The 72,089-nt window shown below is 34.6% G+C and overlaps 1 non-coding gene across 1 annotated transcript; it reads right to left on the reverse strand.

Moving 5' to 3' along the window:
* Nucleotides 1–39,391: 39,391 nt before the first annotated feature.
* On the reverse strand, nt 39,392–39,463 carry TRNAT-UGU (transfer RNA threonine (anticodon UGU)). The gene has a single exon. It is a non-coding gene; the product is annotated as a tRNA-Thr (tRNA).
* Between the last annotated feature and the right edge of the window lie 32,626 nt (nt 39,464–72,089).

Genomic DNA, 72,089 nt, shown 5'->3' on the forward strand with positions numbered 1-72,089 from the left:
AAGGTTAGTGTAGGAATTTGTTCCACTACTTAACTTCCTTACAAGTGGTATCAGAGCCTAATCACCTTTGGTTTCAGTTGTGGGTTGTTGGGTTTTTTAAACTAATCTAGATTTGAGTGGGAGCTTGTGCAGAAGATACTCTTGATCTTGTTGTAGGAATTTTCAGATAGAAAGTTCATCAGGGAGAATAAAGGTGCATAAATTCTTTGGAAGTAATTTTGAGATGTGGAATATAAAGATGGAAGATCTGCTGATACATCAAGATATGTGGGATGTTGTTGATGCAAATGTCTCAAGACCTGTAAATCCTACTATAGCTTCTCAATATGATGTTATAGACCAAAAATCTAAGGTTCTACTCAGACTATGCTAGGAAGACTTTTTTCTGATCAATGTCCATGAAGAGAACACTACAAAGAAGCTAAGGACTAAGCTTGGTGAAATGTATCAAACAAAATCTTTAATGAATCATATTTTCTTGAGGAAGAAATTGTATTCCTTTAAAATGGACTTGAGGGTAGATGAGTTACAAACAACCTAGAAGCATTTAATATGTTGGTATCTCAATTGATTTCTATTAGTGTTAAGATGGACGAAGAGGAGAAATGTCAGATCTTTCTCTGTTCTTTACCTGATTTGTGGGATTCTCTTGTTATGGCTATTAGTAGTACTTCTATTTTTTTGAAGTCTAAAAATATGGTGGGTGCCCTACTTGGTGAAGAGATGCAGAGGAAGGCGTCCATTAGTTCAAAGGAAGCCCTAACTGTTCATGGAAGACCTAAGGAAAAAGGCAAGAAGAATGAGAAGCACAATAAGTCCAAATCTAGAAGATCAAAATCTCCTAGAAAATCTAAAGTCAATTGCTGAAATTGTGGTAATTTAAGTCACATCCGTAAGGACAACAAAGAAGAAAAGAAGAAGAAAAAGAAGAAGTTTGATTATGATTCTGAGTTTGACAAGGAAGATAGTGATGCATTCATTGTAGCTTTGACTACTCATGCAAGTAGTGATCAATGCATGGTTAATTGACTCAGGTACATTTTTTCATATGACTTCTAATAGAGTTTGGTTTTCTAAATATGAAAAAATTAATGGAGGTAAGGTGTACTTGGGTGATAATTCACATTTAGACATTGTTGGTCGCGGTAAAGTTAGGATAAGGTTTCCTGATGGTAGAATAAAAAGAATTAGTAGTGTGTTGCATATCCCTAGATTAAAATGAAATTTATTTTTTGTGAGCAAACTAATAGATGTGGTTGTGTAGGTAGTCTTTTCTAATGTAGGATGTAATATGATTAATGGTTCTATGGTGATTGATAGAGTTGTTAGGTTTGACAATTTGTATAAGCTAGAGGCATACACTATCGAGTGTAATAGCACTTCTGTGAAAAGTAAATCTGTGGATACTTCATTGAAAGATTTGAGGGTTTCACCTTTAGTGGATGGACATGGGTTTTGGGTACCTGAGGGTTCTCTTTCTTCTGAAGAAAAGTTACCTGTGGAGAAGACTATGTTATGACACCAAAGACTTGGCCACATTGGAGAAAAAGGATCTAAGGACCTTGAAAAATAAAAACCTTGTTGAAGTTTTTGTTAGAATTAATGACAGTCCCAAAGATACTGAGAGGGGGGGGGGGGGGGTGAATCAGTATCTGACTGGTTGATAGAATATTTGACCTTATTAAGTATTTTGCATTTTGTTACCCCTATATTTTTTCTTGTTCCTAAAGCCTCATAATCAGCTAAAAATTAGTTATTTTTAATGTTTTAATGCTGAAGTTTTTATGCCCAAACTCCATGTCAACTGGAAGATTTTAATTGTTTTATTTTTAGCTTGCCCATATACCCAAACAATTAAATCTCAAGTCTTATGTCTCCTATGCAAAAATTATTTCTGGGTTATATTTTAATAGGGCCATTTATTCTATAGTTAAAATTTCATAAGAAACAAAGACCTCAGTAAAAAGTTATGTAGGTTTTTCTATAGCAGTCGAAAAGAACAATTGTCATTGAACTTGAACCTTGAACCTTTTCAAAGTTCAAAGTTCAGGTTCAATTTCAAAGTTCAAATTCAACTGGAGTGGGCTTTATAATTTTTGTTCATTGAACTTGAACTATTGAACCTTTTTTGTTCAAGCCCACAGGTTCAAAAAGTTCAAAGTTCAAATTTCGGGTTCATTGTAATTTTTGGTCATTGAACTTGAACTATTGAACCTTCTTTGTTTCAGGTTCAAGGTTCAACACGCAGGAAAATGGAAAGGAAAAAAAAATCAATGAATTATAATGAGGGTGCAGTTTGTGTTTTTGAACCATTTGCTTGAACCTCACAGGTTCAAGGTTCAAGGTTCAAAGTTCACAGGTTCAAAGTGTGGATGTTTTTAAAAATGATCATCGAGCTGAGAGTAAAAGTGTTTGGATGAATTTTGAGATAGCCACACTAACACATACAAAGTCAAACCTTCATGTTACAAAGGAAGATTCGGCTTCTTGAAATATGAATTTTATTATTAATTCATATGTTGATAACAAAGGATAGCAGTTGATAATATTTTCAAAGAATTGTTTCAGCAGGTCACAGTATTACAAAAAATCTAAAGAGTTACAATCCTCTATTATAAAGAGAGCTTTGTCATAAAATAGAGCTCATTCCTTCAAATGGCAGCTCAAAGTCATGATCCATGTGCAATTTTTGGCATGTATATTGTTTATAGTTTTCAATGCAACCTATAACCACGAATTTTCTGAGACAGAAAAATCAGTCTCGATGTGGGGGGCATAACTATTAATTTAACTATTGGATTGCGCTGAATTTTTGATATGTTTTAGAAAACCTAGTTTTCTAAATTCTCACTAGAGCAATTGGAAAAATATTATTCCATTCAAATTTTATTAATATCTGAGTACGGGTCTATGCAAATTTCTGAGAAAAATATTATTATGAGAAGCTCACGGTGGAGAATTTGTTTTGAAATGGAGATCCAAATAATAAATTTACCCTGAAGATATAAAAGAAATGTCCACATGTCAACACATAATTAGATGTGTTTTCTTCAAATATTTTTTAGAAAGGAATGGAGGATAAAATATTTGAAGCAAAAAGAAAAAGAAGAGTTGTCAGGAAGAAGATAGAAGATAAAGGAAAAGATTAATTAATAATCTTTTCAAGAATCAGTTATTGATAACTGAAATTCTCAAAGACTATATATATGTAACGAAAGAAAGGAGTGGGGGTTCTTTTTTTTCTTTCCTTTCTCTTCCTGCTGTAAAAAAGGGGCAGCATTGTTTTCTAGACTACACAGTTTTGTTTTTCATAAGTGTTGAGTCCGTGAGCTCACATTTTTGGCATTGATAGAATAAAGAAGATTTTGTTGATCTGTGGATTTGTCAATATTTTCTTTTGAATACAATGAGCTTTGTCTCTCTTGTAATTTCCTTTCATTATCTTTTCTGTTACATCAAACTATGTATATGCATTTGATTCTGAAACTTTGATTTCAGAAATAATTTGTATTTGGAAAGAAATCTGTTGTTAACTCTTTATCTGGATATTCTGATCCCCCTTGTCCTTTGAGGCATGAGAGAGACTTGATCAATATCCAGAGCATTTTGATCTATTGGAAAGGGTATTTTCGTGGGTGTGTATAATTAAACTGTATTTTACTTATCTTCATTCACTTCATTATAAATCTATTATTCGCATCCACTTTCATGGTTATGGGTAGATGTTAGTTTTCCTTTATTGCTTTCTAGTTAAAAGCATATTCAGAATATATACATTTTTATCCAATGAAGGGAGCTATACCTTCATATCAAAATTTAGAGAGCACTTGCACTCACCATTACAAGTGACTCAACTGTTGGTTCTAGTTTTTGTCTTTCAATTTGGGCATTTGAGAGTCATTTTTGAAAGGTATTTAAGAAGGACAAATCTATTTACCAACACATTCCAAAACAATGTACTGGCAAATAAGAATTAATGTAGTAAATAGGAACAATAAAGACAACATAGAAAACACACCATAACATAATATTTTTAAATGAGGAAACCCGGTGTGGGAAAAAACTCGGTGGGATTTGTAACCCACAATATTCACTTACTGGCCAACGAATGGATATTACTTACAATGTGGTTCCTGCACATGTAGGAAGACCAATTGCCTAGAGCTTACTGCTCAATTTACAAAATGGAAGTCTCACTGACTTACAAAATGGATTATGAGAATCCAATATAATGTACTACTACAATTCAGCATCTTCTATTCCAGGTTCAGTATCGCTTTAATCTCATACTATAACCATAAACCTTATACAAAATCTTCCTTAATATTCATTCATCACTTCTAGCACATCCATCATTTTCTTACATGTCCATATCAAAATAATTTGCAATATCTCATACATATATGAGTCTAATACAATATGCCATGTCACCTTTACAAAAAGATATTTACAATTAAATGCAATAAACAAATGTTTGTTCCTGTCAACTGGGGTGCCAGTATACATTGTTACCATTGTTGGTGAAGTGTCTGTCGGTGGTTTACCAGATGAATGCCACAAGGTTGTCATTAATGACAACACCTTCAATTCTTATTAGAGTATATAATGCCAACAATCTCCCCCTTTGGCATTGATGGAAACACTCATGAGAAAAATCCAAAAGTTTTTCCAAAAAGTGAAGTCCAAAAATTTACGAAAAATGTGTGCTCCCCCTGAGCAGATGATCTCCTTTGATTAGTCATTTTTCTTTGTCCACTACTCCCCCTTTGACATCAATGACAAAGGTTGTCAAAAATTGTCAAATGAGTGCAAAATTTCAACTTGAAGTTTGTAATGGGTTGGTTACAATCTGAAATATGTCAGCCAAAACCAAGTTTAAACTCTGTATGAATCTGTTACTGTCAGTCATGGTTGCCTTAGTTCTTTGGATTGTACCGGTGAGATGGTGCATATGCTCCTCCAGTGACTTTTTCCCTTGAATTAATGCCTCATAGAGATAAGGTTGTCTAATTTAGAACTGAGAGTGTACTTAAGCTTTCTGGCATTTGCCTTGATCCTTGATTTTTCTTTCTCTAGTTTCTCCAACTTTTCTTCAAATCTAGCTATCTCTTGCTCAATAACTGATATAGGTTCAGATGAACCAATGATATTATTAGCTATATCATCTATCTCCTTTTGTACTCTGCTTATTTCCTTTTCAATGTCTTGTGTCAATAGATGTGGCTTGCATGTGTCCCTGTATAGTTCCTTATACTCCAAAATTGTTGTATTCAGTGTCGGTAAAAGTGTGTTAATGTGTTTTGTGCACTTCTTTATTGTTTCCTCAAAGAATTTTTCTTTTTCTTTTTCCATTTTCTCTTTGAATGTTTCCTCATTTATTTGATCAACTGTTAAAACATTTCTAGCAATATATTTAGACAATGTGTCTAACTGACTTAAAGAATCCTTTACATGATCTAAATTGCATTTTGGTGCAATCATCTTAAGAATAGGTATAGTGTCATCAATTGCCTTGTAGGCAAATTCATTACAATCAGTTATCTTCTTTATTGAGTCCAAAAGTACCTCAGACACATTTGTAGGTCTAAATTCACTTAGTGAAGTACCAGATGTTTGACCAACTACCTTTACTATCTCAGTGCTTGCAGTACTAGTAACCAATTTGCTTGTGTCGACCTCTGGTGGATCAGTCTGAGTTTGCATTTCAACTAGCAATGGTTTTGGTTTCTCAGTGATTATCAATTGCACTGTCTCAATGTGTACCTATGTATCTGCTGATTTATCTATTGGTTTTTCTGTATTATCTACTGTGGTATCTTTGTCACTATCTCTGTGGGTTTCTCAATGCTAGCATTAATACTTCCAATATTTATTCCACTGTCCAATGGTTCCACTGAATTCTTTGTATGCTCTGCTTTCTCTGTTTGTATCCTAACCTCAATATTTTTGGCTGGTTGCTCAATGTTTTTAGTGTTAGCAATATCATTTTTCACCTCAATGCTATCCTTGTCCACTACAATGTTCACTTCTTGAGTATCAATGTTCATGGTGAATACAATTTCTGACTCAGGGTTAGTGTCCTCATGTGTTGTGTCAATATTTTCAATAGCCAATATATCCTCAGTATTTACTGGTGTAGTAACCAAGGGTGGTGGTAGATTGTTAGTTACTTTTATGTCTGGTAATCCACCAGCTTTGCCTTTTTCCTTTGTCTCGGTCCTTCTAATAAACTTTGAAATTTTTCTTGGGTCTGTTTAATTCTTCCTGTTTTTCTTTCTCTACAAAGAAGATATCCCATTTATCTGTTGTGCTCTCTACAATTTCATTGACTTTTCCAACCATTAAGCTTACATGTCGGTGACCGCTAGCAAAAAATGATCCATTAGCTTCACTAATTAGTTCATCAATTTCCTCTTTAGAGTTAACCGGATGTACCATTAGAAGTTTTTCAATTTTAAGTTTCTTATCTAGCTCCATAATTAAAATCCTCTTTGCATTTAACCTCCTATACAATTCATTTGGCAAATCATCTACAACTTCTATTAACACTTTCGTGTATATGTCAAGATGTAGAATTATGCTATTCTCAATACTTTCCTTCTTAGAATTAGTGAATGTATTGGACAATTTTCTCACATTAGCTAAGTTACCGTCATCAATGATTTCACTCAGTAAGTTATCCAAAGGTGGTATAACTTGTTTTTGTTTCTTCTTTGGTGTCAACTTCTTTGCTGGTGGTCTTACTGCCTGTCTCTTCTTCCTTGTTTTCTTGGGTAAAGGAGAGGGTACCAGTGAGGGTTTTCTCTTCCTATCAACTCTCTTGAATTCAGCAAGTATCTCACTTTCAGATGATGTACCAATCGGTGAGATATGTGCCTCTGGTTGTAATCCTTCTAGTTCACTTTCCTTAATTCTAGTAATGTTCAAGATGTTTTCTTTTATTTCCTTTACTTGTTTTGTTTTACTCCTTATGTACTTTTCTCATTTCTTTCTTTGTTTCAATGTCTGCACAACACTCTCAATTGTTTTTGAATTACCAAAAATGTTTTATGTGGGTTCTCTGCATGCTTCTAACAAGACTTTAGCATAAGTTTCAATAATATTTACATCTGCCTCATACCCCATTTCAGTTACCCATATAGTTCTAAGAAGAACTGCTTCCATCCATATTTCATCCTTTTTAATCACAAAACATATCCCCTTGTTATATTTGTCTACTATACTTTGTGGTAGTCTCTCTCTTGTTTTCAGTTTTGCTTGGATGGTTTTGAAATACTCAGTTATGTTGTTTTCCTTATCAGTACCCATGCCGGTGAAGGTTTCTAGCAATTGTTTGCCTACCGGTATGTCATATCCAAAATCTTTCTTTCCAATACCGAGAACTTCTTTTCTGAAATACAACATAAGACATACCAAAAGATTACCAAAACGGAATGTTCCTTTCTTATCACCTTTTATCTTTTTCAAGTTGTCTATCAGTTCATCCTTTTGCCACTCACATACATCTATTTTTGCATCATTATTCACCATATCATAAGCACTTTTAATGCAAAGAATAGAAACTGAGTTAAGTCAGTTTGCATGTATGGTTTTGTAACCTAAAATCATACTTATGAATCTGACATTTACATCCTTGATGTCATTTACTCTCAAGGATCTACTATCATATGTTTCTCCTATTAAGGTCATGACTATGTTTTTAGGTACCTTCTTAGTCTTATCTGGCCTACTACTAGTGGAGGGTAAACCTGTTACTACCCTAATTGCTTCCTTGGTGATTTTGCAAACTAAATCTAGCCAAAGAAATTCTCCATGTACCCTACTAAGGACAATTCTTACTACCTCCTTAGGAAATTCAGGGATGTCCAAGATTTCCACAAAACCTAAAGTCTCAATTATTTTGTGCTTAGGTTTTTCATTTCCATTTTCATCACAGATAATAGTTTTAAACATCTTTAATACTTCCTCTAAACCTAATTCCTCAATATTGCAGTGAATATAAATTCTAGGGTTTTCAGCATAAGAAACACCTTTAGGAATTTTTGAAAAAGCACCCATGGAGTCATCTTTCTTAGCTATTTTGGGAATGATCTTAAAAATGATCCTAGGGTGTTTGAAAACTTCCACAACAATAAGGTTTGCAATTAATTCCGGAGTAGAAGAGGAAGCCATTGGAAAAATACCTTAAGTTTCCTGATAATGGTTTGAGGGCTTGAGAGAAATTGCTTCACTTCTTCTCCTTGGATGCCTTCGCTCAGATTTCACACTCTTTGAAACTTTGAATGCTCAGTGAATTGAAAAAGAGGGAAAATCAATGATTTATAATGTCTTTTCTTTCAACAACCGCATTAAATGCTCATTGGTTAAGTGAAACTTAACACATTTGCCAGTAAAGAAGAAATCCATCTTCTCACCATCAACCGAGGGTAAACTGCATGATATTCAACTTGTTGCAATACCCCCAGAGGGTTACTTTTCAGTTGGATGAAGAATCTCTTGCCGGTGGAGTAATACTCTGTTCTACAGATGAAGGAATAGTCTCATCAACATTCCGATCTCTCTTTCTAATCCACCGTTTTGAAAATTCTTGATTTACCTCATCTACCTTCTCTTTGCCTTTCAAACTGGATCCTTTATTATTTGCCGGTGAAGTCTCACTTCTACAAAATTTTGCAATATGTATAATCTTGTTACAAGCATAACAATTCACATTGTTCTTCTGAATAGCTTTTCCATATCCTATGTTGGTTTGTGTTCTGATTAGATAAGTGCCTAAATCTTCCACAAACATAACATCTCACATTCATTCTGTAATTTTCTGCATTATGACCAATTTTCTTGCATTTGGAACATTGACTGGTGGGTGCATTAATGTTCTGATTGTTTCTAGATCTACATTTATTTTCTCTATGACCATTCTTCTTATAGTTAAAGCATTTCCCATTAAATTTGCAAGCATTAGGTTGTCTTACTGGCTTACTATGATCATGATTGTTTGCAGTACCAAAACTTTCTCCAACTTCAAATCCAAGTCCATTAATATCTCCATTAGGTTTCTAACTTTTTAGCATATCATCAAGTTCTTCTAAACTTTTCTTGAATTTCTCTTTATGTTGATTTGTAGTAGCCAACTCATTTTCTAGAATTCCCTTCTGTCTCATAAGCTCAATTTTATCATGTTGCATGTGAATCAAATATGTCTTTAACATATCATTTTCATGACCGAGTCTTAGATTTTCATTTTCAGCATCATTGAGTCTCCTAGTCAAGTCATCTTCATTCTTCTTTCTATCTTCAATGTCTTTACAAAATCTCATAGTCATGTCTTACATTTCATTCCTCATAGTATTGTTTTCTTGCCTCAATTTATTCACAAGATCATCAAGAGTTTCCTTTTCATCATCATCACTCTGCATCTTCTCATGAAGTTCTTTTCTTTTATTTCTAGCAATAGTAAGATTCTCCTGAAGTCCTTCAATGAATTCTTGTGTAGTCCTCGGGTCATCTTCAAGTTTGACATTCTTCAACTTCTTTGCATCATAGTCCACAAGAGCTCCTTCTAATTGTTTTCTTAAGCTCTCCATCTGTACCGGCATCAGAATCTTCCTCAAGCTATTAGGCTTTTGAAAATAGAGGACCAGGTTCTGATACCAATTGTTAGGATTAATGATAGTCCCAAAGATACTGAGAGGAGGGGGGGGGGCTAAATCAGTATCTAACTGGTTAATAGAATATTTGACCTTATTGAATATTTTGCATTCCAAAATAGTGTACTGGTAAATAAGAACTAATGCAGTAAATAGGAACAATAAAGACAACATAGAAAACACACCATAACATAAGATTTTTAACGAGGAAACCCAATGTGGGAAAAACCTTGGTGGGTTTTGTGACCCACAATATTCATTCACTATCCAATGAATGGATATTACTTACAATGCGGTGCCTGCACATGCAGGAAGGCCAACTACCTAGAGCTCACTGCTCAATTTACAAAATGGAAGTCTCACTAACTTACAAAATGGATTATGAAAATCCAATATAGTGTACTGCTACAATTCAGCATCTGCTATGCCAGGTTCAGTACCAGTTTAAGCTCATACTATAACCATAAACCTTATACAAAATCTTCCTTAATATTCTCTCATCACTTCTACCACATCCATCATTTTCTTACATGTCCATATCAAAATGATTTACAAGATCTCATACATATATGAGTCTAATACAATATGCCATGTTGTCTTTACAAAAATATATTTACAATTAAATGCAATAAACAAAAGTTTGTTCCTGTCGACTGGGGTGTCAGTATACATTGTTGCCGGTGCCTGCCAGTGGTTTACCAGATGAATGCCACAAGGTTGCCTGAAGGTTTCCACAAGGTTGCCATCAATGACAACACCTTCAATTCTCATTAGAGTGTATAATGCCAACAAGTTTGAATGATAGTAATGTTGATTTTGATTTATGTGAGCATTGCATTTATGGAAAATAAAACCACATTCATTTTTACTTGAGTTCTCATAAATCTTGTGGTATTTTGGATCCTATTCATTCCAATGTGTTTGGTCTTGTATATGTTCCTTCTATTGAAATCCACATGTTATGTTTCATTTATTGATTATTTTAGTAGAAGAACATGGGTATACTTTTTAAAGAGTAAATATGAAGTTTTCAATTGTTTTAAATAATTTAAAGCAATGGTTGAGTTGCTGCCTCGAAAGAAATGAAATATTTGAGGATTGATAATAGAGGTGATTTTTGCTCTAATGATTTTGATAGATTATGTAAAGCCTATGGCATTAATAGACATAAGACAACTTTATATTCTCCACAACAAAATGGATTTGTAGAAAGAATGAGCATGACACTAGTGGAGAAGGCTAGGATTATGCTAAGTGGTGCTAGTTTAGAACAAATTTTGGCTGAAGTTGTTGTCACTATTTGCTACCTGATTAACAAGTCTCCTACATCAGCTCTTGTTGATGGTCAGGTAACAAGCCATCATTGAGGCATCTTAGATTTTTTAGTTGTGAGGCATATGCGCATATACCAATAGAGAAATGAACAAAGTTGGAGAACAAGGTTGTGAAATGTATCTCCATTGGTTACAATTATGGTGTGAAAGGATACAAGCTTTGGGACCCTGTTGCACAAAAGGTAATTCATAGTATAAGTGTTATTTTTAGAGAAATTAAGTCTCCTTCAGTTGCATTGCTACCAGAATAGACTAAACAAGAAGACCTGATTCAATTCCCTTCTACGCCTGAAAGAGTTGAATCGAGACCATTTGATAGGCAAGAAGTTGAGGAGACTTCATCTATCTCTCAATCTTTAGAAGAGGAGGAAGAACCTTCAAGTTAGCTTGTTGGAATGTCTACAAGACATAGACAACCACCTGAAAGGTATAACCTAATGATTGGAGATTTATTTTTTCTTTAAATACTAATGTGTATGAACCTAAATTTGTAGAAGAGGCATTAGGTATGAATGATGTAGAATCCTTGAAGATTGTTATGGAAGAAGAAATGACAACTTTGAAAATAATGATACGTGGGATCTTGTACCATTGCCTGAAGGATGAAAGCTTGTTGGTTGTAAATGTGTTTTTAAGAAAATCATTGGTTTAGATGGAACCATTGAGAAGTATAAAGAAAAGTTGGTTAAAAAAGGCTACTCTCAGCTTGAGGGTGTTGATTCTGGTGAGATATTTTCTCTTGTTGCAAAAATGACATACATTAAGTTTTTGCTTTCTTTTCTTATTGCTTACAATTTAGATATTGAGAAAATGGATGTGAAAACTATTTTCCTTTTGTTGGCAAATTCACACTCCAATGAGAAATTGTAGGTGATTGAAGGTATTGTCATTGATGGTAATCTTGCAATAAAATGATACCGACAAGACAATATATCGGCACTGACAATGACAGACTCTACATCGGCACACAGGACACCGACAGCCAAAGGAAGGATATCGACACCCTGGTCGACAAGAATCTTGTTTATAATATATTTTGTAATTAATTGTAAAATCATTGTAATCCGACATGGCGAGTTGTAATATGACTCATATATGTATGAGATCATTGTAGAACATTTTGTAAGAAGGATATAGGTGAAATTATGCAAACCTAATATGTGAATTTTAGGTTAAGGGTTTATGTATGCAGCAAAGCTAAAACCGGTACTGGATCTGGCATACCAGATGCTATTTTGAAGTATTACAAGACATTGGATTTATATAATCCATTTTGTAATTCAGTGTGACTTCTTATTTTGTATTTGAGTAGTGAGCTCTAGGCACTTGGCCTTCCTGCATGTGCAGGCCCCTATCGTAAGAGTAATATTCACTTATTGGCCAATAAGTGAATATTGTGGGTCACAAATCCCACCGAGGTTTTTCCCACACTGGGTTTCCTTGTTAAACTATTGTGTTATGGTGTTCTTTTCATGTGGTTGTTGTTATCTTTGTTTACTATATTATTTTTGGTTTACCGGTATACAGTATTGATATGCTTAACATGTTTTAAATCAAGTAAATTCTTCAACTAGTTAGATATTGATTCACCCCCGCCTCTCAGTATCATTGGGTATCCTAAAAATTGGTATCAGAGCTTGGTCCTCTATTTTCAGAAGCATAACAGTTTGAGGAAGATATTGCAACTGTTAGAGATGGATAACTTGAATAAACAATTGGAAATAGCTCTTTCAGACTATGATACAAAAAAATTGAAGAATATCAAACTTGAAGATGATCTAAAAGCTGCTCAGGATATCATTCAAGCACTTCAAGATAATTACAATATAGCAAGGAATAAAAGAAGAGAACTTTGTGAGAATTTGCAGAAAGAGGGAGATGAAAAGGAAACTCTTAATGATCTGGTAAAAAAACTAAGACAAGAGATAAGTACAACACAAAATGAGATGCAGGATATGACTATGAGATTTTGAAAAGAAATTGAAGATAGGAAGAAAAATAAAGAAGATCTGACTAGAAGACTGAATGATGTTGCAAACGAAAACACAAGACTTAGTTATAAAAATGATATGTTGAAGATAGATCTGATGCACACACAAAATGACTCAAATGAACTTATGAGATAGAAAGAAATCTTGGAAAGAGAACTGGCTACTACAAATCAGCACAAGGAAAAATTCAAGAAAAGCTCAGAAGAACTTGGTGACATGTTGAAGAATCAGAAACCTAATGGTGACACTAATGGCCTTGGCTTTGAAGCTGGTGACAGCTCAGGTACTACAAATACACATGATCATAGCAAACTGGTAAGACAACCAATTTCTTATAAATTTAATGGCAAATGCTTTAACTGTAACTATTGGCAATATAGCATTATAATAGACAATGAAAGATTGTTGGCATTTCAATAAGGATATTGAGAAGGTTGTTGATGATTATGGATATAACTGATGAAAGATGTTTACTGTCTTAATATTATTATTTTGTCATTAATGTCAGGAAATTGATTTTCTAATTCAGTATGATGTTGCCATATCTTGAGAAGTATGATTTGAAGAATATAAAGATGTCGGTAAAAGACATAGGAAAGAATATGATGAATAAGGGGATGAATAAGGTATTCAATGGGCAACTTTTACCAAGTCAGACAATGATGAGATCATGATGTTTAGATTGTTTTAACATCATACATATGTTGTACGTTGTAAGGTTAATGCTATACTATGTTACCAAGCAAAGAACCTAGTCGGTAAACCCTAAGGAACCTAGTCGGTAAACCCTAAGGTTACCATTGTCGGTTAATGAAGGCGGAATGTCTACTGAGTGAAGTTTAGTATTTATCGAGTTGTTACCAAGTTGTAACCGAGCTATAACAAAATGCATTAAATGGTTACATGTGTTATTTAATGAAAGAAGCTGATGAGCTGGAACTGATTAAATGATTGGTATGTCATGCATGAAGTTTGTTAAGAATCTAAGGCAATGAAAAGTTGACATGAAGATCTACAACGCAGATTGAACCGTAATACCCTAGCACAAGTTCCAAGAAATATATGCAAGTTCCTAGGTGGGGTAAAACATTTTCAGATCAAAAGATGCATTGAACTTGGACAAGATCGAAGATCTGATGGCTATGATTGATCATGGGAAATGTGATCAAGGAGATTAAGCGGTTAGATAATTGTTTATAAATAGGAAACTATTGATAAACAATGTATGTGGGCAAGTGTATGCACAAGGATGCTACATAGTGATTACCGAGCACAGAAGCTTGAAGACCTATTTGAATACTAGAGTATAGAAGCCCAGCAAATGGACAAGATTAGTTCTATGTCTAGAGTGTATTGAACAAATATGAATCTGCTTTAGCATTTTAGATGTGAAGTTGCAGATAGATTTTTATTACTGTTATTTTGTGAAAGTGACAGAAAATCTCTTAACCGAGTGGACTTAACAGTCTTGTTTGTAAAACCCTCTAGCAAGGTGACATTATGATTGAGTGTTTGAAATCCTTTAACAAGGTCACTTCTAACAAGGTGAAGATCCTAACAGATTTGAGGGAAATCCCTTAACTGGGTCACATCTAGCAATGTGTTTGTAATCTTTAACAGGATTTGCTTTTAACCGAGCATACTCTAGAAGAGTATATTTCTTAGTGGGTTCGAAATCCCACAGTGGTTTTTCCCTATTTGGGTTTCCACGTTAAATCTGGTCTTATCAGGTTTATGATGTTTATATGCTTTTGAGTTTGCATGTTTAACAGTTTTGGGTATATTACTGAAATATATGTTACTGAGGTTGAATCTGATGTTTTTATGGAAGATTAAGTTTGTATGATTCACCCCTCCCCTCTCATCTTGTTGGCTATTGGATCTGTACTTACATTAAGTATCAGAACTATCAATTGGTATCAGAGCATTTGGACTCCGAAAAAAAGAGTTTAAAGGCACTTGAGTTAAAGATCCAAAGACGTATAAGAGGGATACACCGAAGCTGAACAAGTCAAGTTTCTCTACATGGCAGAAAAGAATGAAGCTATATCTATCAGGAGTTGGAGAATATGTTGTATACTATCTGGAGAATGATTTCGTTACACCGAGCACCTATCCATTAACTATGGAAGAGATAAAGGAAAAGCAAGAACATATTTAAGCAATGATTGAAATAACATCTGCATTGACCGATTTAGAGTTTAATGATCTAGAAGGCTGCAATTATGCAAAGGCTATGTGGGATAAGCTCATATGAGTATATGGAGGAGATGAACATGTTCAAAGAGAAAAAGTAGATAGTGTAAGAGGACAACTTGAATCTATGAGGATGAATGAAGGGGAGAACATAACTCAATACAGTACAAGACTAAAGGAGATTGTCAATCAAATCAAAGGAGCAGGTGGAACTATTGAAGAAAAAGACATAACAAGTAAGTTGTTAAGAACCCTTCTACTAGCTTATGCAATCCGAATCTCTACAATCAATGAATTGAGGTCTGTACCTAATATGCTAGTTTCTTTAGATGCTACTATTGGTAAGCTACATGCATTTGAGTTAAGTAACTTTGATAACAGTGGATCTTCGGTAAATAAAGTTGAATCTGCATTTAGTTCTTTTCATCTTGATGAATCTAATGATTTCAATGAAAGAAAGTATAAGTACTCTGAAGGAGATCACAGTGGAGCAAGTGAAATATTTCGTAAGAACATGGAAGAAGTACACAAATTGTATGAGGAAATCAGAAAGCAAGAAGAGTTTGAAGCACTATTAGCCAAAAGGTTACCGAGAGGCAAAGGTAAGTATAAAGGAAAAATACCTTTGAAATGTTTCAATTGTGATAAAATAGGACATATGGCTTCTAACTGTCCTCACAAAGATTTTACTGAAAAGAGAGATTACCGAGATGACAGACAGAAAGACAATCATTACAGAGGACACCGAGACTTCAGAAGAAGAGATAGAAAGACATGCTTAATAGCTGATGAGCAATCCAATGATGATAAATTAGATGAGACTGATACAGAGGAAGTAGTTTATGTGGCTATTAAAGATGGATCGGATGAAGAAAGGTATGAAGAAAAAGCCCTAATATCTCACATAAACACTAATGATTCTTGGATCATAGATAGTGGATGCTCACATCATATGATAGGTGATTAACACAAGTTTGTTATATTAGAAGATTATGATGGAGGCTATGTTAGATTTGGTAAAGGATCCATAACACTTCTTGACAATGCAAGATGCAATGATGTTTATTGGGTTGAAGGTTTGAAATACAATTTGTTGAGTGTAGCACAGCTAAACAACACGGGTTACCGAATAGAATTTCAGAAAGGAATTGTCAAAGTTCATGACAAGAATGGAAAGTTAGCTGCTACCGGGACACAAACAAAAGGTAACACATTTCACCTTGACTCAACTCGTAACAAGTGTTTGTATGAAAAGATAGATGATACCTGGTTATGGCATAAAAGGTTTTGTCATGTAAATTTTGATAATCTGATCAAAATAAGTAAGAAGCACCGAGTAAGAGGTCTATAGAGTCTTGAAAAACCTGAGAATGCTATGTGCCAAGGATGCTAGATGGGTAAGATGACAAGATCAAGCTTTACAAGTAAGTCTTATACTTCTAAGGGAATTTTAGATCTAGTGCACACTGATCTTTGTGGTCCTATGAAAGTTCAAAGTTATTATGGTGATAAATATTTCATATTATTTGTGGATGATTATTCAAGGATGATGTCAGTAATATTTTTAAAAGAAAAATCAGAAGCTTTTCAAATGTTTAAATGGTACAAGGCAAGAGTTGAAAATGAAATAGGAAGACAACTGAAATGTCTTAGATCAGATAGAGGAGGAGAGTTCACATCTGATGAGTTCAACCTATTTTGCAATGATCATGGTATTAAGAGACAAGTCTCTGCACCAAGAACTCCACAACAGAATGGAATAGTTGAGAGAAGAAACAGATCTATTGTGGATTGTGCTAGAACACTGATGATTGAAAAGAAGGTGCCACAAACATTTTGGAGAGAAGCAATAAGCACAACAATTTACACCTTGAACCGAGTACAATTGAAGAAAGGTACTTTGAAGACACCATATGAAATCTGGTATGACAAGAAACCTAATGTAAGTTATTTTAAAATATTTGGAAGTAGATGTTATGTTCACAAAGATGATAGAAATGGCAAGTTTGATCAGAAAAGTGAAGAAGGAACATTTCTAGGTTATTCTTCTAGAAGCAAAACATTTAAATGTCTGATCAAATCATCTAACAAAATAGTAGAAAGTGTAAATGTGAAAATTGATGAATTTGCAGAAAGAAATGATGAAGGAAATTCCAAGGAATCAGAAGACTATGATGAATTTGTCTATGTTCAACCGTGAAGTCTTACCGAGAAAACTGTTGAAGAAAATGAAGAGAATATTCAGTTACTGAGTGATGAAGAAGATCATACAGAGCCTACCAAACTTGTATTAGCCAAGTATGTCAGAAGACATCATGCACCAAGTCAGATTATAGGAGATAAGGATGATCCAGTGATGACAAGGAACAAACTGAGACAGAACACATGTTTGATATCTGAATTTTAACCGAGAATAGTGAAAGACGCATTTAACAGTGAAGATTGGATAAATGCTATGACAAAAGAGATTGATCAAATCAAGAAGAGTGACACATGGACACTAATCCCATGACCGAAGGACAAAAATGTAATCGATACAAAGTGGATTTTCATAAACAAGCTAAATGAAAAAGGAGAGGTCATTCGAAACAAAGCAAGACTAGTTTGCAAAGGTTATGCTCAAGAAGAAGGAATTAATTATGGTGAAACTTTTGCACCTGTTGCTAGACTTGAAGGAGTGTGAACATTGTTGGCATATGCTGCTTTCAAAAACTTCAAGGTATATCAAATGGATGTCAAATCTACATTTCTAAATGAAATATTAGAAGAAGAAGTTTTTATTGAGCAACCTGAAGGATTTGTTGAAGATAAGAATAAAGATCAGGTATGTAAATTGAACAAAGCTTTATATGGTTTGAAACAAGCACCTAGAGAATGGTATGAAAGATTGCACTCTTATTTGATTAAGATTGGTTTTATAAGGACAAGTGAGAATAGTAATATGTACATGAATATTGATGAAAATGGAATACTGATCTCAGCCATATTTGTTGATGATATTATATTTTGTGGAAATGACTCTTTATGCAAGAACTTTGGAAATGAAATGAGAAAAGAATTTGAGATGTCATTAATCGGTGAGATAAAGTATTTTATAGGTTTACAGATACTGCAAATGAAAAATGAGATTTTCATTACTCAATCCAAGTACATAAAGGAAATCTTGAAGAAATTTGGAATGGAGGATTCAAAACCAGTAAGTACTCCTATGACTACCAACTGTAAATTATCAAAGAATAATGAATTTGCATCTGTTGATGAGACACTTTACCAATCCATGATTGGAAAACTACAATATGTTGTTCATAGCAGACCAGACATAGCACATGCAGTGGGTATAGTTGCAAGATTCTCTGCAGATCCTAAGGAAACACACATGATAGCAATCAAAAGAATTTTTAGATACTTGAAAGGCACATAGGATTATGGCTTAATATATCAGAAAGGAAATGATTTTGATTTAAAAGTTTATGCTGATGTTGATTGGGCAGGCAACATTGATGACATAAAAAGCACAAGTGGAGAAGCTTTCTTTTTAGGAGAAATACTAGTGAGTTGGCTTAGCAAGAAACAAGGATGTGTTTCATAGTCAACAACAGAAGCTAAATACGTTGCTGCAGCATTGAATTGTACCAACATTGCATGGATCAAACAACTGTTGGAAGGTATAAATGAGAAATTTACCGAGCCAGTAACTATATTATGTGACAATACTAGTGCCATTAATATTTCAAAGAATCCTGTTACGCACTCTAAGACAAAGCGCATCTCTATCAAATATCATTATCTTAGAGAAGAAGCTCAAGAGAAGAAAGTGGTGTTGGAGTATGTTAGCACGAAGGAACAAATAACAGATATCTTCACCAAGCCACTACCAAAGGACACTTTTGAATATCTCAGAAGTAAGTTAGGGGTCCTACCCCTATCTTCTACTCACTGACCGAGTTCGGTGAAAGCATCAATCCGATAACTCTATCGAATATCTTTCAGGAGTTGATGCTGCATTACACCCTTTAGGATGTTTTCTAAAGGTGTACAAAAATTATTATAGGAAACAATACAAGGAACAAGAATTGAAGACAAAATGCTTTGACTGAGACTGAATTGATACACAACAGCAGGAAATCACTTCATACAGAAAGAAATTATGTTTTAGTTCTTTACTTTTTGGCATTGTTGTCAAAGGGGAGAAGACTAATATCAGGGGAGAAGACTAAAAGAAAACTAAGAAGACTGAAGTGAAGAGGAGAAGTCTAATGTATGGGGGAGAGCATTTCAGCATTTTAGAATCACATCAATCCGAATCTTTTAAGGTCAAATCAATTGGTTTTTCCATCAATGCCAAAGGGGGAGATTGTTGGCAATATAGCATTATAACAGACAATGAAAGATTGTTGGCATTTCAATAAGGATATTGAGAAGGTTGTTGATGATTATGGATATAACTGATGAAAGATGTTTACTATCTTGATATTATTATTTTGTCATTGATGTCAAGAAATTAATTTTCTAATTCAGTATGATGTTGCCATATCTTGAGAAGTGTGATTTCAAGAATATAAAGATGTCGGTAAAAGACACAAGAAAGAATATGATGAATAAGGGGATGAATAAGGTATTCAATGGGCAACTATTACCGAGTTAGACAATGATGAGATCATGATGTTTAGATTGTTTTAACATCATACATATGTTGTAAGTTGTAAGGTTAATACTATACTATGTTACCAAGCAAAGAACCTAGTCGGTAAATCCTAAGGTTATCGCTATCGGTTAATGAAGGTGGAATGTCTACCGAGTGAAGTTTAGTATTTACCAAGTTGTAACTGAATGCATTAAATGGTTACATGTGTTATTTAATGAAGGAAGCTGATGAGCTAGAACTGATTAAATGATTGGTATGTCGTGCATGAAGTTTGTTAAGAATCTAAGGCAATGAAAAGTCAGCATGAAGATCTACAATGCAGATTGAACCGCAATACCTTGGCATGAGTTCCAAGAAATATATGCAAGTTCCTAGGCGGGGTAAAACATTTTCAAATCAAAAGATGCATTGAACTTGGACAAGATCGAAGATCTGATGGCTATGATTGATCATGGGAAATGTGATTAAGGAGATTAAGCGGTTACCTAATTGTTTATAAATAGGAAATTGTTGATAAACAATGTATGCGGGCAAGTGTATGCACAGGGATGCTACATAGTGATTACTGAGCACAGAAGCTTGAAGTCCTGTTTGGATAACAGAGTATAGAAGCCCAGCGGATGGACAAGATTAGTTCTATAACTAGATTGTATTGAACAAATATGAATCTGCTTTAGCATTTTAGATGTGAAGTTGCAGATAGATTTTTATTACTGTTATTTTGTGAAAGTGATAGAAAATCTCTTAACCAAGTGGACTTGACAGTCTTATTTGCAAAACCCTCTAGCAAGGTGACATTCTGATTGAGTGTTTGAAATCCTTTAACAAGGTCACTTCTAACAAGGTGAAGATCCTAATAGATCTAAGGGAAATCCCTTAACCGGGTCACATCTAGCAATGTGTTTGTAATCTTTAACAGGATTTGCTTTTAACCGAGCATACTCTAGAAGAGTATATTTCTTAGTGGGTCCGAAATCCCACAGTGGTTTTTCCCTATTTGGGTTTCCACGTTAAATCTGGTGTTATGAGGTTTATGATGTTTATATGCTTTTGAGTTTGCATGTTTAACAATTTTGGGTATATTACTGAAATATATGTTACCGAGGTTGAATCTGATGTTTTTATGGAAGATTAAGTTTGTATGATTCACCCCCCCCTCTCATCTTGTTGGCTATTGGATCTGTACTTACATTAAGTATCAGAACTATCAGTAACAAGTATGGTCATAGAGCAAATCAATGTAGATCTAGAAATTATCAGAACAGCAATACACCACCGGTCAGTGTTCTAAATGCAACAAAGTTGGTCATAATTTAGAGAATTGTAGAATGAATGTAAGATGTTATGTTTGTGGAAGATTTGGATACTTATCTAATCAATGCAGAACACAAACCGACATAGGATATGGGAAAGCAATTCAGAAAAATGTGACTTGTTATGTCTGTAACATGATTGGACACATTGCTAAATTTTTATAGAAGCAAGTCCTCACCGGCAAATAACAAATGTCCTAGTTTGAAAGGTAAAGAAAAGGTTGAAGAGGTAAAGCAAGAATTCTCAAAACAATGGATCAGAAAATCAGAATAGAATGTTGATGGGAATACTCCTCCACCGGCAGAATAGAGTAACACTCCACCGACAGGAGACTCTTCATCTAATTAAATCTTTTTTGAGGGTTTAGCAACTAAATGTAAAACATGCTATTATTCCCTTGGTTGATGGTGAGAAGTTGAGATTACTTCTTTACTGGTAGATAACTTAAGTTGTAACTTAATCGGCAAGCATTAAATGTGGCGGGTGAAGAAAATAACATTATAAAACAATTTTTTTGTCTCCATTTTCATTTCACCGAGCATTCAAATCTTTAAGAGTGTGAAAATCTCGAGCAAAGGCATTCAAAGCAAAGAAACGAAGCAATCTATCAAATCTTTCATCCCTAAGGCAGATTAAGGTATTTATAGCTATGGCATCCTCATCTACTCCTGAATTTATTGCAAACCCTACTATTGTTGAAGTTATTAAACACCCTAGACCCATATTCCAGCTAGTTCCCAAAATTGCAAAGAAAGATGATAGTTTAGGTGCATTTTCTCAAATACCTAAAGGGGTAGTATATAATGAAGACCCTAGAATGTATATACACTGTCGTATTGATGAACTAGGTGATGAGGAAATTAAGAATATATATAAATCTGTAATTTGTGATGAATCTGGAAATGTCAAAACTGAACACAAGATAATAGAAACCCTAGGTTTTACAAAAATTCTTAGTATCCCGGATTTCCCCAAGGATATCGTAAGAATTGTGCTAAGCAGGGTTGATGGCAAATTCTTTTGGTTGGACTCTATTCACAAGATTACTAAAGAAGCAATAAAGATTGTGATAGGGTTACCCTCCACCAGTAATAGACCTAACAAAACTAAGAAGGTCTCAAATGATTTAGTGACAAAACTAACTGGTGCAACATCTAACAAGAGATCACTAAGGGTAAATGATGTAACGGATATCAATGACAAATTTATCAGTATGATCTTAGGTTACAAGACTACACATGCAAATAGGTTAAACTCAATTTCTAGCCTATGCATTAAAAGTGCCTATGATATGGTAAATAATAATGCAAGGATAGACATATGTGAATGGCTTAAAGATGAACTGGTTGATAATTTGGGAAAGATAAAGAAAGACAAGAAAGGAACATTCAGATTTGGAAACCTACTTGTTTGTCTGATGCTATATATAACCAAACAAGTACCCAGTATTGGCACCAAAGATTTTGGATATGATATACCGATAGGCAAACAACTATCAGTATTGTTGAACAACATGGGAGAGAATAGGGAAAAGAACTTAAATGAGTATTTTCAGGAATTGAAAGCTCGAATGAAAACAAGAGTAAGGTTATCACAAGCTATTGTGGATAAGTACCAAAAGGAAATTTGTTTTGTAATAAAGAAAGATGAAATTTGGATGGAGGCAGTTGTTCCTAGAACCATCTAGGTCACTGAAATGGGGTATGAGACTGATGACAACATAATAGAAACCTATGCAAAAGCCCTCCTAGAAGCTCCTAAGGAACCTGAAGAAGAAGTATTTAGTGATGCTGAAACTATAGAAAGTCAAATTCAATAAAAGAAAAGAGTTTAAAAGGTTGAGGCAACTGTTAGAAAAGGAACCCGACAGGCAAAAGCTATTAAAGAAGATGTGCTAAAGCAAACCGGTATAATTGAAGGTGAATTAGAAGCAATCCAATCGGAAACACACCTTTCACCGATGGGAACTTCCTCAAAATGTGACATACCTGCAGTATTCAAGAGAGTTGAGAGGAAGAGAAAACCTTCACCGGCACCTTCTCCTACACCAAAAAGATAGAAGCAATAGGCAGTAAGGCCCCCAACAAAGAAATTAACTCCAAAGAAAAAGAAGTTGACTCTAAGAAGAAGTCAAAACTAACTATAGCTCCTATTGATAAATTATTGGATGAAATTATTGATGATGGCAAGTTGAAGAATATCAGCAAACTATATAACACACTATCCGTTGATGACAAGGAGAAAGTAGAGAACAGTGTAATATTACACTTAGATATTTTCAAGAAATTTTTGATGCAAGTTGTTGATGAAATACCTACAGATCTATACAAAAGACTAGAAGCTAGAAGAGTAGCTATTATTGAGCTTGATAAGAAAATAAAGATTGAAAAATTACTTCTTGTACATCCTATTAACTCACCTGATGAGATAGATCAATTGATCTCTAAGGCTAACCGGTCAGTATTTTCAACTGCTCTCCAACATGTAGCACTAATGGCAGGGAGAGTGAATCAGATAACAGAGGAAACAACAGATGCATGGGATATATTCCTGGTAGATAAAGAAAAATAGGAAGAGTCTCAAAAACCTAAAACCTTCAAGGTATATCAAAAGGATAGGGACAAAGGAAAAGGCAAGGTTGGTGGACCTCCCAGTATAAAGATAACAGACAACTTACCCCCACCGCCTTTAGATACTCCATCGGTAGACACTACTAAAAATCAACCGGCAACAGAGAGTATGCAGACAACACATGAGGACACAAATCTTGATTTTGAGGTGTTGTACACAATGAATATCGACACATAGGAAGTCAACATTGTGGTTGATAAGGAAATAAGTGAGAAAAGAGATGTGGCAATTGAGCCACTGGTAGAAGACACAACAACTGAGACAAATGTTGAAGATACAATTAGAGACACTGAAATTAGGAGTGAGCAACAAACTGAATAGACAACAGATACAAGAAAAACTAATAGCACTGGTATTGAGAAACCAACTGAAAACATTTCAGGGGCAAGCACAGAGAAACCTGTAGAAAGTACAGAGTCACAAGCAGAAAAATTGGCAGTGGATACCACTGAAAAATCATTAGAGGAACCATCAAAGAAACCATCAGTAGAGAGCACAAAGAAACAAGAAGAACAACAGGTTCATTCACAAGTACATTCAGAGACAGTGCCACCAGCTACATGAAAAACCTAAACCTTTGGTAGCTGAAATGGAGACACAAACTGATCCTCCAGTAAAAGAGGAAAGCAATGCTATTATCACCACCGGTGGATTACAAATTGTGAAGTCAGTTGGACAGACATTCGGAACCTCCATGTCTGAATTCAGACCAACAAATGTGATAGAGGTACTGCTAGATTCAATTAAGAAAATAACAGATTGTAATGCACTAGCATGCAAGGCTATTGACGACACCATACCAATTTTGAAGATGATAGCTCCAAAGTGTAACATAGACAACAAAGATTATTTGAACCAATTGGACACATTGTCTAAGTATATAACCGGTAACCTAATAACACTGGACAAAATAAATGAGGATACATTTAAGGAGAGATTGATAAAGGAAAAAGAAAAATTCTTTGAGGATATGGTTAAGAAGAACAAGGGAGAGATGGACACTCTTTTATCGGAACTCAATGAAATCATTTTTGACTTCAAGAAACTATACAGGGATACATGCAAAACGGATGTATTAACAGAAGATCTTGACAAAGAAATCAGAAAGACACAAGATAAGATTAACAATATTGCTGACAATCTGATTGGGACATCAGATTCATTTTTGGAATTAGAAAAGAAAATTGCAAAGCAAGAATAGAAAATCAGGAAACTGGAAAATGAAAAACAAAGAATAAAGGACAAAGAAAAGGACTTAAAATGTCAACTTGGTCCAAGATTAGACTATCTTATTTCTTTGAGAAAAGAAATATCTGAGGCTTTGGTTCCTGGACTAAAGACACCGGAAGAGAAAATGCACATACTCACTGGTACAATGCAGAGAACCCATGAGGCTATAAAAGACAGTAAAACATTTAGCAACGACATAAATTTAGTTTTGACAGATATTTTTCAAAGTGTAACCCACCATTTACAAGAAATCAAGCAGGACTCCACTGACAGTGAATGACAACCTTTGTCATTGATGTCAAAGGGGGAGTAGAGGCTATGAGAAAAATGATCAGCAAATGGCTCATCAGCTCAGTGGGAGCTCATATTTTTTGGTAAGACAATTTTGGCAGACTCATTTTTGGATGACACTTTTTGGATTTTTCTCATGAGTGTTGCCATCAACATGCCAAAGGGGGAGATTATTGGCAAATGCATTCTCCAATGAGAAATTGTAGGTGATTGAAGGTTTTGTCATTGATGACAATATTGCAATCATATGATACCGGCAAGACAATATACCGGCACCAGCAATGACACTCTACACTGACACACAGGACACTGACAAACAAAGGAAGGATACCGGCACCCTGGCCGACAGGAATCTTGTTTATAATATATTTTGTAATTAATTGTAAAATCATTGTAAGACGACATGGCGAGTTGTAATATGAGTCATATATGTATGAGATCATTGTAGAAGATTTTGTGAGAAGGATATAGGCAAAATTATGCAGACCTAATATGCGAATTTTAGGTTAAGGGTTTATGTATGCAACATAGCTAAAACCGGTACTGGATTTGGCATACCAGATGCTATTTTGAAGCAGTACAAGACATTGGATTTATATAATCCATTTTGTAAGTCAGTGTGACTTCTTATTTTGTATTTGAGCAGTGAGCTCTAGGCACTTGGCCTTCCTGCATGTGCAGAACCCTATTGTAAGAGTAATATTCACTTATTGGCCAGTAAGCGAATATTGTGGGTCACAAATCCCACCGAGGTTTTTCCCACACTGGGTTTCCTCATTAAACTACTGTGTTATGGTGTGCTTTTCATGTGGTTGTTGTTATCTTTATTTATTGCATTATTTTTGGTTTACCGATATACAGTATTGATATGCTTTACATGTTTTAAATCAAGTAAATTCTTCAACCGGTTAGATATTGATTCACCCCCCCCCCCCCCCCCCTCAGTATCATTGGGAATCCTAACACCTTCATGGTGATTTGGAGGAAGATATTTATATGAAACAACCTTGGAGCACTATGTGGTGAAAAGTAAAAGTAATTTGGTCTATAAATTGAAGTAATCTTTGTATGGCCTCAAACAGAGTCCTAGGTTGTGGTACCAGAAATTTGATACATATGTGTTAAGTTTGGGATTTGAACATTCTAAATCAAATCATTGTTCTTATTATAAATTTGATGGTGATCATTTCCTATACATTGCATTATATGTTGATGATATGTTATTCATTGGTAAAGGGAAAGGTATGATGTCAAAACTAAAGTATCAACTTGCTGCTAAATTTGAAATGAAGGATCTTGGTGCAACAAAACACATTCTAGGAATGAAAATTAGAAGAGATAGAGTGAACATAAAGCTATGGCTAGGCCAAAGTAAGTTTGTGAATTCAGTTTTATGGAGGTTCAACATGCAGGATTGTAGACCATTGTGTTCCTTTTATAGTTGGAATGATACTATCTATTTCAAATTGTCCTACATCTCCATCAAAGATGGAAGACATGAGTAGAGTGCCTTACTAGAGTGCAGTTGGAAGTTTGATGTATGCTATGGTTTGTACTAGACTAGACATTGCCCAAGTAGTGGGAGTTCTTTCCAAATATATGTATAATCTTGGTAGAGTTCATTGGGATGTAGTCAAAAGAGTCTTCAGATATTTGAAGGGTACCTCAGTGTATTCTAGTTGTAGATTGGAAATAAAATTAAATATTTGAGGATTGATAATGGCGGTGAATTTTTCTCTACTGATTTTGATAGATTCTATAAAGACTGTTGCATTAACAAACATAAGACAACTCTATATTCTCCACATCATAATGGATTTGTAGAAAGAATGAATATGACACTAATGGAGAAGGCTAGGAGTATGATAAGTGGTGCTAGTCTAGAACAAATTTTGGGTTGAAGTTGTTGTCATTGCTTTCTACCTGATTAACGGGTCTCCTATATCAGCTCTTGTTGATAAAATGCCTATGGAAGCATGGTCAGGTCACAAGCCTTCATTGAGATATCTTAGAGTTTTTGGTTGTGATGCATATGCACATGTGCCAAAAGAGAAGAGAAAAAAGTTGGAGAACATGGTTGTGAAATCTATCTTCATTGGTTACAATTATGGTGTGAAAGGATACAAGCTTTGGGATCCTATTGCACAAAAGGTAATTCATAGTATAAGTGTTATATTTAGAGAAATTAAGTCTCCTTCAGTTGCATTTCTGCCAAACAAACTAAACAGACCTAAGTCAATTCCCTTTTATTCCTGAAAGAGTTGAATCGAGACCATTTGATAGGCAAGAAGTTGAGGAGACCTCATCTAGCTCTCAATCTTCATAATAGGAGGAAGAACCTCCAACTTAACTTTTTGGAAGGTCTACAAGACATAGATAACCACCTGAAAGGTATCACCTGATGATTGGAGATGTATTTTTGCTTTAAATACTAATGTGGATGAACCTAAATTCGTAGAAGAGGAATTAGGTATGAATGATGTAGAATCCTTGAAGATTGTTATGGAAGTAGAAATGATAGCTTTGAAAAAGAATGATATGTGGGATCTTGTACCATTTCCTGAAAGACAAAAGCTTGTTGGTTATAAATGTGTTTTTAAGAGAAGCCTTGGTTTAGATGGAAGCATTGAGAAGTATAAAGCAAGGTTGGTTGCAAAAGGCTACTCTTAGCTTGAGGGTGTTGATTCTGGAGAGATATTTTCTCCTGTTGTAAAAATGACATACATTAGGTTTTTGCTTTCTTTTGTTGTTGCTTACAATTTAGAGATTGAGAAAATGGATGTGAAAACTATTTTCCTTCATGGTGATTTGGAGGAAGATATTTATATGAAACAACCTTGGAGCACTATGTGGTGAAAAGTAAAAGTAATTTGGTCTGTAAATTGAAGCAATCTTTGTATGGCCTCAAACAAAGTCCTAGGTTGTGGTACCATAAATTTGATACATATGTGTTGAGTTTGGGATTTGAATGTTCTAAATCAAATCATTGTGTTTATTATAAATCCGACGGTGATCATTTTCTATACATTACATTATATGTTGATGATATGTTGGTCATTGGTAAAGCGAAATGTATGATCTTAGAACTAAAGTCTCAACTAGCTGCTAACTTTGAAATGAAGGATCTTGGTGCAACAAAACACATTCTAGGAGAAATTAGAAGACAGAGTGAACAAAAAGTTATGGCTAGGCCAAAATAAGTATGTGAATTCAATTTTATGGAGGTTCAACATGCAAGATTGTAGACCATTGTGTTCCTTTTAGTTGGAATGATACTATATATTTCAGATTGTCCTACATCTCCATCAAAGATTGAAGACATGAGCAGAGTGCCTTACCAGAGTGCATTTGGAAGCTTCATGTATGCTATGGTTTGTATTAGACCAAACATTGCCCAAATAGTGGGAGTTCTTTCCAAATATATGTCTAATCTTAGCAGAGTTCATTGGGATATAGTCAAAAGAGTCTTTAGATATTTGAAGGGTACATCATAGTATTCTTTGTATCATGGTAATTTGGTTAGAGACGTGATTTCCCTTGATATTCATGGTTACATGGATTTAGACTGGGTAGGTGATATTGATAGAAGGAGATCCACCAATGCTTATGTGTTTACTTTATTTGGTGGTGCAATTAGTTGGATGAGTAAGTGACGGGTTGTGGTTGCTTTGTCCGCTATAGAAGCAGAGTATATGACAACTTTTCATGCTTGTAAAGAAGCCATTTGACTTAAGAGACTAAGTTCAGATATTGAAATATAATAAGGCACAATGACAGTTAGAGTGTGACCTGCCTAGCTAAGAACCCGACATTTCATGCCCAAATCAAGCACATTCATGGTCAGTATCATTTTGTTAGAGATATGGTAGAATATGGAAGGGTGAAGCTGGTTAAGGTAGAAACTTTGATGAATGTTGTAGATTCTTTAACTATTAATGTAGAAACTTTTATGAATGTTGTAAACTCTTTAACTAAGGTTGTGAGCACAAAAAAGTTCAGGTGGTGTTCAGAGTCTATGTGCCTCATGGCCCCTAAAAATTAATTTATTGTGTTGCTACTCCCTTTGCTCTTGCAAGGTGTTCGACAAGTGGGAGAATGTTGGGAAAATGGTGTCTCAACCTTGCATTTACATGAGGTTACTATTTATGGTAACTTTTCTTTTGAGCACGAAATGGTGCAAAATTATCCTCAAAACTTCGGGTTGGCTAGATAAGCTTTCTGGTAAATTCTCGTCGCAAAATCATAGCTAGTTTTGAAGATATTATAGTTTTTTGTTTTTTAAGGGTGTGATGAAATGTTTAAATTTAATTGGAGGACTTTAGAGGCTCTAAAATGCCCTAAAAAATGGTCGTAACTAGCATAACGAGTTACAAGGTGACAAAGAACTTTGCAAGCTTTCCAACGATTCAAACGGTTAACATGTTATGGCCTTCAGAAGTTTGGACTCCAGAAATAGGAAATATAAATTGCATCGGATACATAAGTGAGCTATAAAAGGGATGAACACTTGTTGATGTATGTTTTGAAACATCATAGGGCATATAAAATGGAGATAAGGTCAACTCTACTTTATTGGGTGGTTTTAGCACATGGTTTTGTAATATCGTTTGATGGTTTCTTGTATTGTATCTCCTATATATGAGGTGCGTGAGATAGAGGTTGTGTGTAAGAGCCTTATGGCTATTGAGTTACCTCTGAATCTCTAATTAGTGGTACTCCTATGAAGAGTTTTCTCTACAAGTATATTGTAATATGTTATTGATTGCTGGATAATATATTGAGCTGCTTTTGAAGTGTGGGGTTTTTCTCCCGAAAGGGTTTTCCTCGTGTAAATCATTGTGTTGTTGAGTTGAGGTATGCATGATATTATGTTTATTTTTGTTACATTTTTGTAACTGTTGTATTGATCTGTAAAAATTTGCATTACCCTCCTCTCAAGGTTAGTGTAGGAAGTCGTTCTGCTACTTAACGTCCTTACATTGCATTGCATTTGCATTATCTGCATAGTTTGCCATATGAACTAGTATGACTTTGCATAATTGGTACTTTTTTGGTATTTTTCAAATATTCATCATTTAAAAAAATTCCAACACTTTTTGTCCTTCATGAGGTCACCTAGTATCCAAGGGCTAAGGTCGGGGTTGTAGGAGCTACCCACCCACTGTCGAAGTGGAACTACTGCCGCTTGGTGACATTTAAAAATAATAATTTTTCAGCCTCTAGGGGGCGCCTGATTTGACCCTCCAAGTACATAACTGAGCATTTTTTTAAAAATAACCATAACTTCTTATTAGAGTATTAAAATTAAATGCAAATGAGATATCATCAGAAAGTTGGTTTCATGTATTTCATAGTAGTGTAGGTGATTTTTTCAGATTTTGTTGTCGGTAAATTTTTTGGTCATTGAAGTCATGTTTTCTATTTTGGACCTTTGAGCTCATAATTTTTTGCCACGATATCCAGTTCTCATTGTTTTTATGGTGTTGAAAATTTATCGAGGAGCTCTATCACACTTTTTTTTAGATTTAGCCTCAAGTATATTTTGTTCGGTTTTTTTGACCATATGGCATTATGACTAATTACTTGAAAACACTATATGGCACTTGCAAGTACAACCTTTGTATATATATGTAGCGTCCTAAAATTGCGACAATTGCAAATTCGACCACATTTCGGTCTTCACGATGGTGACGCAACATGGAACCTGAATGGAGACCCCGAAACTTGTCCACGACACCAAAAACTGAATTTTTCCAGCACCCTGGCCTGATCCTCCTTGCACCCTGCTATCTCGGGAGGTGGGACCAGAGTGCCCAGCGCCCTGGTCCTGAAGGACCAGGGCGCCCAGCGCCCTGGTCCCTGGCCCTATTTTGGGCCCAGTCTCCTATGGGACTTCGGGTCTTTTTGTTTGCAAAATGGAAAATATCATTTCCTGGTCGGCCTAAGGTCGGGAAAATCAGTCTATCAACCCTAATTGACAAGTATATAAACGACATTTTTCTCTCTCATTTGGTATGACGGGTACAAGCGTGGAAACGATACTCAAACATTCAAACATTCAAACATTCAAGCATTCAAGCATTCTTTCAAGCAATTGATCATTCTAAGTCTCCATTCAAGGCTAAGTGTTGCATTCAAGACAAGGATTCAACCATTGAAGAGGAGATCACATACTACAACATACAACATACAACAACATCTATACCTTCGCACATAAGGATACAAACATCCTTACAACAAGGTATTAGTACTTGTTTTACATTACAATCATTTACATTTACAACATTTCTCATTTCTTGGTTAATTCCAAAATCGGGGTTTGACCTAAGGGCAAACCCCTAATCCCTAACCCCCCAATCGTCCTCGCTTTTCTATGTGTAGGTTGCAGGTACGCGGCTGAAATTGAAGATCTGGAATCCTTGTGCAGAGACGAACATATCCCCCTTCGTTTCGCGGATTTTTCGGAGGACCGTGTGCATGCCGGGCGCCATCGTCCCGTCAAATTTTGCTCAAATTTGCAGGACAGTGCCGTATCGACATTTTACAGCTAATTCCAAGTCCCCAACTTCATCCTATATCCCTATCTCAGTTTATAAGCGAATCTTTCTCACTTTCTATGTATTCCTAGCTTAATCATTCTATCCACATTCTTTACAAAAGAGGGTAGCCTTGCTGTCTTAACCCTTGAAACTCATTTAGAATCCAATCTTACATTGTGTGGGATTGGATCTTGTGGGTTTCAACCCCTCTTTTGAATGTAAAGTCTCCCCCTAAGTGAAAACCGTCAACCCTAGTAACCTCCCTTCTCTCTCCTTGGAGTTGGAAGAGGGGAGAGCAACTAGGGTTCGATCATTTTCTGCTTTACATTTTGGTGAACCTGACGTGAACATCCTTTCTGATTATTCATGGTTAGATCTAAAAATTGGCTTCCTTAATTACATTTCCATCTTTTGCAAAATTTTAGAGGTTGATTGCATAAAAACCCTAAAATTTCTTTTTAGTAATTGAACTTGTGAAATATTTAATTGTTAATGCTTGTTTCAGATCTACCCTTCTATTGCAAATTATCAATTCATATCTGTGCTTTAATTTTGAAAATTAAGTGGTTAAGTGTCAAAACCCTAATTTTTGAAACCCTCTTGATTCAACCTTTGTCCGACAATTTCACTGATCAAAACATTTCCAAATCAGTTGTAACTTTGGATTCCGCAATAAAATCATAAAATCTTTCATCCCTGAAAATTTGGAAAAAAGTTGCGAGGACCGTGTGCACTCCGAGCGCCATCGTCCCCGACATTTTTTCTGAAATTTCGAGAGCAAGATCTTACTGTATTTTCCTGCTAAAATCCAGAATTTTGGCTGATTTTATCAAACCTAACACTTTCAAAATTACAGTCAAAGTTGGTCTTGTGATTGCTTGGTTTAGGGCTTCTAATCATTCAGAAATTGTTGAAATTGAAATTTTGTGTCAAAATTGTGTTCCTACTATCCTAAAATAATAGTGTGTTTGCATTCATTCGAAATTTCAGTGCTTTATTCAAAATTCTTGCAATTTGTGACTTTTGAAATTAAGTGCTTAATTACAACAACTTTGATTTCCGCTTTCAAAATTGAATTTCGCATAAAATTGAGTCAACTTTTAAATTTCAAAACTTGCATTGCTTTTGGTATTCCCTCTAAAATCATAAAATTCAAAATTTCAGTTTCCCTCTCTTTTTCAAAATTCAAATTTTGCATTTTTCGACAATCTTGGTAGGGTTCAATTTTGAGATTGCAACTTTAATTTGACCTATCTACAGATCGTAAAATCACTCAATTTTTTCAGATTAGCTCTAAAATCATCATAACTTTCATCCCTGCAAATTTCGAAAAAAGTTGCGAGGACCGTGTGCACTCCGAGCGCCACGGTCCCTGACATTTTTTCTGAAATTTTGGGAGATTGTCGTGATTGCATTTAACGGCCTAAATCTAGAAGATTGGCTGATTTTACTGAAATTTGCTACCTCTAAAATTCAAAATTTTCTCTCTCTCTAGTGCATGAGTTTTACAACAATAAGCCCTACTTACACTATTCCCATTAGACAAAGCCGTAGAATTAAGTCTTTCCGAGGTTTACTTATCGAGGAAATGGAACCTAATTTGAATAGCCTTTTTAACGAGGACATGGGTAATTCCTCTAATCCTCTTAATGATGAAGAAGCTCTCCATGAGGTTTCTGTAGAACAACTTGCGAATTGGATAACCAATTTGACGATTTTCGACAATGGATGTCTCAAGAATACCCCGATAGTCAAGCTCTTCCTTTAATTGAGGGTCTAAAACATATGCTTCAAAGTGATAAGAATGGAATTGATATTTTGCGTGGTATTGCACACATTGTGGATTCGAATGTGATGCCTATGAAGAGTTGTGCCAAAACTTTAGGTTATACACAACCTCCCACTCAAGTCAATCATTCTATTCCTTTGACAACTTCTATTGCTAGCATACCTACCTTTACATCAAACATAGTGGCTACTTCTATACAAGACATTCCGCCTATGATTACCAGTCATGGCGGCAATTCTTCCTCTTCAATTAACCCTCTTCCTTCATTTAATTCGACTTCTTCATTCATTCCTTCAATGAGTGTTTCTATTACATCTCCACAAATGAACATGACGCAAGGGGGCAATTCATTCAACCATTCCATTCCTCCTTGTAGTGTTCCTCCTTTCCAATCCTCTCCTATGACTAACTATCATAGTGTCCCACCACTTTACTCTTTACCTTCTTTCAATAACATAACACCTCCATCTCAATCTAACACATCTAATATGAATTCTTCGACTGAAGCGACCATTAACAATCTTGCACAAACTGTCTCTTCTTTACAGCAACAAATTGCCTCTATGAATCAATCTAAGTTTAGTGTGCCCACATTTGATGTTGCGAGCCCACTTTCTCTTGACATTGTTCGAGCTATCCCTCCTAAACATATTGAAATCCCGCATTTGGAGCTTTATAACGGTAAAGGAGATCCTCTAACACATGTTAAGACTTTTCAAACAATATGTACTGATTTTGCTTATGACCAAAGGTTGCTTGCAAAACTGTTTACTAGAACATTAAGAGACAAAGCCCTACAATGGTATTGCTCGTTGCCTTCTTATTCGATTACTTCTTTCGAACAACTTGCAAATGCTTTCATTCAACAATTTCAAAACAATATAAATCCTAAAGTTACGTTGATTGATTTAATGCATTGTAAACAAGGTGTTAAAGAAAAAGTGACTGATTTCATTGGTAGATATAAGCATTTGTATGCTCAAATTTCTTTTCCAGTGCCTAAAAATGATATTCAAAGAATCTTTATTTCTAATTTACAAAAAGATATTCGAGACAAACTTCTGTTTTCTGAGTTTACTTCTTTCCAACAGTTGTGCACAACTCTTCACAATTATCAACTGACTGTGAGTCAAATGGAACAATCACATCCTATGGCTCCGAGTGATAAGGGTGATAGTAGTCAACAACCATTTGGAAAGTTTAAACCGAACAGAGATTCCATCAAATTCAATGAAAACATCATCAACAACAATGTGAATGCAGCATCAGGTGTGCCTCCTATTTCTAAATTTTTCAAGAAAGAAAGAAAGTATACTCCTTTGAATGAATCATTGCATAGTATTATGAATAAGTTATTGGAACAAAATGTGCTTACTCTTCCTCCTATAAGGCAAATTGATCCTACAAAGATAAATTCACCTTATTTTGATAACAAAGCTCTTTATCAATTTCATCGCCAACCTGGGCATGATACTGAAAAATGTTTTTCTTTAAAGGGTAAAATTCAAGATTTGATTGATAATAATACTATTTCTGTTTCTGGAGTGAATGATAAAGGCAATACATCTGTAGCTCCTCCTAACCAAAATCTTCAAATTTTTACTGATCCACTACCTTCTTATACCTCTAATGCGATTGAGGCTAATGATTCTTCTTTATCATCTGATGGTCTTGTGTCTATGACTCCGAATGTGATTAACTTTGTAGAGCAGCAAGAAATCCCTAAAGAACCTTCCATCACATTTGATTCTAGTGAAACTATCAGGGCACCCGATGGTCCTTTATACATAGTTGCAAAAGTTAAGAATACACCTTGCCGTGGAGTGCTTATTGATCCTTCGTGCATGGTTAATGTTATTACTGAAGAATTTCTTTTTACTTTGCAATTGAATCAAGTGATCTATGACAAAACAGATGTGATTGTGAAATTATTTGATGCATTTTCTTCTCCTGCAATTGGTTCTATTACATTACCTATTGAAGTTCATAACAAATCCCTTGATGTGAACTTTGCTATTATTCCTTCATCCGAACAATTTCGTGTGAAGCTTGGCTATCCTTGGCTATCTTCCATGAAAGCTATTGCTTCTCCTATCCATAAATGTTTAAAATTTCCCTATAATGGTGAAGTTGTTACTGTCAATCATAGTCTCTTTAAACCAGCTGAAAGAACTTCTAGCGTTCCTATTGATTATTTTTGGCCTAAACAATTCCAATCTCTTCCTCCGCGAAGTGATCAGCTTTTCAAATCTTATCAAAAGTGGAAAACAGATATGATCCTATCTCTAAGTGAACCTAGAACACCTAAACTTGGCATTCCTATCATTCTTGAGAAGGAAGTTCTTCCTTTGAAAGATAAAACTAATATCTTTCCTCAAGAAGATTCCCAACCCATCCCTATGGATGTGACTATGTCTATGCCTAATAAACCTTCTAAAAGTAGACCTATACCTCCTCGTCATGATGGACTTGGTCTCCTTCCTAAACCAAATATTCCTCCTTTATACGGACTAGTTCCTCCTCCTTCCTTTTATAGAGAGAAGAGACCTTCCTCTTCTCCTATTATCCAGCCTAAGAGACCACAACCTAAACACCCAAGTGATAAGGATGAGAACATTCCTCCTCCTCAATCTTCTCCACTTCCTACTAAGACTAGACGAAATCGTTCTGCACGTGAACACCGACGAAAGCGTCGTCTTAGAGCTCAAGCAGCTGCTTCTCAAACTTTGCGATCTCCAAAAACACCTTCAACAAGCATTATTCCATTTTCTCCAAAATCTCCTAAACATAAGATGCATGATGGTCTTGATCCTGTGCGAGTTAAAGATCCTATTGTTATAAATCTTGATGATGATATAGATGAAAATGTTATTCATGATGAAAAAGTTACTTCTTTTCATTCTGATAGTGAATATGAATATGTTGATGTTGATAACCATTTATCTAACGAATTTTCTAAAGCACTTATCTTAGCTCCTAGACAAGAACAACGTGGCTCGAAACATGAACATAGCCCTTGTTTGGATCTTGTGATAGCTCCATCTGCTGTGTTGGATGTTCCTCCTCTAGCGTGTTCCCTGCCTTCCCGAAACATTGATCAGCAAGATCGGGGGGTAGATGACGTGCTAGACTAGTTACATTAGCATAGTAGATTCTCTCCTCCTCTCTTTTGTTACTTCTTCTATATGTTATTCTCATTCTTCTATTTGTTGTCCTTAGTGTTGTCTACTTGAGGACGATGCAAAGCATTGAGATCTCTTTCAGTCTCTCTCATGTTGACTCAAAAGACACATGTTCCCTTCTTCTAGGTGACCTTCCTTGATTGGGGAATGACGAACAATTATGCATACATACATATGATATACATGAACTATCATATAGCATACTGACCCCGAGGAAAGCGAAGTCACCTTGTGCTTTGTGTTTTGTGTCTATTATCCTTGGGTTTATCTCACACTTGGGGGCTAAATCCTTGTGATAATGTGGTCCTTTCCCTTCTTATTTCTTATGTGTATCACTACGTTAAAGCAATCACCCCTGTTGAGGCATGTGCGATTGCTTTAACGTAGGGGGGCATACACCCCGTCTATTCCTTCAGGATACTTGAAAATTTCTTGGCGAACTTAGCTTTGCCTTGAAAATTTTTGGTATTTTTCTTACATGACTCATAGTGAGGGAACCTTACTATTGACAGTCATGGTTCTCCCTCGTGATCTTCCCTTTTACTTTGTCAATCGAAGTCGTAAGGTCCTTAGTCCACTGGGGGCTTGGTGTGTCTTGCCTCCTTGACGTGGTGAAAGTCTTTCAATGTTGTTTCCTTGTACTTTACCGGAAGTATGAGCATACGCCTATACTCCCGCTAAAGTGGAGGCTAAATGTAGCGTCCTAAAATTGTGACACTTGCAATTTCGACAGCATTTCGGTCTTCACGATGGTGACACAACACGGAACCTGAATGGAGACCCCGAAACTTGTCCACGACACCAAAAACTACATTTTTCCAGCACCCTGGCCTGATCCTCCTTGCACCCTACTGTCTCGGGAGGTGGGACCAGAGCACCCAGCGCCCTGGTCCCTGGCCCTATTTTGGGCCCGGTCTCCTATGGGACTTCGGGTCTTTTTGTTTGCAAAATGGAAAATATCATTTCCTGGTCGGCCTAAGGTCGGAAAAATCAGTCTATCAACCCTAATTGACAAGTATATAAACGACATTTTTCTCTCTCATTTGGTATGACGGGTACAAGCGTGGAAACGATACTCAAACATTCAAACATTCAAACATTCAAGCATTCAAGCATTCAAGCATTCTTTCAAGCAATTGATCATTCTAAGTCTCCATTCAAGGCTAAGTGTTGCATTCAAGACAAGGATTCAACCATTGAAGAGGAGATCACAACATACAACATACAACATACAACAACATCTATACCTTCGCACATAAGGATACAAACATCCTTACAACAAGGTATTAGTACTTGTTTTACATTACAATCATTTACATTTACAGCATTTCTCATTTCTTGGTTAATTCCAAAACTGGGGTTTGACCTAAGGGCAAACCCCTAATCCCTAACCCCCCAATCGTCCTCGCTTTTCTGTGTGTAGGTTGCAGGTACGCGGCTGAAATTGAAGATCTGGAATCCTTGTGCAGAGACGAACATATCCCCCTTCGTTTCGCGGATTTTTCGGAGGACCGTGTGCACGCCGGGCGCCATCGTCCCGTCAACTTTTGCTCAAATTTGCAGGACAGTGCCGTATCGACATTTTACAGCTAATTCCAGGTCCGCAGCTTCATCCTATATCCCTATCTCAGTTTATAAGCGAATCTTTCTCACTTTCTATGTATTCCTAGCTTAATCATTCTATCCACATTCTTTACAAAAGAGGGTAGCCTTGTTGTCTTAACCCTTGAAACTCATTTAGAATCCAATCTTACATTGTGTGGGATTGGATCTTGTGGGTTTCAACCCCTCTTTTGAATGTAAAGTCTCCCCTAAGTGAAAACCGTCAACCCTAGTACCCTCCCTTCTCTCTCCTTGGAGTTGGAAGAGGGGAGAGCAACTAGGGTTCGATCATTTTCCGCTTTACAATATGTCTATTAGGGCACTTGCAAGTACAACCTTTTGTGGTCATATATGGAAACAAATGAAGCCAAAAAATATGTTTGATGATTCCATCTTTCCATTATTTATATTTTCCTATTTTGAGGATGACCACAAAAGGATGCAATGAAAAAGCCATAATAGACATATCTACAAAATGTGGAAGCTAATCTAAATGATAAAACATAAATATTTCAAAAAAATATATAAACCATAATAATATGTAAAACATAAAATAGTAATAATTGAAAAATCAAGTTTTTATTAAAATATATGACAAATCTTCATGTCCATCAAATTTTATTTCTATTTTAATTTTCAAAGTGAGCATTGATTTCACTTTACTTGTCTGTATTATGATTAAAAGTTGGACATGGCATCTCCTTTCTATATGAATTGGAATGACATGTTATACACCTGTATTTTATATTATCAAATATACATTTAATATAACAATTATATTTTAGATATTTGGACAATTACATAAACTCAAATTATTAAATATAAAGATAATACAACACGACACAATCAAATTGACTTACGTCCTTTTAAATTATGACTTAATTTTGTATGAAAACATGATTAAATTTATACATATTTATGTATTATATAAAAGTCTTGCTCCCGTTCTCGCGTCTCCATTGCCTTTGAAGACATAACATACTATAACGAAAATAAGTGATGCCTCCACGCAGGATCGAACTGCGGAACTTCAGTTTACAAGACTGACGCTCTACCACTGAGCTATAAAGGCCAGTTAGCAAAACCTGCTTGTTTTTTAATTTTTGTCTCCTTACGAAATTAATATCTAGTTGAGTGAAATCATTTCGAGTCTTTTTATAAGAAAAACCTATAGCTATAAATGTTATTCTTGGCAGCTTGGAACCTTATTTATATATTATTGCATTTCTTCAATTAAAAAATAAACTACTAGCATTTGGAGATGCATCACTAATCTAGTGGCCTAGACTTGGGCACAGTTCAAGTTCGGATGTAATTTGTTTTCATTTTTCAGAATTATACATTAAGCATTAAGACCTTTTTTGTTTACTGCGGCACAATTTCATCAGAAGAGAAGATCTATTGATTGGGCACATTTCGATAGTTGTGGTTGTATTTGTGACCTTAAATTACTCATACTTGAACGAATGAAATGTATTCTTTAGATTTAAAAAAAACAAATAATGTGATGTCATATCAGCACACCAATAAAACATGATCTAGTCTAACTTTTTTGGGGTCTTTTATGGCTCTTCAACAAAAACATGTTGTCGTGGCACCATATTTGATGATGCAACTTTGAAACCTTAATTATAAACATGTGACTTGCCATGTAATTTTTTCTGAAAAAATTGGAAGTGGTTTGGAATTGTCACATAGGATTTGAGGGGTGCAAAGTTAGAATCCTCAACTACTAGGTCCTCTCATATTTGTCAACCCAATAATTCTTTAAGCATTCTTCCGAGTCTATCATTTTCTATTCCTTAACCTACGAACTCAAACTATCGTATTCATCAAATTGATTTTGAACTATTTGTTACCAAGCTCACTTTTGAAGTTACTATAAAATCTAAGTTAACATATCATAAAATCATTTTACTAGGTATGAGTTTTACAATGTATGAAAATAAATATGTTTGTTTTTTATATTTGATCATGTATATTTTTTCATTTAAACATTTCAACAGACTTAATAATCTATCATTAAGATGAGTAACAAATTCAAATGTTAATCTTGAAGATAGATCATTGTATGCAATCCAAAATTATGTAAACAACTAATACAATTAATTCTAAAATCATTCGCATGTTATCCTTATAATTTTTTATATTCTCTAATAAGCATATTGCTTTTAAATATTTTAACTAAAAAAATTAACAAAATTAATTTAAAAAATTTCATGTTCCATTAGATTTTTATGTGTCTTATTACATCCACAGTATATGCCACTTCTTGAAGAATAGTGACCTCCCATTCTATATATATTGCATAGTCATTTCATTTCTCCTTTTTATTAGTAATAATAGACTTTTGATTCATTTTATTATTGTATTTTTCTCTCACCTTTAGTCAAAGGATGTAGCCCTTATAGGGTTTGGGGAAACAAATAAGTTTAATGGGGCAATAAAATTAAGAAATAAGAGTCTATTATTAATAATATATTTTAGTTACTAGTTTGTAATGTTAACTTTAATGTCACACATAAGTTAAGTATTTTTTTTATTTGGCGCAATTTTTTCATTTAGAATATAAATTGTACATTATTTTATTGATTATTATTGGTGATTTTGATTTTCATTCATGTATAAATATTTATTTATGGTAGGAGAAATAAAAGAATTTGTATTGTGATTTGATAGGTTATATCATTTGTAATTAAATAAACAAAATATATATTTATAATTTTTAGATCGACAATTTTAATATCAAGTGATTTAAAATGTGTTGAATTATAATGATGTTTTAAAATAAAGTTAATCTATGCATTGTGTATTAATATACTCAATTATATGGCCTTTACACATTCTGGAACATTGTTTTAAATTTTTAGACAATATATTTTATCTATAATGTTTTTATTCAAGCATTAACTTTCAAATTTATACAAGTGACAAAAAATGCTTCACTTTAAAATTGAATGGACCTCAACTCTTTAGCCACTATTACAACTATATGAACTTAGTCATTATTGGATCCCTTCACATACTTCACTTCATTTTCTTTAATTTAAAAAAAGGTTTACCATGAAAAGAATATTCATTACATTACACCAATTTTTAATGTTATTTTGCATCTCATTTATATATGAATTGTTATATTTCTCTACTCTATTTGTTATTTACTAACATTGTATTTCTGTTTCTACCATAGCAATATTTATTCATATTGTTAGTGTGTAATTTCTAGATTATTTTTTAGATAGAATATCAATAAGCTTAATTTGAAAATGTTTATCCTTCCTAAAACTCAAAATGTTTTTACTATTTAAAACTTATATAAACATGTCTCTTCCCTTCGAAGAAGGATTAACTCAGAAATATGAGTACAAAATTCAAATATAGGGAAATTACCTTTATAATTACTATTCAATCCCAAATGAACACGTTTCTAAATGTTTGCATTTAAAAATGAACAAAATGTGTATGTCATAACCAATATTTTCATTTCATTTTGCTTTTATTCCATTTGATTTAGTTTTGGAGTCTTATTTCCCATTATATTTTCATATTTCTTTCGCTATGCCGACATCATGGTCTAATTGTAGAATAGTATCATTCCATGACACATACTACTTAGTTTTATTATTGGTTAGTGAAGTTATGATCTTTTTTTAATAATAACAAATGTTAACTATTTTTAATTCATTTAAAATGAAAACTTTACTCACTCGTTATTGCAAGTTAGAGGGGTAGAGCCACCATGGGATTTGGGAAAACATCTCAAAAAGAAAAATTAAGGATAAGAGTTCTACTAAATCAAATACCAATAACATGTCTACAACATTTTGCACTTATCATTACCTCCAATTTTGTTAACTTTGTTGTCATGACCAAGACAATGTCATACTAATTATATCAACTTGAGAATAATGTCTTGAGGAGACAATATTTTTATGTTGAAGATTAATCACTTTATTTTTCATCGTCATGGATATATATATATATATATATATATATATATATATATATATATATATATGTATGTATGTATGTATGTATGTATTTATGTATGTATGTATGTACATGCACATGCACATGCACATGTACACATATACACATACACATACACATACACATACACATACACATACACATACACATACACATACACATACACACACACACACACACACACACACACACACACACACACACACACACACAGAGATATATATATATATGTGTGTGTGTGTGTGTGTGTGTGTATGTATGTATGTATGTATGTATGCACATGCACATGCACATGCACATGTACACATATACATATACATATATATGTATGGTGGAAACTACATACCTATACAAATTCTCATTTAGTCTTTGAACCCATTTGATGGAATGGATTTAACAAAAAATACATATCAACAAGTGGCACAATGTTGTGCTAAGTTTGACTCATTCATTGATCCTTACCTAGTTCCATCCCACATTCATTTAAATATTTCTCCCTGCATTTGATAATTCATAACATATTTGTGATAATCTAGATTTGTTGGACAACCTATTGATGTGTTATTTGACACACCAACTTGAATGGAACAAGTTGTTGTTACTTGAAAGGGAATCACTTCTCCCAAAGTTTACATAACTAGATGTCATTATTCTTGGGTAATCTAGAGGTTGATGATAATTGTTATGTTCAAGAGGATACAATTGAAAAAGAGATTTATGATAATTATTCCATTTAAGAGGCTATAAATGAAGCTAAAGAAATGTAACACAAAGTCTTATTTCAAGTTAAACTTTGATTACCAAGTGAGATTTATAGATTTAACTTGTTCAAGATCTAATATTCTATCACATTCATTCATCATATTCACTTAGTAAAATAACAATTATAGAGACTTGCAACCAAAGGGATTCAACACTTCAAATATAAGAAGAAGCTTAAACCAGCTATAAAATTAACCAAAAAGTCATAATACTATTATAAGTTTCAATCTTTACCATTTTTTTTTGAAATTAAGAGACAAAGAAAATTAAAATGTCTATATTATCCTAATACTATTGGAATGCACTAATACCATCAGCAAACTGGGAGGGGAGGAGGGTGAATTAGTTTACTAACAATAACAACAATCAATTCAATTATAAACCTTAAACTGGAGCACAACCCAAAGAATAATATAACATGAAATAACAACACTCATAACACTAATATTTGACGTGGAAAACCCGAAAAGGGAACAACCATGGTGGGAAACCCTACCCACAATCAGATGAATACTCTGCAGTAGTATTGTGAATAATTACAATAGGGTCTACACATGTAGAAAGGCCAACAACCTAGAGTGCACTGCTCATCACAAAGGAAAGTCTCACTGACTTACAAAAACATCGAAATGCAATCCAAAAAATAATGAACTGTCGGCTAAACCCTAAACCCATAAACCCATAATTACAAAAATTACATCACATGATACCACCAGACCAATATTATGATTTACATTACATGGCATGGACCTAAATCAAGTAACCAAATAATTATATCTATTGGGTATTCTGCTAAGACCAAAATCCAACATGCTTCACTTGTCGGTAGAAACCCTCGGTGAAAGTTTAACCATATCCAAATAGGACCACCATAATAGCACACCATCCAAAGTAAAGTCACCAAACACTCGGGATATGATCAAGAAACACCTTCAGCATGAAAGAAACCAATTTCATAAATCGGACCCAAAATCCATTGACCAAGTCACCAAAACAACATATCGATAAAGCTAACCGAGAACACTAGAAGCTGATAAAGCCAAAAGCTAGCTAGGAAAGCCAAGAACAAGTCAGTAACTAGAAATACCAAACAATATAGCCAAACCATGAAACCACTAGAATATAGAAAGCATATAACCATCAGAATAAACATCCAAAACCAATTCCAAAGGTTTGATCATACCGGATTAGAAACACAACCAAAACCAAAAAGATCACCAAGACTAACCGGGATACAGTGTTGACATCAATGACAACACTTAACCAAATCCAACATATTACCAACAATATCACCCTTTGGCATTGATGGTAAAATTGAATGTGGAAAACATCCAAGTGCCAAGGAATGCCAACAATCTCCAAAACACCATCAAAAGATCTAGCAATTTTCACATGAATACCTTCTCCCCCTTTGACATCAATAACAAAGGATGGATACTAAACCAAGAATACTAAACCAAACAGTTGACTACTCCCCCTAAGTAGTAGCACCATCTTCATGAAGCCGAATTAGAAAAGTATGTCTAATAAGCTTACCAGATTGATGCATCTTTGCATCTCTAAGTATCTTTCAGAGGGTTGGTAACCCCAACTGATCTCTGAGATATTCAAAAGTGTCTTTAGGAAATGGTTTCATTAGAATATCTGCAATTTGCTCCTTAGTAGCCACATAAACCAATCCGAATTCCTTTGTTTCAACCTTTTCCTTCAAGAAATTATACCTTATAGAAATGTGCTTTGATTTGGAATGAAATACTGGATTCTTGGGCATATCAATAGCAATAGTATTATCATAGTGAATAATAGTAGGCTCATCATAACTTACCCTTATATCCTTTAACATCTGTTTCATCCATAAAATCTTAGTATAGTTGGTAGCAGTTGCAACATATTCTACTTCAGCTGTAGACAATGTAATGCATGATTGTTTCTTACTAAGCCATGAAACCAACTTATTCCTAAGAAAGAATGCACTGCCAGTAGTTCTCTTCCGATCATCCACATCTCTCACCTAATCAGAATCTGTATATGCGCATAATGTGAAGTCATCATTCTTTGGATACCATAACCCAAAGTTTGTTGTACCTGCCAAATATTCAAATATCCTCTTGACAACAATCTCATGAGTTTCTCTAGGATTTGATTGAAATCTAGAAGCAATACAAACAACATTCATTATATCATGTCTTGTTTGAGTTAGGTACATCAAACCACCAATCATTCATTTGAATCTGTTTGGGTTCACCTTAGGTGATTCATCATTCTTTGACAATTTGCAACCGGTTATCATAGGAGTACTAACAAGTTTAGAATTATCAAGTCCAAATTTCTTAAGTAAATCCTTCACATACTTAGTCTGACAAATGAAAATACCTATATCAATTTGAGTAATCTACAAACCTAAGAAAAATTTCATCTCACCAATCATAGACATTTCAAATTCATTCTTCATATAATTAGAAAATTTCATGCATAGACCGTCTTCTCCTCCAAAAATGATATCATCCACAAAGACTTCAATAATCAACATGTCATCATGCTCAATTTTGTAATATAAGTTACTATCAACATTACCTTTACTATGTTGGCAAATACACACTCCAATGAGAGATTGTAGGTGATTAAAGGTATTGTCATTGATGGCAACCTTACAATCATATGATACCGGCAGGCAGACACAGGCATCAGCACCGACAAACTCTACACCGACATACAGATTACCGGTACCGAAAAGGAAGATTACCGACACCCTGGTCGACAAGAATTTTGTATAAATATATTTGGTAATTAATTATAAAATCTTTTGTAAGCCAACTTGGCGGATTGTAACATGACTCATATAAGTATGAGATCATTGTAGATCATTTAATAGAAGGAATATGAAAAAGATGATAGCAGACCTAATATGCGAAATATTAGGATAAGGGTTTATGTATATTGCAGAGCTTAAACTGGTATTGAATTTGGCATAGTAGATGCTGATCTGAAGTAGTACAAGACATTGGATTTGTATAATCCAATTTTGTAAGTTAGTGTGACTTCTTTTGTAACTGAGCAGTGAGCTCTAGGCACTTGGCCTTCCTGCATGTGCAGGCCCCTATTGTAAATAGTAATATTCCCTTATTGGCTAGTAAGCGAATATTATGGGTCACAAATCCCACCGATTTTTTTCCCACACTGGGTTTCCTCATTAAAATATTGTGTTATGGTGTGTCTCTTATGTTGCGGTTGTTGTTCCTCTTTACTGCATTATTTTTAGTTTACCGATACACAGTTTTGAAGTGCTTTTCATGTTATAATTCAAGTAAATTTATATACCGGTCAGATACTGATTCACCCCCCCTCTCAGTATCTTTGGGAATCCTAACAATTGGTATCAGAGCTTGGTCCTCTATTTTCAAAATCCTAACAACTTGAGGAATATCTTGACATTGGTAGAGATAGAAAACTTAAGAAAGCAATTGGAAACAACTCTTTCAGACTATGATGCAGAAAAGGTGAAGAATATTAAACTTGAAGATGATCTGAAGGCTGCATAGGATATTATTGAAGGACTTCAAGAAAATTTCACTATAGAAAGGAACAAAAGAAGAGAACTTTGTGAAAAGATGCAAAATGATGAAGATGAAAAGGAAACTCTAAATGATCTGGTAAACAAGCTAAGACAAGAAAACAATACAATGAAGAACGAGATGCAAGATATGAATATGAGATTTTGTAAAGAAATTGAAGATAGGAAGAAGAATGAAGAGGACTTGGTTAAAAGACTAAATGATGCTAGAAATGAAAATACAAGACTTAGTCATGAAAATGATATGTTGAAGATAGACTTGATGCATACACAAAATGACACAAATGAACTCATGAGACAGAAAGGAATCTTGGAGAGTGAATTGGTTGTTGCAAATAAACACAAGGAAAAATTCAAGAAAAGTTCAGAGGAACTTGTTGACATGCTGAAGAATCAAAAACCTAATGGTGATACAAATGGCCTTGGCTTTGAAGTTGATGAAAGCTCTGGTACTGCAAACAATCATGGTCATAGTAAATAGGTAAGACAACCTAATGCTTACAAATTTAATGGGAAATACTTTAACTGTAACAAGTATGGTCATAGAGAAAATCAGTGTAGATCTAAAAATTATTAGAACACTAATATACCCACCGGTCAATGCTCTATGTGCAACAAAATTGGTCATAATTCAGAAAATTGCAGAATGAATGTAAGATGTTATGTTTGTGGAAGATTTGGACACTTATCTAATCAATGTAGTATACATACTAGCATAGAATATGGGAAAGCTATTCAGAAAAAACAATGCGACTTGTTATGCTTGCAAAAAAATTGGACATATTGTAAAGTTTTGTAGAAGGCATCACCAGTAAATAACAAAGGTCCTAGCTTGAAAGGTAAAGAAAAGGTTGAAGAAGTAAAGCAAGAATTCTCAAAGCAATGGATCCGAAAGTCAGATCAAAATATTGATGGAAATACTCCTCCACCGGTAGAACAGAGCATCATTCCACTAGCAGGAGACTATATCTAACTAAAGGAAAATCCTTTGGGGGTTTAGCAACAAATTGAAAAACATGCTATTATTCCCTCAGTTGATGGTGAGAAGCTGGATTACTTCCTTACCGGCAGATGAGTTAAGTTGTGACTTAATTGGCAAGCATTAAGTGTGGTAATTGGAGAAAATAACATTATAAAGCAAGTGTTTTGACTCCTTTTTCATTCACCAAGCATTCAAATCTTCATGAGCGTGAAAATTCCCGAGCGAAGGCATCCTTAGCAAAAAAGTGAAGTAGTTCATCCAAGCACTCATCCCTAAGGCAGATTGAGGTATTTATAACTATGGCTTCCTCATCCACACCTGAATTTATTGTAAAACCTACTGTGATTGAAGTAATCAAATGCCCTAGACTTGTATTCAAGCTTGTTCCCGAAATTGCGAAGAAGGATGATACCATAGGTGCATTTTCTCAAATTCCTAAGGGATTAGTATATGCTAAAGATCCTATAATATACATACATTGTCATATAGAGGAATTAGGAGATGATGAAATCAAGAACATGTATAAGACTGTGATTTGTGATGTAAATGGTAATATCAAACCGAAACACAAGGTAATAGAAACCCTAGGTTTTGCGGATATTCTGAGCATTCCTAATTTTTATGAAGATGTGATAAGAATAGTCCTAAGCATAGTCCATGGTGAATTATTTTGGTTAGATTCAATTCATAAGATCACCAAGGAAGTAGTTAGGGTAGTAACAGGCTTACCTTCCACCGGTAGCAGGCCCGATAGGACAAAAAGGATCTCAAATGACACAGTAAAGGACCTAACTAGCGCAACATTTGACAAAATGTCTCTAAGGGTAAATGATGTGAAGGACATCAATACCAGATTTGTCAGTATGATTTTAGGCTACAAGGCTACACATGCAAATAGGTTAAACTCAGTATCAAGCCTGTGTATTAAAAGTGCATATGACATGGTGAACAACAATGCAAGAATAGATGTGTGTTAATGGCTCAAAGATGAATTGATAGACAATCTAAAGAAGATCAAAGGAGATAAGAAAAGAAATTTTAGATTTGGAAATTTGCTTGTATGTTTAATGATGTACATTACTAAGCAAGTACCCAGTATTAGTAGGAGAGATTTTGGCTTTGATATACCGGTAGGAAAACAACTGTTGGATACATTAAACAACATGGGAGACAATAGAGAGAAAAATATAAATGAACATTTTTCAGGCACTAAAAGCTTGAATGAAGACTAGAATAAGGCTATCACAGGCAATTATGGATAAATATCAAAAGGAAATATGTTTTGTAATCAAGAAAGATGAAATCTGGATGGAGGCAGTTGTCCCTAGAACTATCTGGGTAACTGAAATGGGATATGAAACATATGATAACATCATTGAAACTTATGCAAAAGCCCTCCTTGAAGCACCAAAGGAACCCTCTGAGAAAGTCTTTGGCAATGCAGAAACAATTAAGAGTGGCATTTAATCTAGGAAAAGAGTTAAGAAAGTTGAACAAATAGTAAGGAAAGGCACTAGACAAGCAAAAGCAATTAAGGAAGATGTATTGAAACAAACTGGTATCAAGGAAAGTGAGCTGGAAGGACTTCAACCGAAAGCTCATCTTTCACCAGTTGCAACTTCCTCTGAGAGTGAGATACCAACGGTATTTAAAAGGGTAGAAAGGAAAAGAAAACCCTCACCCACACCCTCACCCACACCTTAGAGAACAAGACAAAAGCAACAGACAGTAAGGCCTCCAGTTAAGAAGTTGACTCGGAAGAAAAAGAAGGTAAAATAAGACATTTATCCATTGAACAAACTCTTAAGTGAAATAACAAAGGATGGAAAGTTGAAAAACATTAGCAAACTGTATAACACATTTTCCACTGATGAAAGAGAAAGCATAGAAAATAGTGTAATCTTACACTTGGACATCTCCAAAAAAATTTTGATGGAAATTGTTGAAGAAATACCCACTGATCTCTACAGAAGACTTGAAGCTAGAAGGGTAGCTATTGTTGAGCTGGATAAGAAAATAAAAAATTGAGAAATTACTTGTAGTTCACTTGGTGAACTCAGCTGAAGAGATTGATCAATTAATTAGTGAGGCCAACCAGACAGTATTCTCAACCGGTCACCGACATGTAGCACTAACGACAGGAAGAATGAAAGAAATTTCAAAAGAGACTATGAACCAATGGGACATATTCTTTGTTGAAAAAGAGAAACAAGAAGAACTCAAAAGACCCAAGACTATCAGAGTATATCAAAAGGACAAGGATAAAGGGAAAGGTAAGTAAGGTGGACCTCCTAACCTAAAAATAACAGATAAATTACCCCCACCCCCTTCTGATACTACACCGGTAGAATTAGTTGATACACAACTGACTACAGAGAGTATGGAGACTCCTCTAGAGGATACAAATCCTGAGTCCAAAATTTTGTATACCATGAATATAGATACACAACAAGTAAACATTGTGGTAGACAAAGAGACCATTGATGATAAGAAGGAAGATGTGGCTACTGAGCCACCGGTTGTAGATGTTGAGGTTAAGACTATAAATATAATCACAAATACAGAGAACCAGCAAAGGACACCACTGAGAAATCATCTAAAGCATCGGTTAATGAAACTGAAAAACAATCAGAGGTAAATATAGAGAAACCAAAAGTGCATACATAGACTACATCTGAGAAACCAATAGTTGAGAGCTCAGAGAAACCTTCTGAGACACAGATGGAGAAACCAGAACAAAAACAGGTTGAGACATAGGTTCAGACCGAGACAGTGCCACTGGCAAAAACTAAAAAGCCTAAACCTTTGCTAATAGAAATGCATACTCAAACAAATCCTCCTGAGAGAGGAAAGAAAATTTATTACCACAACCGGCAACATGGAAATCATAAAAATAGTTGGGCAGACTTCTGGTACTTCAATGACAGAGTTCAGACCAACAAATGTAATAGAAGTATTGTTGGATTCTATAAAGAAAATAACAGATTGTAATGCACAAGCCTACAAGGCTATTGATGACACCATTCCTATTCTTAAATTGATAGCAACTAAGTGCATTGTGAATAATAAAGATTCTTTAGGTCAACTAGACACATTGTCTAAATTCATCACCAGTAACATTTTGACAGTTGATCAAATCAATGAGGACACATTCCAAGAGAAAATGAATAAGGGAAAAGGAAAATTCTTTGAGGAAATAGTAAAGAAGAATAAGGAACTAATAGAAACCTTATTACTAGCACTAGGAGAAGAAATTTTGGATTTAAAGAAACTGTACAGGGATACATGCAAAACTGACATCTTGACAAAAGACATAGATTCAGAGATCAGCAAAACACAAACTAAGATTAACAATATTGCTAATAATCTAATAGGCACATCAGATTCATTTTTGGAAATAGAAAAGAAAATTGCAGATCTTGAAGAGAAAATTGAAAAGTTAGAAAAGGATAAAGAGAAAATAAAGCATAAGGCAAAGAGCTTAAAATGCAAACTAGGTCCTAAACTAGATTACCTCATTTCTTTGAGAAAATAAATTTCTGAGGCTCTGGTCCCTAGACTCAAGACACCGGAAGAGAAAATGCACATACTCATCGGTGCAGTTCAGAGAACACAAGCGGAATTAACAAATAGCAGAAGATTCAACAACAGTTTAAATTTGGTTTTGCAGATCTTTTCTAGATTGTAACCAACCGATTACAAGGATCTAGGCAGGAACCACACTCCACTGACATCGAATGACAACATTTGTCATTGATGTCAAAGGGGGAGTAGTGAGATGAGAAAAATGATTAGAACATGACATCATCAGCTCAGGGGGAGCATACATTTTTGACAACACAATTTTGGTAAGATATTTTGGTGGACTCTTTTTGGACATCATTTTGGACACTTTTTTATTTTTCTCATGAGTGTTGCCATCAATGCCAAAGGGGAGATTATTGGCAAATGCACACTCCAATGAGAAATTGTAGGTGATAGAAGGTACTGTCATTGATGGCAACCTTACAATCATATGATACCGACATGTATACACAGGCACCGACATCGATAGACTCCACACTGACATACAAATCACCGGCACCAAAAAGAAAGATTACCGACACCCTGGCTGACAAGAATTTTGTATAAATATATTTTGTAATTAATTGTAAAATATTTTGTAAGCCAACTTGGTGGATTGTAACATGACTCATATAAGTGTGAGATCATTGTAGATCATTTAATAGAAGGAATATGAAAAAGGTGATAGCAGACCTAATATGCGAAATATTGGGATAAGGGTTTATGTATATTGCAGAGCTTAAACCGGTACTGAATCTGGCATAGTAGGTGTTGATCTGAAGTAGTACAAGACATTGTATTTGTATAATCCAATTTTGTAAGTCAGTGTGACTTCTTTTGTAACTGAGCAGTGAGCTCTAGGCACTTGGCCTTCCTGCATGTGCAGGCCCCTATTGTAAACAGTAATATTCCCTTATTGGCCAGTAAGCGAATATTGTGGGTCACAAATCCCACCGAGGTTTTTCCCACACCAGGTTTCCTCATTAAAATATTGTGGTATGGTGTGTCTCTTATGTTGTGGTTGTTGTTCCTCTTTACTGCATTATTTTTAGTTTACCGGTACACAGTTTTGAAGTGCTTTTCATGTTATAATTCAAGTAAATTTATATATCGTTCAGATACTGATTCACCCCCCCTCTCAATATCTTTGGGAATCCTAACATACTAAAACCAAGCTTTGAAAGATACTTATCCAATCTAGCATACCATGCTCTAGGGGCATGTTTTAGTCCATATAAAGCTTTCTTCAATCTACAAACCATGTCCTTGTCTTCTGATAAAGAAAATTCATCAGGTTGTTCAATGTAAACTTCCTCTTCAAGATCTCCATTCATAAATGCACATTTGACATCCATCTGATATGATTTTTAGTTCTTGTGTTCAACATAAGCAAGAAAAAGTCTTACCGCTTCAATTCTAACAATTGTGGCATATGTTTCCCCATAATCAATTCCTTCTTCCTGTGAATAACTTTTGCAAACCAATCTATCCTTGTTCCTCACCACTTGACCTTCCTCATTCAAGTTGTTCCTGAAAACCCATTCAGTTCCAATAATGTTCTTGTCTTTAGGTCTAGGTACATGTTCCCATGTCTTATTCTTTTCAATCTGATCTAATTCCTCTTCCATTGCTTTTAACCAATTTTCATCCTTACTTGCTTCAATGAAAGATTCTGGTTCAATTTGAGAAATTAAACATACTGTCACAACCCTCCTTTATCACTTTTGGATTTAAATCACAATTTTATTTTATCTTTGGATAAGCTATTTAAATGATTGAGTAAATGTTATAAAAAGAATGAAAAATAATAACACACACACACACACACACACATGGAAAATATACATTATTTTTATTTATTTAATTTCCACATCCAATTATGGCACATGTTGTAGGAAGAATAAGATGCTTCTAGAGGATTCTCCACCACCTTGCATGTAACTCCCCCACTAAGTCTAATCAATTTGCATGAAGTCTAAAATTGGGAAAGAATCTCCTTTTTAATTAAATTTTCTAGATAGTGGAGTGGAGGGAATTTTCTTATAAAACTATATGCAAGTTTCAAAGAAGGGAGTTGATTATGTTTTGAAGGAAATTTTCCAAGTTTTAGAAATAGATCTTTTTGGTAGTCTCATTTTCGTTGCAGGAATTTTAAGTTGTTGTTTAGTATTTCTCTCAAGTTGCAAGGAAGGATCATAAGGGTACCTAGTGGATTCAACATCAAGCTTGATAAACCAGGTTCTCTCCTCGTTGTTTATCTTTACATTTACTTATGAGGAATTCATATTATCAATAGTTATAGATCTTCCTTTATATAAAGAAACTCTTTTATTTGATTTTAAATCTTTTATTTGAGGATAAATAGTAATGATGATGCTTTCATATAGTGCAAATAAAATATAGTTATTTAAATTATTTTATTTTCCTCAAGAAAATATGCACATGATCTTGCTTTTGTTTTTCTTCTAAAAATTTTAGCAAAAGAAAATCATATTCCTTTATTTGTTTAGAATCTCTTTTTCTAAAATTAAAATTCTTCCTGTGTGATTTGAATCTTTATTCCTCCCTCTGATTCTTTTCTCTGGCTCTTCGAATGGGAATCTGAATCTCATTCTTTAATCCCTTTGTGATTATCTTTAAAATCTCTCTGTGATTATCTTTAAAATCTCACTGTGATTATCTTTAAAATTTCTCTGTGATTATTTTTAAAATCTCTCTGTGAATATTAATTAAAATAAAATCTCTCTGTGAAATGAGTTGAATAAAATCTCTGTGAAATGAGTTGAATAAAATTTCTGTGAACTGAGTTGAATAAAATCTCTATGAAATGAGTTGAATAAAATCTCTCTGTGAATATTGATTGAAACTCTATGAATATTAGTTGAATAAAATCCTCCTGTAAATACTAGAAACGAATTATGGAAATAAACAATTCCACTGTGAAATCTGGATCAAACCTCCTGCCTGTGAATGCTGGAATAAGCGCTCTCTCTCTCTCTCTCTCTCTCTCTCTCTCTCTCTCTCTCTCTCTCTCTCTCTCTCTCTCTCTCTCTCTCTCTCTCTGTGTGTGTGTGTGTGTAAATGTCAACCTCCTGTTTACTGTAGAATCAATCTAAAACAATTGTTTGGTTATCTATTTTATCCATGTTCTTGTTTTCATAAATAAATTCTCTTTTGTTTTTATATATCATTAAGTAATTGGGAATATGAAACCATATATATATATATATATATAAAGTTTATATTAAAATGTATCAATGTTGCATTATAATTATATTAAGTTTATTTCAAATGTTAAAATATATTAATGTTGCATTATAAATATATTAAATTTATTTCAAGTTAAAATATTTTAATGTTGCAAGTAATTCACGGACTTCGAAAATTATTTGAATGATGCACGAAGGCGTCAGGGGTGGCGGTTATTGTAACCGCCGAAGGGGACAGTGGTACCCCCCACTACCCCTGTGGTCATTGTCATGGCAGTGGGCGCAGGGGAGTGGAGGGGCCCATGGTGTCCCCTCAACCCTGTGGGACTGTGCATGCAGGACCACAGGGGTGATGGGACCTGGTGGTCCCCACCCCCCCCCCCCCCTATTGATTATTAAACATTAACCATTCGCCATGTTTTTTTTTGTCGTTATATTATTTAGTTTTTTTTGATAAATGTATAAAATACAATTTAGAAATAAATGTATAAATTGCAAATTTGAAATCGTTAATTTTCTTTTCCTTAGTATAAACTTTAAGTTATTAAATTAACTTAGAAAATTAATAAATATTGGGGATTATTGAGGAATGAATTCACGATTAACTTATCTATAATAAATACTTGTAAATTATATTATATCAAATGTTATAATTAGAATCATTCGATCTATTAAGATCTATTAATATGCAAGTTTCATGATGGTCATTGTTATGCAAAGTTATATTTCAAGTTTTGAGTAATAAATAATGCTAGTCATGGTTTTATTTCCATGTAATTCATCAAGTAGTTATTTCAAGTAATTGAGCTTTGCAATGTCTAAATTCATAATTATTTTTCAAGCATAATGTTTATCATAAGTCAGAAAATTAAATAAAGGAAGTTGGAAAACCAAAACCTAGTAGCGTTTGGTATATATAGTGCCTCTGGGTCACGCTTACGGGTAATGCCATCGTGTTGAACTAATGCACTTAATGCCTAATAAAGCTACATCAATGATGTCTATGGCATCGTCCCTATAAATCGTCGGGGAGTAATAAGGGACACTTGGAAGTTAAAATCCAAGGGGCGGGTAATCCCCCTTGGATCGATAATTTAATAAGATAATTCTAAACGATCTTTCATCTGCTGAGTTAAGCTATAGTAAACCCCTATAGGGATGTTGAGTGAAATGCTTTTATAAAATTGTTTTAATCTCAAAGATTATTGTCGATTGACAATTGGTCAAGGGTGACGCTCATGATAAGAATTAGGATCTAGTTGTTTTAGGCCACAAGCAATAGGCCATCTCGAGTCTTTGCTTAAGTGCTACCATTGTGGGTAGCAACCGCAGAGAAACTGTCCGAGACATTGACCCTAGAAAGGGTTGTGTACCCACTAATCAGTTTACATCAAACCATAGAATAGAAAATAGAACTACATAATTTACGCTTTGATCCCGTGTCGAAGCAAGTATGTAGGCAGTCTTGGGATGGAGTTGTCCCTCGTACTTAGGTGTTCGTGGGTGGGGTCTAGACTTGGTAAAAGAAAGAATGAGTAAGAATCCTATTTTGAAAGATAAGATAATTAAATTGGAAAAAGTAATTCAATGCATACTCGGAAGGAATCCCGTATGGATTCGTTTGACTTCCCGAGGCTTTAAGCCAAATTCCGAGGTGGAATTCAAGCTTGTATTATGTTATTTAATTACTCCTAAGGATGGTGACCTCGGTGCACTTCTGTTAGAAGAGTGTAGTACTTAGTGAGTGGCTCAGGACCCGAATGGTCCTGATGAGTCTAAGTCTCTAGCCAGAGCACCTCCTATCCCGATTGGATAGATGCCTACCCCGTATGGGTAGATGCCTATCCCATATTGGATAGATGAAATCTTATGTCTCGTATGGACCGATGCCTACCCCATATGGGTAGATGCCTATCCTATATTGGATAGATGAAATCTTATGTCCCGTATGGACCGATGCCTAACCTGTATGGTTAGATGCTCATCCCGGATGGATGAATGCCTAATCTAAATGGATGGATGCCCAGAGTATGCAATTGAATCAAACACAATGATTAAATTAAACAAAAAAAAAAAAGAATGGTCAATTTTGTTGGGTTAATTAAGGTGGGTTATTACATGTGGTATCAGAGAAAAGGTTCAACTCTAGGCCTTGTGCTCACTTCAATTTACACAACTAAGGGAATGCTTTGCAATGATATAAATTAAATTTTAAAAATATTAAATCAAGAACTTACTAAGCATTTTCCGAGGGCAAGGGTACAATTTCCTATGTTTGAACAAGGGTAGACCTCTATGTGGCACCCCTAGGATTATATGATATAATTATTGGAATGAGTTGGTTAACAGACCATCAAGCTAATTTAGATTGCTATAACAAGGCTATGGAATGTTTGGATGATGGAGGAAAAAGGGTCAAAATCCAAGGAAAGTTTAATCCCATTAATATAGAAACCATATCAGCCATGCAATTAAAGAAGGAAAGAAGAACAAGAGGCCTAATCTATATGGTTGAAATTGATGAAGGAAAAGAGGAAAATACACCAACCTTTGAAAATACCCCTTTCTTAAAAGAATTCAAGGATGTTTTTCCAGAAGAATTACCCGGCTTACCCCCTAAGAGGAAGTTTGACTTTTCTATCGAAGTGCTACCAGGAGCGAAAGCAGTATCAAGGGCACCTTACCGAATGAACACAACTGAATTGCAAGAGCTCAAAATGCAATTAGAGGAACTCTTAGCTAAAGGATTAATAAGGCCAAGTGTATCACCATGGGGAGTGCCAGTTTTGTTTGTTAAGAAGAAGGATGGAACCTTAAGGCTATGCATCGACTATAGGATGTTGAACAAAGTCACCATAAAGAATAGGTATCCCTTACGTCGCATAGAGGATCTTTTTGACCAAATGAAAGGAGCAGTAGTTTTCTCAAAGATAGACCTCCGGTCAGGGTACCATCAACTCGGAATTAAGGAGGAAGACATTCTGGAAATAGCTTTCAGGACTAGATATGGGCATTATGAATTCACAATAGTTCCTTTTGGTGTAACCAATGCCCTAGGTGCATTTATGAACCTAATGAATAGTGTACTCCATGACTACTTGGATAAATTTGTTTTGGTATTTCTAGATGACATATTGATTTACTCTAGGAATGAGGAGGAACATTTAGTGCACCTACAAATTGTTTTGCAAAGGTTGAGAGAACATAAGTTATATGGGAAATTGTCAAAATGTGCCTTCTTCGAGGAAAAGATTCACTACCTTGGGAATATAATATCAAAGGAAGGAATAGTAGTTGATCCAGATAAAATGAAGGCAATAGTAGAATGGCCGATCCCTAAAAAGGTTTCAGAGGTAAGAAGCTTTATGGGGCTAGCAGGTTACTATAGGAGGTTTGTGGAAGGATTCTCTAAGATAGCAAACCCCATCACCTCATTACAAAGGAAGGGTAACAAGTTTATGTGGATAGAGCAAAGTGATAAGGCATTCCAAATTTTGAAAGGGAAACTAACTTCAGCACCCATTCTAAAGGTACCAAATATGAATGGACACTTCACAGTCGTAGTTGATGCTTCTATTGCAGGTTTAGGAGGAGCACTTGTCCAAGATGAAGGGGTAGTAGCTTACAAATCCAGAAAGCTAAAGACTCATGAAGTCAATTATGCACCCCACGACCTAGAGTTGGTAGCAATTGTGCATTCCCTACAGAAATGGAGACACTTCTTACTAGGGAAGGCCTTTGAGTTAAAGTCAGATAACTAAGGACTAAAGTACATCTTTACCCAGCCCCACTTAAATGCCAGACAAAGAAGGTGGTTAGAGTTTCTAAGTGAATATGATTTTGAAATTGAATGTATTAAGGGGAAGGAAAATAGGGTCGCAGATGCTTTGAGTAGAAGGAGACACTTGATGACTATAGCAACATTCAAAAATTCTTTCAAAAGGCAAGTGATGGATGAGCAAGGTCACGACCCATGGTATGAGCAAGTCAAATTGACATTAGAACATGATCCAACCAATCCTAAGATTGGAGGGTATACATTAGTTGAAGATGGGTTGCTCAGATACAATAATAGAATCTATATTCCTAATTCAGGAGACTTAAGGGAAGTAGTCTTGTCGGAGGCTCACAATGCCCCTTATTCAAGGCACCCAGGAGTTAGAAAACTTTCTGTAGATCTAAAGAAGTTATACTTTTGGCAAGGGATGAAGAATGACATGTCAAGTATGTGGCTAAATGTTTGGAGTGTCAAAGAGTAAAGGAAGAACATAGACATCCAGCTGGATTGTTACAATTGCACGATGTACCTCAACACAAGTGGCAAGTTATTAGCATGGATTTTGTGCAAGGGTTGCCCATGTCACCTTTTAGGCATGATACAATAATGGTGGTAATCGGCAAACTCACTAAGGTGGCACACTTTATACTAGGGAATCTGACGGATGATGCACCTACCTTGGCTAGGCACTTTGTTAAGGAAATATTTAGGTTGCATGGAATACCAGAGAAAATCATATCAGATAGAGATGCTAGATTCACTTCAAGGTTTTTGGACAACTCTTCAAGTAGCTCTGGGAACTTGACTAAATTTTAGCACTGCATACCACCTTGAAACTAATGGTCAAACATAAAGGACAAATCAGATTATGGAAGACCTACTTTGCATGTATTGCATGGACCAACAAAAGAAATGGGAAGAGTACCTACCTCTGGTAGAGTTTGCTTACAATAATACATATCAAACATCTTTGGGAATGGCACCTTTCAAAGCTTTGTATGTCAAACACCTTTGAGTTGGGATAGTCTTGAAGATAGAGTAATTGTTGGACCAGATTTATTGAAAGAGATGGAGAGGAAAACTAAGGAAATCAGGCAAAGATTGAAGGAAGCCTCAGATAGGCAAAAAGGTTATGTAGACAAAAACATGACACCAAGGGAGTTTGAGGTGGGAGAGAAAGTATTCCTAAGGGTTAGGCCACACAAGAGTTCCATAAGGTTTGGGAAAAATACTAAGCTTGCACCTCGTTATGTTGGACCCTTTGAAATATTGGGAAGGATTAATCAGTTGCATACTGATTGGCCTTACCTGCCCAGTTGAGCCGAATCCATGATGTCTTCCATGTATCTCTTTTTAAAAAGTATGTACTTGATGAGAAACACACTTTGAATTGAGATGCTTTACAGGTCCTGGAAATGGGAGGAATAAGGATAGAGCCATTCAAAATCTTGGAGAGGCGCCAGTGCCAGTTGCACAACAAAGAGGTTGATTAGTGCAAAGTACAATGTGACCAGTATGATGAAAAGAATGCCACTTGGGAAGATACTAAGGAAATGCAGTAGTTGTTTCCTTTTCTGTTTTAATCATAAACTATAGACTCTTTTGGATGCATTCAATAAGTGCATTGGGACGATGCACAAATTAAGGGGGGGAGGATGTCACAACCCTCCTTTATCACTTTTGGATTTAAATCACAATTTTATTTTATCTTTGGATAAGCTATTTAAATGATTGAGTAAATGTTATAAAAAGAATGAAAAATAATAACACACACACACACACATGGAAAATATACATTATTTTTATTTATTTAATTTCCACATCCAATTATGGCACATATTATAGGAAGAATAAGAAGCTTCTAGAGGATTCTCCACCACCTTGCATGTAACTCCCCCACTAAGTCTAATCAATTTGCATGAAGTTCAAAATTGGGAAAGAATCTCCTTTTTAATTAAATTTTCTAGATAGTGGAGTAGAGGGAATTTTCTTATAAAATTATATGCAAGTTTCAAAGAAGGGAGTTGATTATGTTTTGAAGGAAATTTTCCAAGTTTTAGAAATAGGTCTTTTTGGTAGTCTCATTTTCGTTGCAGGAATTTTAAGTTGTTGTTTAGGATTTCTCTCAAGTTGCAAGGAAGGATCATAAGGGTAGCTAGTGGATTCAACATCAAGCTTGATAAAACAGCTTCTCTCCTCATTGTTTATCTTTACATTTACTTATGAGGAATTCGTATTATCAATAGTTATAGATCTTCCTTTATATAAAGAAACTCTTTTATTTGATTTTAAATCTTTTTTTTGAGGATAAATAGTAATGATGATGCTTTCATATAGTGCATGTAAAATATAGTTATTTAAATTATTTTATTTCCCTCAAGAAAATATGCACATGATCTTGCTTTTGTTTTTCTTCTAAAAATTTTAGCAAAAGAAAATCATATTCCTTTATTTGTTTAGAATCTCTTTTTCTGAAATCAAAATTCTTCCTATGTGATTTGAATCTTTATTCCTCCCTCTGATTCTTTTCTCTGGTTCTTCGAATGGAAATCTGAATCTCATTCTTTAATCCCTCTATGATTATCTTTAAAATCTCTCTGTGATTATCTTTAAAATCTCGCTGTGATTATCTTTAAAATTTCTCTGTGATTATTTTTAAAATCTCTCTGTGATTATTTTAATCTCTCTGTGAATATTAATTAAAATGAAATCTCTCTGTGAAATGAGTTGAATAAAATCTCTATGAAATGAGTTGAATAAAATCTCTGTGAAATGAGTTGAATAAAATTTCTGTGAAATGAGTTGAATAAAATCTCTGTGAAATGAGTTGAATAAAATTTCTCTGTGAATATTGGTTGAAACTCTATGAATATCAGTTGAATAAAATCCTCCTGTGAATACTGGAAACGAATTCTAGAAATAAACAATTCCCCTGTGAAATTTGGAACAAACCTCTTGCCTGTGAATGTTGGAATAAGCTCTCTCTCTCTCTCTCTCTCTCTCTCTCTCTCTCTCTCTCTCTCTCTCTCTCTCTCTCTCTCTCTCTCTCTCTCTCTCTCTCTCTCTCTCTCTCTCTGTGTGTGTGTGTGTGTAAATGTCAACCTCCTATTTATTGTAGAATCAATCTAAAACAATTGTTTGGTCATCTATTTTATCCATGTTCTTGTTTTCATAAATAAATTCTCTTTTGTTTTTATATATCATTAAGTAATTGGGAATATGAAACCATATATATATATATATATATATATATATATATATATTAAGTTTATATTAAAATGTATTAATGTTGCATTATAATTATATTAAGTTTATTTCAAATGTTAAAATATATTAATGTTGCATTATAAATATATTAAATTTATTTCAAGTTAAAATATTTTAATGTTGCAAGTAATTCACGGACTTCAAAAATTATTTGAATGATGCACGGAGGCGTCAAGGGCGGTGGTTATTGTAACTGCCGGAGGGGACAGTGGTACCCCCCACTACCCCTACGGTCATTGTCACTACAGTGGCCGTAGGGGAGTAGAGGGGCCCACAATGTCCCCTCAACCCAGTGGGAATGTGCATGCAAGACCGCAGGGGTGATGGGACCCCGTGGTCCCCACCACCCCCCCCCCCCCCCCCCCTATTGATTATTAAACATTAACCATTCGCCATGTTTTTTTTTGTCGTTATATTATTTAGTTTTTTTTGATAAATGTATAAAATACAATTTAGAAATAAATGTATAAATTGCAAATTTGAAATCGTTAATTTTCTTTTCCTTAGTATAAACTTTAAGTTATTAAATTAACTTAGAAAATTAATAAATATTGGGGATTATTGAGGAATGAATTCACGATTAACTTATCTATAATAAATACTTGTAAATTATATTATATCAAATGTTATAATTAGAATCATTCGCTCTATTAAGATCCATTGGGCACTTAGTTGGCATTAAGCAAATAATTCACATTAATACGATTCGAATCAAATGCCTAAATTTAATCGCTATTTTTGGATTGTTTAATCATGCATGCAAATTACTTATAGATTAATTACATTTATTGACGTTTTCAAGCAAGTTGCACTATTCTTATAACATGCAAATTTCTTATAGATTAATTACATTTATTGATGTTTTCATGCAAGTTGTACTATTCTTATAACATGCAAATTACTTATAGATTAATTACATTTATTGACATTTTTTTTTACATGTAATTATTAATATGCAAGTTTCATGATGGTCATTGTTATGCAAAGTTATATTTCAAGTTTTGAGTAATAAATAATGCTAGTCATGGTTTTATTTCCATGTAATTCATCAAGTAGTTATTTCAAGTAATTGAGCTTTGCAATGTCTAAATTCATAATTATTTTTCAAGCATAATGTTTATCATAAGTCAGAAAATTAAATAAAGGAAGTTGGAAAACCAAAACCTAGCAGCGTTTGGTATATACAGTGCCTCTGGGTCACGCTTATGGTTAATGCCGTTGTGTTGAACTATTGCACTTAACGCCTAATATAGCTACATCAACAACGTCTGTGACATCGTCCCTATAAATCATTGGGGAGTAATAAGGGACACTTGGAAGTTAAAAACCAAGGGGCGGGTAATCCCCCTTGGATCAATAATTTAATAAGATAATTCCAAATGATCTTTCATCCGTTGAGTTAAACTATAGTAAACCCCTATAGGGATGTTGAGTGAAATGCTTTTATAAAATTGTTTTAATCTCGAAGATTGTTGTCGATTGACAATTGGTCAAGGGTGACACTCATGATAAGAATTAGGATCTAGTTGTTTTAGGCCACAAGCAATAGGCCATCTTGAGTCTTTGCTTAAGCACTACCATCATGGGTAGCAACCACAGAGAAACTGTTTGGGACATTGACCCTAGAAAGGGTTGTGTACCCACTAATTAGTTTACATCAAACCATAGAATAGAAAATAGAACTACATACTTTACGCTTTGATCCCGTGCCGAAGCGGGTATGTAGGAAGTCTTGGGACGGAGTTGTCCCTCGTACTCAGGCGTTTGTGGGTGGGGTCTAGGCTTGGTAAAAGAAAGAATGAGTAAGAATCCTATTTTGAAAGATAAGATAATTAAATTGGAAAAACTAATTCAATGCATACTCGGAAGGAATCCCGTATGGATTCGCTTGACTTCCAGAGGATTTAAGCCAAATTCTGAGGCAGAATTCAAGCTTGTATTATGTTATTTAATTACTCCTAAGGACAACGACCTTGGTGCACTTCTGTTAGAAGAGTGTAGTACTTAGTGAGTGGCTCAGGACCCGAATGGTCCCGATGAGTCTAAGTCTCTAGCCAGAGCACCTCCTATCCTGATTGGATAGATTCCTACCCCATATGGGTAGATGCTTATCCCGTATTGGATAGATGAAATCTTATGTCCCGTATGGACCAATGCCTACCCCGTATGGGTAGATGCTATCCCGTATTGGATAGATGAAATCTTATGTCTCGTATGGACCGATGTCTAACCCGTATGGTTAGATGCTCATCCCAGATGGATGAATGCCTAATCCAAATGGATGGATGCCCAGAGTATGCAATTGAATCAAAAACAATGATTAAATTAAACAAAAAAGAAAAATAATGGTCAATTTTGTTGGGTTAATTAAGGTGGGTTATTACACATACTTCTTCAACAACTAAACCTCTCCTAGTCATCACACCTTTCCTTTTATCTCCAATAATTTCATCTTCAGAATGATTTAGCCTTACATACCTGGGAGTCTTTGAATTTTCTCGATTTGCTGACTCATTATGTTGTTCCATTGTCACTATTGAATTTTCTGATGCTACTAGTGTCATAGGTTCACTATTTTGAACTGATTCTTGCATTACCGGTTCAGGTCTAATAAATTCATCTTCCGCTCCATAATCGTATGATCTGATCTAATTACTGTCGTGCTCATCCACCTTGACATTTATGTTTTTCAATATCCTATTCAATCTTTTGTTATTACATCTATATGCTTTGCTCTTAGTAGAATAACCCAAAAGTATTCCTTCATCACTTCTAGGATTAAACTTTCCTAATGTATCATCTCTTCTAATGTAACATTTGCTTCCAAAAATTCTAAAATATCTGATAGTAGGAGTATGACCAAACCATAATTCATAATGAGTCTTACCGATATCACCTTTCATGTGTACCCTGTTGAAAGTGTATACAGAGGTATTGATAGCCTCTCTCCAATAAATTTTGGGTAATTTAGCTTTAGTCATCATAGTCCTTGTAGCATCCAAAATTATTCAGTTGTGGGGTCCTAGGTGTAGAAAGTTATCTCCTAATACCATTCCTTTCACAAAAATTGTTGAACTCATCGGATGTAAACTCACCACCATGATCTGATCTTAAGAATTTTATCTTTAGTCCCATCTCAGTATCAACCACAGCCTTAAATATTTTGAATTTCTCAAAAGCTTCATATTTCTCTTTCAAAAATGCTACCCACATCATTCTAGAATAATCATCAATAAGTAACATAAAATATCTATCACCTTGAAAACTTTTAGTCCTTGTCGGTCCACACAAATCAATATGAATATGATCAAGAATTTCATTAGATTTATCATGTACACTTCTGAAAGAAGTTCTAACTTGCTTACCCATTTGACATTCTCTACATACCAGATTATGAGGTTTAACAATCTTGGAAAAATCTCTGACAACCGGTATTGAACTAATCTTTACTATGCAATCAAAATTAACATGACACATCCTCTTATGCCATAACCAACTTTCATCAATCTGAGCAATCAAGAAAACCTTCTCACCGGAGTTCAAATGAAAGATATTTCCATTAGTCTGAGTTCCAGAAGCAATCTCCAATCCAGATTTATTAAAGATCTTACATTTTCCATCCTTGAATTGCAAATGAAATCCTCTATCCACCATCTAACCTACACTTTGAAGATTATTCTTTAAGCCTTCAACATAATAAACATTATCAGTATTAGTCTTACCATCCAATGATATTTTTCCTTTTCCTTTGATCCTACATGCCTTGTTGTCTCCAAATCTGACCAATCCACCATCAAATTCTTGCAATGATAAGAACTTTCTTTTGTCCTCAGTATGTGTTGCTTCAATGACAAATTTCAGAGAATCATCCTTGATAGAAATAAAGACCTAATCTTTGTTGGATGAAGCACCATTACCGGATCAACTTACACGTCCATCATCATCATCATAATCATCATCATCAGAAATACCATCATCATCACTAGCATAATAACATGATTTATCCTTATTCCTTCTGAATCTAGGTCTGCTCTGATATTCAAGATTAGGCTTATAATTCCTCACAAATCTTTGATGACTCCTAGCAGCTCTTTTAGGACTTCTAGATACAAAATGACCAATCTTATTGCATGAAAAACATTTAAAAGGGAATTTTCCTTCATACTTACTTCCAGTTGGTCCTTTAGGAATTCTTCTAGCAATCAAGTCTTCCAACTCTTCTAGCTCTCTTTCTTCTTTCTCAATTTAACTCCATATCCTTAGCATACATCTCTTTCCAATCTATCTTTTGTTTGCCAGATGCAGATGCTCTAAATTTAGTCACAGTTTTAGCAGCACTCTGATCTCCAAGTTCTTCAAGTTCAAAAGCAGTCAATTTCCCAAGTAGTGTATCTCTGTTCATAGGGGTACTTGACATTGTCTTGAGTTCATTGATAGCAGTAGCCTTCATTTTGTAAGCCAAAGGTAGAACTCTTAGAACTTTTGACACTATCTCATCCTCACTAACATATCCACCACAACATTTGATACCCATGACAATCTCATTGACTCTATCCATGAAAGAACTTATCTTCTCATCTTCTTCCATCTTCAAAGTTTCATAACTTACCTAGAAACCTTAAGTTTAGCAATCTTCACAGCTTGGTCACCTTCATAAAGAGTTTCAAGCTTTGTCCAGATCATCTGAGCATTCTCCAACTCTATGACATTCAATAGCTTTTCATCATATAGGGCACTTAACAATGCTTCTTTTGCTCTTACATCATTTTCAGCTCTCTTTAGTTCATCAACAGGTGTCAGTGTTCCAGGATTAGGATCATGAGGTGTATACCATTTCTCCACTATCTCCCAAACTTTAGCTCCAAGACATCTAAGATGAATCTTCATTCGCTCCTAACATATCTTGTAATTTGTACCATCAAATCTAGGACTCTCCTTCTGGTAAGGATTGAATGTGGAAATAGATGTAATTGTCATCAGATCTCCTCAAGTGATTAAGCTTTTGTAGAGAGGACCTTGCTCAGATACCAATTGTTGGAATGCACTGATACTGGCAATAAAATGAGAGGGGGGGGTGAATCAGTTTACTAACAATAACAAAAAATCAATTCAATTATAAACCTTAAATCAGATCACAACCCAATGAAGAATATAAGATGAAAGCACAACACACATAACACCAATATTTGATGTGGAAAACCCAGAAAGGGAAAAACCACGGTGGGAAACCCTAGCCACAATTAGATGAATACTCTATAGTAGTATTGTGAATAATTACAATGGGGTCTGCAATGTAGAAATGCCAATAACCTAGAGCGTATTTCTCATCATAAAGGGAAGTCTCATTGACTTACAAAAACATCAGACTACAACCCAAAAAATAATGAACTATGAAAATAGCATCTACTAATGCTTGATACAGTTCTGGTTAAGCACTGATGTCTGCTTTGCAATACAAAAACTTTCCAACCTTCACTTGAATGATATGACTTTATTCTCACTTAATCCTTTTTCTGATAATGCAGACTTAACCAACCATAACCATCGATCTTTCCATATTTGAATTGCATGAATAAGTTGCCTATAAATATAGATCATCAACCTTATTGATAAGGTCGGCTAAACCCTAAACCCATAAACCCATAATTACAAAAAATACATCACATGATACCATCAAACCAATATTATGATTTACATTACATAGCATGGACCTAAATCAAGTAACCAAACAATTATATCTATCAGGGATTCAACTAAGACCAAAATCCAATATGCTTCACTTGCCAGTAGAAACCCTCGGTGAAAGTTTAACCGGATCCAAATAGGACCACCATAATAGCACACCATCCAAAGAAAAGTCACCAAACACTTGGGATATGATCAAGAAACACCTTCAACATGAAAGAAACTAGTTCCATAAGCCGGACCCAAAATCCAATAACCAAGTCACCAAAACAACATACCAGTAAAGCTAATTGGGAACGCCAAAAGCCGGTAAATCCGAAAGCTAGCTAGGAAAGCCAAGAACAAGACGGTAACTAGAAATAACAAAAGCGATAGCCAAACTATGAAACCACCAAAATATAGCAAGTATATAACCATCAAAATAAGAATCCAAAACCAATTCCAGAGGTCTGATCATACTACATCAGAAACACAACCAAAACCAGAAAGATAACCAAGATAGAGCCAACCAAGATACAGTGTTGACATCAATGACAACACAACCAAATTCAGCATATTGCCAACAAATATAATTTTTTTCTTCTTAAAGAAAACATATCCAATAAAACACAATCCTTTTTTGACCAATTTTTACATATAGTTAGAAACAAAAGTTGGTGCAATCTCTTAGATACAATTTCAGTAAGAAGAAAAGTAAGGACAACCACCATATTCTTGTAATGTAAAAAATTGTATGCCTTATAATTTTGACTTTATATTTTATATTCATTTTGTAATCTATATCTATAGTCCAAGTCTAGGGTTCACATAACTCTATTTTCTAACTTAATTTTCTAATTTTGATGCTAATGACATGTTTTTTATTGTTAATTTTAAATCTAATACTCTTCTATGTATTTGTCATCTTTTAATATTTAATTTCTTCATAATTTCCAAATATTTTTACAATTATATATACATATCCACAACCATATAAATGTCTAAATTGATTTACCATTCCTTCTCATAAATAAGAAAATGCAAATATTAAGTAAGAAATTTCAATTATTTTTAATAAATATTTTTATAAATACTCTAATTATTCTACTCAAACTTCTTTCAATGTTTTCATCTTCCACTATGAATTCTACTTCCTAAATAAAGGAAAAATTGTGTTTATAATACCTTTTTGTAGGCAACAATAAATAAAACAATTTCAAATGATTTTGCTAATAATATTCCCTTCAATATTAATGCTTCTAGTGGAATGAAACAATTTCAAATGATTTTGCTAATTATATTCCCTCCAATCTTAATGCTTCTAGTGGAATGAAATGAAATACCAAGTATGCCAATTTCCTCTAAATATGTGTGTCATTATTTTTGGCTTTTATAGTTGTTAATGCTCTATGTTTTAGTACACAAATTTTCATTAACTTACATTTATGTAGCATATTCTCCTTGCAAGACATCCCTTGGTGATTGCAAAATATTATTCTCTATTCTATTACTACCTTTCTCTAATGTTGTCATATGGTATTACACTATTCCATTACTTCCTTTGCTTGTTAAGATATATCACAATTACTTATTTTAATGGAAATATTCTAGTTCAATATTCTCATTTTTGTCTCGCTTGTTTTGCAAGCACAATGGAAAGACTATATTGTGACCCTAAAAGCATCCTATGATGGTATTAATCCACTAATTTTTTTTTATGTGTCTTAGCCCTACATTGTTAACATATATGAACTCTTGTGTATAGTTAGTGTTGGACTTTGTTGCTGCTAGGATATGTTATTGTCATTGATGTCAACATATTCCTGTGATTTATTGCTCCGGTGTTTGCAGATTGGTTTATTGGGATCATGGTTTGGTGTATAGAGTATTTCTAGTGTCATTATATCTTTCTGTATTGGTTTTGTGTGATCTGAGAAGCTTAATTGATGATATCATATGATCTGATTTGCAACTTGGTTTTTTGATTAGTGCTTTGTAGAATTCAGTATTTTCTCTAATATATTCTGGTGTGATCAGATCTTGAGTTGCGGTTTTGGGAGATTTTTTGGAATGGTATTGTGTATCTTCATTTTAGATGGTTTTTGATTTGGTGCTCTACAAGTTATCTTTCTTCATGGCAGTTGTTGTTGTTTGAGTACTATTGAGTTTCAGATGTTGATCAGTGAAGATTTGATAAGTGGTGTTGGTGCAACTATTACAGATGATTATAACATTCTTACTAGTGTTTCCTAATTCTGTTCTATTTGTTTTGATGATCTGCATTGATCATTGTGCAAATTCTTGGTGATCTTGTTGATCTAGTGATGTTCTTCGTGTTATGCAGTATTCTTGGTGGTGTAGCATGTTGCAGATGATCTTGGTGTGATTTTTGGTGGTGTTGCATATTTGGAGATTTGGTTTAGGTCCATGTTATATCATGTATATCATTATATTAGCCTGGTGGTCAATATTTGTATCATGTGATGTAATTTTGTAATTGTGAGTTGAGGGTTTAGCTGAATGTGTTGTCAAAGTTGATGAATTGTATAAATAGGTGGTATAGTCATGTAATTTAGGTATCAAGGTTATTTATGCATTATCAAAGATTGGTGTATGTGAGAACAAGGGATTCATCTTTTGATGTGGTGTATTGAGAAAAGAAGACATATGTGCTTAACTGAAACTGTCATCAGGCATTTGCAAATGCTATTATTGCAGTTCAATCCTTTCAGATTGTAGTTTGAATCTTGTTGTAAGTCAGTGAGACTTCCCTAAGGCTTGTAGCCTTCTGGGTTATTGTATCTTGAGCAAGTGATCTCTAGGAAGTGTGCCTGAATGTTGGTGCATTACCCATTTTAATTATTTTTACATACTACTTTAGAGTATCATCTTATTGTGGGTAGGTTCCCACCATGGTTTTTCCATGTCAAAATATTGGTGTTGTGTGTTGTGTTATCAATTTGCTTATCTGTATTGTTCATGTAGTTTATCAGATTTGTATATGTGGTTGAGTTTGATGGTCCGGTGAAAACTGATTCACCCCTCCCTCTCAGTTTTCTCTTATTATTGTTATAATAAATTGGTACTAGAGCTAGATCCTCCGGAAGAAGCTTAACCACTTGAGGAGATCCGAGATGGAAACTGGAGGAGTTATCTTTAAGAAGGAGAGTTTGATATTTTATGGAAGTAATTATGCTATATGGAAGAACTGGATGGAGGTGTACTTGAGATGTCTTGGAGAAGATTACTGGAAGATTATTAAGAATGTCTATTATGTTCCTCAGAATGGACCGGTTATTACTGATGAGATCAAGGAAACTGAACATAGCATTAGAGACAAGGAAGCATTGCTAAGTTCCCTGACTAATTTAGAAATGACTAATGTGATGGGACTTCAGACTGCACATGAAATCTGGGAGAAGCTTGAGACCTCGTATGAAGGAGATAAACAAGTGAAAGTTGCTAAGTTACAGAGTTTAAAAGGGAAGTATGAGATGCTAAAAATGCGAGAAGATGGAAACAAATTCCTTTATGGCTAAGGTGAATGAACTTGTCCTAGGTATCAAATGTGCTAATGAAACCATTGAAGAAGATGAAATTGTTGCTAATGTGCTAAGATCATTGCTTCCTTCTTACAAACATAAGGTAGCTGCTATGATAAGATCTAGAGTGTAACTACTATGATAAGAAATATGTTGGCTGAAAAGATTGTTGCATTCGAATTGAACGAATTTGGTGAATCACATGGAAATTATGAGACAAAATTAAGAGCATTTGTATCCGGAAAGCAAAAATATGATCCTAATGAATGCAGAATATCCATATATGAAAGAGAGAGAAGAGAGATGGAAGAGAAAGAAAGATAATTGGATGAGCTTGAAGCATTTATTTCCTGGAGATTGCCTAAGGGAGCTAGTAAGTATGATGAAAAATTTCCTTTGAAATGTTTCTCTTGCAATAACATAGGACATTTTGCTTCTAGATGCTTGAAGAGATTGTCTAAATATTATAGGTATGATAAATTTGATAAGCATGATAGGAATGATAGATATGAGAAGCATGAGAAGTGTGATAAGCCTTACAAGTCTAACTAGAAGTATAAGCATCAGAAGAACTATTATTATGTTGCTGATGAAGGTGTTACAAATGAAGAATCAGAAGGAGATGAAGTTGTGTTTATTGCTATCAAAGAAGATGGACTAGTACCTGTTGATTCTATTGTAAATTGACACTTAATTGGTTGGTTTCAATATGTTGTCATTGATGGCAACATGGCAACATGTTCTGGCTTCATATTTTGGTTTAGTAGTGTACCGGAAGACTCTTCACCAGCATTGACACCAACAGTGATATTGACAGGTTGGAAGGAATTCTTTGGTTATCGACAATGCAAGCCGACATGGTTTATATTCGAGTTATCGGTATTGGAGGCCGAAATCATTTGGGAGATCTGACATGGGCAATTGATTTTGATATTCATGTATTTATGTTATTGATCCGACATGTATATTAATATTGTAATTATCTTTGTAAGTCGATATAAGGCATGATGGTTTGTAAAGGGTATATAGGTCAGTTGATTAGATCATTTTGTAAGATGTAGGATGTAAGGTTATGGAATGTAGTGGAGATGTGAAATATATGAGAGAGATCATGTATGCGAGGATATTTATGTAAGAGGTTATTCTAGTAAAGGGTTTAGGGTTTCAAAGCGGAACAAATAGAGATTAAACCAGGACCGTATTCAGGCATAGAAGATGCTATCTTTACAGTTCACTCATTTTTCCAAATTGTAGTATGGATTTGTATGTAGTCAGTGAGGCTCCTTTTGTGATTGAGAAGTGTGCTCTAGGATATAAGCCTTCCTACATGTGTAGGCCCCTATATTTTGTAATATCTCTTCATATGGCA

Source organism: Cryptomeria japonica, chromosome 10 (genome assembly GCF_030272615.1).
Source record: "Cryptomeria japonica chromosome 10, Sugi_1.0, whole genome shotgun sequence".
NCBI lineage: Eukaryota > Viridiplantae > Streptophyta > Pinopsida > Cupressales > Cupressaceae > Cryptomeria > Cryptomeria japonica.